Raw genomic sequence first — 72,089 nt, 5'->3', positions numbered from 1 at the left:
TTTGATAGCCGACTTGTTATTAACTCTAAGAATCACTTTTCTCTTGCGTTTTGTTCATGATTTCTCCGAGCAAATCTTGAAGCCATATTGCTTGACATGCGGTCGTCATGGCTGCCATGAACTCCGCCTCGCAAGATGATAAGGCAACGGTATCTTGCTTTTGCGAACACCATGTAATTAGAGATAACCCGTAGTAGAAAGTGTGATTGGTTGTGCTTTTTTCGTCATTCCGGTCAACATTGTGACTACTATCATTATAACCAATGAGTTGGCTTTGTCTCATCCTCTCGTACTTGATATCGTATCCTATTGTTCCTCATAAGTATCGTATGATATGCTTAATTGCAACATTGTGTGATTCTTTTGGACTTTGCATGTATCGGCTAACAACTCCAACCGCATATGTCATATCAGGTCTTGTTTGCAAGAGATATCTAAGGTATCCTACCACATTTCAATATCGTGTCAGGTCGATTTCGGGTTCATCTTCGGCCTTTGACAATTTATTTCCCGGTTCCATTGGAATGTGGGTCAGATTGCAATCATGTAAACCTGTTTCTTTTAGAATGCATTGAGCATATGCTTCTTGGTTTATAGTAATCTCTGATTCCTCTTGATTAACTTCAATGCCAAAAGAATAAGTCAATCTTCCAAGATTCGACATCTCAAAGTTCTTGAACATCTCTAATTTGAACCTCTTGATCATGCTCAAATTTGTACCTATGACAAATAAATCATCAACATAAATTGCTAAAATTAGCAAGTCATATCCTTCACTTTTCTGGTACGCCGATGGTTCTTTCATGCACTTCTGAAATTTAATACTCTTCAAAATCCCATCAAGCTTCGTGTTCCATGCTCGAGGTGTTTGTCTTAGGTCATACAGTGCTTTTGTAAGTCGATATATATTATGTTTGTTGCCTTTCTTTATATAGTCTTCCGGTTGCGATACGTAAACGGTTTCCTTCAATTCTCCATGTAAGAACATCGTTTTAACATCTAATTAGTGAAGCTCCTACCTACGAGTAGCAACTAAGGCTATAAGAAATCGAATGATTTCGATTTGAGCTACCGGAGCAAATACTTATTGAAAATCAATATCGGGTTGTTGCACATAACCTTTAGCAACTAATCTTGCCATGTATTTGTTAATGGTGTCGTCTGCATTTTTCTTCGATGAACACCCATTTGAGTCCAATTGACTTCACCCTCATAGGCTTGTTCACGAGAGTCTAAGTATTATTTTTGTTTATTGAATTAATTTCCACATTCATTGCTTTAACCCGCTTTGGTTATTTATTCGCTTCTTCAACCGATATCAGCTCGTCATTGGTTGTTAGAAGAAGTTCTTCGAGATTATCAAGATCAAACTCAGAATCTTGAAATTGTCTTGGAGGTACTCTTGTTCTCGAGGGCATTTGGTTTGAGCTCCTTGTTGAACATTATTATTGACTGGACTTGGTTGTCCGTTATCTTATACTTCCGCTCTGTCTCCAATCTCTTGATCTGATTCAATCGGTTTCATTGGGTCATTGTTTACCTCGTTTCCTAGATTGTTGCTCGTCTCGCCTTCTGGTAGTCTCATGGTATTATGAATGAGCCGGTTATTCACTATTGGTTTATGATTTTTTAATTCAATCCCATCATTTGGTTTCATCAAAAATAAAATCCATACTCACGATTATTTTTTTTGTGTCGTCGGGTTAAATAACCGATAAACTTGCGTACCCAGTTCTAAACCAACATGCACTAGTGGTCTTGATCTTGCATCAAACTTCTTTAGATTAACCTGTTTCACTTTTGCATGTGCTAGACACCCAAATATACAAACATTTTCTAAATTTGGTTTTTTTATACAATTTTTCGCATGGAGTTATATCACCAATGACTCTTGTATAAACGCGATTGATTAGATTTGTAGAGTGATTTACCGTTTCTCCCCATAATTAGTTTGGACATGCATTGCCTTCATTATACTTCGTGTCATGTCCATAAGTGTTCGGTTTCTTCGTTCCACAATTTCGTTTTGTTGTGGAAAGTATGGGGCAGTAAGGTAACGTTTGAACCTGTTTTGATCATAAAAAGAATTAAACTCGAGATAAGTAAACTCACCTCCTTGATCACTTCTAAACACCTTCAAAGGCTTTCCAATTTCATTCTACACCTAGGCTTTGAATTTTTTGAAGTGTGTAAACGTGACATCCCCAATTTCACGGTAAAAAAAGACCGATTTGTTTATGCTTTGTTTTAAAATCAGAGTAATCTTTTAAAGAAAACAGTTGCGGAATTTGTTCCCAAACAAAATATGATAAAACTTTATCAAAACATTTCTCAAAGAGAATGTACTTTTCATTAATAATAAAACATCGGGATGTCATGTTCCGATACAGACCAAAAAACATAAACCGTATAATTAAACCTTACAGCAGTTATTTACAGCTACTGGTCTATAATCCAAAATCTCTTGTCGAGACAACCAACTTATACTATTGTGCCATTACCTGTAATGCAAAGAAAATTGTGTGGGTCAGGCTTGGGAGTCTGGTGAGCATATAGGGTTTTCGACCCACAATAATATAATTATTATATTTAATCATCAATCAATAAATCAATCCAAATTACCCATTCCCATTATCTCCTTTATTTCTTAAGGATTTACCCTAAGAATCAACTATCATTTATTCATTTATTCCTAAGGATTGACCTAAGGAATTGACACAAAGTCCACCACTGCCAAGGTCCTCAAATTACAACTGGTAAACACTTAGTTCAACATACTTAACGAACACCTAGTTTTAACACTCATAGTGAACACTTAATTCAAAACATCCGGTGAATACTTAGTTCTAAAGCACCTAGTGAACACACTCAGTTCAACAACACCAAGTGAACAGATCTAATTCAAAAATACTTAATCAACACATTGAGTTCAAAAATACCAAGTGAACACATAGAGTTCAAAAATACCTAACGAACACATAAAGTTCAAAAACACCAAGTGAACACATAGAGTTCAAAAACACCAAGTGAACACATAGAGTTCAAAAATACCTAATGAACACATTGAGTTCAAAAACACTTATTATTTCGTCTCACATCAACTATTTTCATCTACCCATGTTCTACCCAACATATTTGTAGATGCATACACATATACAGTTTAAATCTTTTAAAACCTGTATAAAACATTAATTCAACATCCATCTCAAATAAACAAACAATGTATAAACACATATCACGTACTTCATAGCAAATACTTCATATCTATGTGTTAGAAGAAGGTAACTACACACTTACTCGATAATACGATGATCGGACAGCACTACGGCTCTAAATGTAGTATTCTTTGGTGAAACCGAGATGCTTCCTTGAAAATCGGGCCTCTCGCGGGCAGAGTTTCGACTCAGAAACTTCACTTCTCGGGATCTTCGAGGTTCCAGGACTTGCTTCGGGTGTCGAGATTGATATCGGGGCTACGGGGGTACAACTTGCCAAGAAAAAGGAAGAATAAGGGAGTGAAAGGAAAGAAATGAGCAACCAATTCGGCTGGACTCACATCCTATTTATAGGAGGGGTCTAGCCTCCGAACGCAGTACGTTCCCTAAATGAATGCAGCGCGTTCCTTGGACGAACGCAGCGCGTTCCGCCGTGTGTCATGGCTTACAAACTTCGAAAGTGATGACTATGCGACTAGAGGGCAACGTGGCCAATCTGAAGCCAAGCAAAACGAACGTGGGGCGTTCCCTTTCTGAACGCGGGGAGTTTCCTCCGGATAAGCTTCGGAATGCATGCCTAGAACTTAAAAAATTCATATATTTCGCATACGAGTGTAACAGCCCGAAATTCCAGGTATTGTTATATTTATGATTTTGGGTGTTTTAAGAGGGGACTTGGCGAGTTGGAGCCTAGACTCGCCGAGTAGGATCGCGGATCTGGTCGCGGGTTCGCGACTGGACTCGACGAGTCCGGATATGGACTCGGCGAGTCTGCGCTGTTTAGCGAAAACCCTAACCGTTCAGGTTTGGGACGTATATGAGGGACCTTATGGCCGTCATTGTTCACCCTAGCCTTCTAAGAGAAACCCTAATTCGATTGTGAGCATCTCGAGCAAGGTAGAAGACCATTGTTGATTTTGGAAGTGTTGTTTTGCAAGGAAGAGGAGGCTTGGTTAAGGGAACAACAAGGGAAGCCACGTTCTGAGGATTGGGGACACAGAGAGTACGTTATTCAGGTAATATTTCGAGTTGCATTCTTCTATGTTGATGTGTATATGGATTTAGGGTTTATTGAACCCTTTTGTGGCTAGATTGAGTGTTACCTTAGTTCCCCAAGCGATTGGAACCCTGTATTGGGACCTTTGGAAGTCCAGAATGTCCCATGTCTGAGCATTTCGGGAATCAATGGAGGTTTTGGATTGGAATCCTTATGCCTTAGGTCAAAATGTAAATTATGAGTCATGGGGTGTATTATGAGCACCGAAATGAGGACCTTACGTGATGAATCAGTCTAGGAAGGCCAGACCTATGAATGGTCGGAGCAGTTCTGACCTTAGAAAGCAGTTTGAGCGGTTGCATGGCATGGACTCGCCGAGTCCGATGAACAGACTCGGCGAGTAGCTTGAAGATTAACTGGGACTCGTCGAGTTGTTCTTCAGACTCGGCGAGTTGAGTCGGGGTGGCCCCGCGATTCTTCCAGGAGGAACTCGTCGGGTCAAGGAGGATACTCGACGAGTAGAAAGGGAATCTTAGAGAATTGGTGAGGACGTCTAGACTCGCCGAGTCGCCCTAGCACTCGCCGAGTCCGGTCATGTTGACCGTTGACCGTTGACCAGAGTTGACCTATGTCTGACTTCTTAGGGATAGTCAAACTTAGAAGATAAAAGTGTTAATAAGAGATGTATGATGTTATAGGGAGATTGTAGCTCGGCGGATCGAGCATGAGTGATTTCGGGATTTGCTAGCTTTCGATATTCACGAGGTGAGTCTTCTCACCATACTGTACCCGGAAGGGTTTGACTGTGTGACCAGAAGGTCGGATATGATATGAGATATATGTGCTATATGTGATAAGTTAATTGTTATACGTGCTATGTATGTTATGTGGGCCGGAAGGCATTATGTTATGGGCCGGAAGGCGATTATGTTATGGGCCGGAAGGCGTTGTGTTGTGGACCGGAAGGTCGGCGTGGGTAGGACCGGAAGGTTTACCCAGCAGGGACGGAAGTCCCCTGAGACACATGGACCGGAAGGTCAGGGCCTGGAAAGGAGTATGTGCGTAAGTTGTATATTGGGGAACTCACTAAGCATTTATGCTTACAGTTGTTATGTATGTGTTTCAGGTACTAGCGAGGACCGTGGGAAGGCGCCGGCGTGATCTGTACACACTGAAGGATGTTTTGTGATCTTGGGATTTAGATGATTAGTATTTTGACATGACACTTGAAATGTTTATGCCTTGTTTTGAATGAAAATACTATATTTTGAAATGAAAATTTGTTTGAAAATTTACGGTGTTACAACGAGCTCCGTTTTCGATGTTCTTTATATCCACGCGTAGGTGATATTATACTCTACAACTTTCGTTACTCCTTCAACTAATTTTCACTTTAATTTTTATTATATTGTTTTTAGTAGGCTGTGACAGGAAAAATCAGTTATAAACTCATAACTTCTTCATTTGACGTTCGTTTTCGTCTATCTTTTTACCGTCGAACTACTATCGACGAGATCTTCGATTCTCGTTTAGATTGTTTCGGCTAGAAACCATTCGATCTCATATTCAAATTTTGGGTTGCATATCGCTAAGTTGAAACTTCGAAAAATCATAATTTCCTTATACGAAGTCAGATTTAGACGTTATTTTTATGCACGCTCTCGGTTTAATGTATTTTATGACTTACATATGAATCACTTAGGCCAAATACCACTCGATCGTAAATTCACTATTTACGTCGTGCTGTGTCGTGTCGGTTCTGTCATGAAACTTCGACAGGTCATAACTTCTTCGTTATAACTCGGATTTCGGCATTCTTCATATATCTGGAACTGTCACAACTAGAAATTTTGTGTCTTGTAATCACAACACTCAAGTAAAATGTTGAATCAAAAACTTAAGAGCATGTAAGATACTTACTTCATGGCAACAAAATTTCAATCAAGTACACCATACAAGCATTTCAAATAGTCAACAAGTAATTGGAAACCCTAGAAGTTCTTGTGTAGGTCCATTTTGGACTAGGACTTCCTTATTGGGCCCAATGGGCCAATAAGCTTCCAACTTGACTATCTTGGGCTTAGAACCTTAAATGGGCTCTAATTGGACCCACTTTCATTTCCAACATTTTGGGCCATATTGGGCCTAGAATGAAATAAATCAATTATATGAACTACTATGGACCATAATTAACCTAGTCTAGCCTAATAAAGCATAAAAATCACACTTATATTTTATAAGGCCAACAATCATTCAACCTAACTCTAATATGGGCTTAGGGGCAAAAAGCCCAAAAATCCTTTCTCTCCTCTCTCTATTCTCGGCCCAAGACAAGCCCAAAAGAAAAGGAAGAGTTGACTTATTTCATGACACCTCATTTTTGTCCTTAGGTTTTCCATGCAACACACATATCTCCATGCAACAATCTTGTCAAGCTTCTCACTCCTCCCCTCCCTTCTTGTTTCGGCTGAGAGCACACACACACACACACCTCACAAAAACACTCTCTAAATTACTCAAGAACCATCCACTCTCTCCATCCAAGATCTTGAAAACTTGGCTAGAAGCTTAAGGGTCTTCATAAAGTGATTCATCATCTAAGGTAAGTTAATGGCTAACTTATGATCTAACTCCCTTCACTTCATAAAAATCTATTCTAAATTCATTCAATCTTGTGATCTTGCACCTTAGAAGCTCCTAAACTCGAGATCTTCAAGGAAAGGTTGCTAGGGCCGAAAATCACCTCATTTCTTTGCATCTCTTCTCCAAAACCGAAACCACACCCAAAGGTGAGCTTCATACCCCCTATTTTTCGGTTTTTATAAGTTTTGTGGGGGTAGAATACAACCAAATGTGTAGATCTATGAGTATATGTATGCTTTGTGTGATTTCTATGTTTATTTACATGTTCTTATGTGATTATGGTGTTGGATCTAGTCAAAAAGGAACTCAAAACCGAGATCTACATTATGTTGAATGAAATAAGTATAAATCATATTATTTCATACAAATCAACTATAGAAAAATAACCAAGTTGGTTAATATGAACTCCTTTGGGCTAAAATCCTATTTTTGGACTTTAAATGTTAAAAATATAAAGTTAAAGGGCCCAAAATGTCAAAATACAAATTCTGATGGTTGAGATGAGTTAAAACAGTTTCAAAAATGTATTTTCTGGAAAATTACCCTTTTGAAGGACTAAAATGGAAATTTTTAAACCTAATGGGCCAAAAATGCACTTTTCGGCCCAACAAGGCCCAAATTGCGAGATTTTCAAACTAGGGGGGCTGAATCTATATTTTTCTGTAAAACAGAGGACTACTAGTGCTCCAAGTCCATTTCAAGGGTTAAAAATACTTTTCATATTCAAAAGGGACTAAAGATGCAAAAAAAATTTATTTTGGGCCAAAAATGTAAAAATTGCAAAAATTGAGGTTTCAGCCGAGAAAACTTCATCTTGAGGGACTAAAACTGTTTTTCAAATAAACTTGAGCTGAAAAATATCCCTTTCAATAAGTTTTGATACTAAAGTGTCAAGAAAAATGGTTTAAGGACTAAAACGGAAGTTCTTTTATACAAAGGGCCAAAATTGAAAATTTATCCAAAAGAAAGGGGCTGCAAAAGAAAAATTCTAGTGATTTTAAACAATAAATCTGTTAGGATGGAATACTAGTACCACGACTATCGACGAAATATAATACACCTTCAACACCCAAAATCGTTATCAAACGAACTGATTCGGTCTCGAATCAATAACGAATCCGAACTTAATAACACGACGCTACTTTAATACACACGCGGAAATTTCGGGAAGTCAATACACACGTGGGAATACACTAGGCGTCGATACACCATCTTTGGGCCCGAAAGTTTCAAATCGTGCTTGTTGGGCCTAGCTAGCCCAATGACATGATCTTTAGGCCCGAAGGAAACTCGCTTACATGTAGTTGGGTCTTATATGACCTAATTCTGTGTAAAAGGACTTTCAATGGCTTTTGTGCTGTTGGGCCCCAAGGGTCCTTTGGTACTGCTAGCGAAGTCGAGAATTCACCAATGCGAGTCGGGCTAAGAGCCCTTCGCATTCACGATAGCCTTGAACGACTTATGGAAATATCAGGGGGCTTCGTACCCTCTTTTCCTCCTCGGTTGTGGGGCTATGAGAAGTCAGGGTGGTTGGATTAAGTGAATAGTACGAACGATGCCTAAGGGATCGGTTGTATAGTTGTAAACTAGTCATTTTCATTAATGTGTGTTTATAACAATTCACAATCCATAATTAATCCAATGTCACCGGGACTCATCGAATACACACGTCGCAACGAAATAACAAAATATAAAACGCTTAATTCAAAGTATTAGGAAAACATCGGGTTTTCCTAGGGTTTTCAATTCATACACCTACGAGATGCATACCAAGTTTAACAAATTCCTTTTTTTTTTTTACATTTATAGAAACAAACAAGCATACTTACGGATCTTCACACTTTTTATACTATGCTCTTTTCAGAAAATATCGGATTTTCCGGTGGTTTTCAAAACAATACAGAACATTATATTTCAAACATTACTTATGAACTCACCAACATTTCATATGTTGACATTTTTCAAAATACTTGTATTCTCAGGTAACAGGTAAATCGAAAGGGAAAAATGTACTCAGTAATGTCTTGCTGTTTGTTTAATTAGTATCGAACAATTTACTTTTGGGCATGTAATGTTATGGATCAATGTACTGAATGTAAACACTACCAGTTGTAATATTTCAATGCTTGGTGATGTATGATGTTATGTTTCATGTATATTCATTATGATGGTATTCAATTGAGTCACAACAGCCCTCGGACGTTTCCGCCGTCTGGTTCGGGGGTGTGACATAAACCCTTGTCACGACCACTACAACTTAGTTAAGATTATTCATTCTAAATAATCTTTTATCAAAAAGTCACTTTTGATGTTTATCGTCTCTAAATTGACTAGCCCGGATCTGCGGGCGTTACAGTAAACGCCTCACTATTTTATTTCATGAGATAAACCCACATAAATCGTTAAAAATCATCAATTAGTGTGAAGACATATCGATTTTGACCCTTGGTTTCCGGCGTGACCGGACCGCATAAATCATCATAAACTAATTCCAATGGTTGTTTTGCTTTGTATGTCGTCATAGTCGGGAATGACTTTCTTGTTTGCTTGTCCACCAAGCAAGATTCACACGATTGATTCTCATGATCAAATTGGGGTAACCCTTTGACTAGATCCTTCTTGGACATCTTTTTCATTTACTTGAAATTGATATGTCCAAGTCTTGCATGTCATCTCCACTTGTCTTCACTTAATATCGAATAAAGGCAAATAGGTACTTCAATTTGTAATTTTATTTTATAAAGGCGGTTTGGAGTTCTTTGTACTTTCATTAATAAACAATTATTGACACCGTACATGGTCAAATAGTTGTTTTTCATTCGAATATCTTACCCGACTTCGGTTGCTTGTCCGAGACTAATAACATTGTTCTTGAGATCCGGTATGTAGTAATCTTTATCATCAGCCGTTGTTGACCCCACTTGACTTGGAAAAGTATAACACATTTTCCCTTGATTTTTACACAAGAATTATGTATGAATTTAACCCTCACGGCTATGCATTCATCAAGTTTGGAGAAAAATAACAGGTTTCCTGTCACGTGATTGCTCGCCCCGTTATTCAAATACCACACATCGTTATATTGTGAGTCGTATCGAGACGGTATCACATTTTCTTCATTTAAAAATACGGTATTGTGTAAAAATACGGTCTTGTCATATTCGGCAATATTACTTTCTTGTAATTTTTGGAGTCAGTACGGACATTGAGACGTGAAGTGGCCTGGTTTATCGCACCGGTAACATATAATTTTGGATCGGTCTTTTTTTGGTTTGCGGTTTGGATCATAATTGGAATTGGGCTTCCCACCGGTAACATCATTATCTCTTCAAGACCTCTTCCCTCATCAACCTCCATCTCCCAAATCATCCATTGCAAACTGTAATCCTCTACGTGATCCTTTTGAGCTTAAGAGTGTATTTTGGTGTTATTGGAGTAAGGAGAAGGAAGTGGAATCATATAAGAAGCTGAATGCAACGTAGATTAATGAGTATCTCACCCTCAAGCATTATTTGAAGGTATAAAGTTTGAAACTTTATGAGTTATTTGCTTAGATCTTGCTAGCTTAGAGTTTTTGTTCACTTTTGGCCCCATAAGCTTGATGTTCATGAGTATGGATTACTCTAACCAGAAGAGTTGCCTTTTCAGACGTTTTTAGGAGCTAGGAACCATAAAAATGTGATATTGGTCCTTTTATCCCTTCCACGCAAGAGTTATGATGTATTAATGGATTATTAAGTTAGAGTTTTAGCTTTTGGACCCTTTTCTAGTCATGTAATGTCATAAAGGCGGAAACTTTATGACCTAGAACGATCTTTTGGGTCTTTAGATAAAAAGTCTTTAAGGAATAAGGACTTAATGAGAAGAATTAGATCCAGGTGAAGTACACTGAGCATACCAAGAGGTATGTTGCACGTATTGGGCTAAGGCCTCGTGGTTTGAAAGGATTGTGACTATGCCCAACGTAGTAGCCGAGGTGGACTGAAGGCCCGGTGCGGGCGAACCAGCCACACTGTAGACTCGAGATGCATGGTTGTTTTGTATTTGATATATGATATGGTTTTGGTATTATGAAATTGGTATTTTGGGGTGACCGTAGGAAGGCGAAGGCGTGATCGTACACTTTCCTCGGTTTATGTTTATGATTTATGGGAACTCTGATATGAAACTGTTTGGAAACCTTTTTGTAATAACTATTGGTATTTTAAATGTTTTTGAAAAGTTTTAAATTGGCTGGAATTTTATGGGTGTTACACACCAATACCGGACAGTAGGTTATGTATCCTGGTATATAGGATGTTGCTATGTTGTAGTGATATGTTATATCTGTATGATTATCTGTTTGCTGGTTATATGTTTATCTGTTGCATATGTCGATATAGTGAGATTTGGGTTGAGACAATGCTGTTTTGTGCGGAAGCCCACAAACTTGGCAGCAAGCCATACATAAGATACGGGTCGAATAGGCAAGCTAGACTTATGTTGTGGGCTCGGGAGAAATCCAGACATGAGTTGTGGGTCGGATAGGCAACCCAAACTTATGCTGTGGGCTCGGGTGTAATCCAACCCGATGGTAATGGACCCAATATGCATGTTGTTATATGTTTGTGTGGTGGTATTTTGGGGAACTCACTAACCTTTGACTTACATTTTGAGTGTTATGTTTTAGGTACTTCTAATGATCGGGGGAAATCAAAGGCGTGATCGTACACATCGTTCGATGACATGTTTTGGAGATTTTGTGATACATTGATTTTAGGATATTGTATTTGATACTTGGTTTCTTATGAATTGGGTTTTGATTGAAACAATGATTTTACCTTAATTGGAAAGTGAAAAATTTACTATGATTTTTGGAATGTTATATAAACAATCTCTAATGGACGAAAAAACATCTCAGGTGATCACAACATGATATATAGTTTGAACATTTATATACACTACACAAATTTCATCTAATAAAGAGACTACGTAATCAAACTCAAAGTTCATGGCGTTTTCCAGTTTTCATGTTTTAATTAGAGTAACAACAACTCACACTTGTTTATTCCAAGTCTTTTTATTTATATTTTTTATTTTCTTTTAACATCACGTGATGCTAAATGAATTTAAAAACATAATACAACACATGACACTAAAAGATCGAGCAATGTTCTAAAAATCACTAGGCGGTAGTTGGATGGTTAACTGGGTCAAACGACTAATTTTTCTAGACGGAGAATAATTGACGCCAAGACGGGGACCCTTAATTGTATTAGAAATTGTTTTAAAAAAATTAAACACTACCTACTACCTATATAGTATTAAAAGTAATAAATATGTCATTTTTAGGATTATTTACGTATTTGTTAGAATATGTATAACTTATTCTAAAAAAATCTTTTTATTTTAATATATATATATATATATATATATATATATATATATTCTGAATTTTATTGGTTGAAAATAATTCATTTTGGATTTTCTTTTTCAAAATCCCTGTTTACACTTTCATTTTTCATATATTTTTTTTTATGTTGTTCAATTTTATAAGTTCATATATTATCTCGTTTTAGTGATGAAATAAAAACTAAAGTGATAAAAACAGATTGTAAGAATAAATATATAACACATTATCTTTAATTTATTTTATTTTTGAATATATTTATATTATTTATTTTGAATATACATAATGCATCCCATGTATAAACAAATTTACATGTGCTTTCCTTAATTTAACATATTGTTTTTTATTCGGATTCTTCTTTTTTTAACACACACATATATATATATATATATATATATATATATATATATATATATATATATATATATATATATATATATATATATATATATAGAGAGAGAGAGAGAGAGAGAGAGATATATATATATATGTTTCTTTGATTTTCATCATTTTCATTTTCAAATAAGTTATTGCTTTGGATCGGATTTTGGGCCAACTCAATATTGATTGATTATGCTAGATAGTGTTTTTTTTCGCATTGCTAACAAGAGTTGTATTGTTTATTAAAAAAAGGTTTGTTGACATACTTTTAGTTTGGTATGGCCCGTAATACATCTCGTATCATGCATTTGTTATTATCGTCAGTTTGTACGGTGGGCATTATGTTAAATTTTGTGTACAAAAATTGTATCTAACACCTTAAGATCCGCTAAGTTGATGTAATAACAAATCAAAATCTATTGGATGTTAAATCATGTAAAATTTTTTATTAAATATACTAGCCGTTTACCGGCGTCAAACGACGGGTGCAAATAATTTGTTTCGGAAGATAGTTTTAATGCGGCAATTAGTTTCATTTAAGTTTGAGGTAGTTCCTTACGGCCTTTTAGCGGACTGTTTTGTGTTAGATAGTTTATTTTAACGGATAGTTTCTAGGTAGGTGTTTGGATCATTTCAACAAACATTGTACATGAATATAAAGATAATGAACCATTATCTAGGCATACGACATCGAAAGGTTAAACACGACTGAGGAGCAGTGGCGTCGTCTAGGTTTTCATATAAAAGATCGATGGTGGTGGCTGTGGAGCAATGACAAATCTGTGGTCCTGGTTGTTGGTAGGGGTGGAATTGATACGATACCAAGTTTTTTTCCTCCAAACCATGTACCATACCAATTATAGTTGACATAAACCTACCAATACCGTACCAACGATACTTGGTACCAACTTAGCGGGTTACCAACAAATTTGGTTGGTACATATTGGTATTAGTATATACCAAAATATTTAAATAATATCTATATTTGAAGAGTTTGAGACTATAATATATAAAAGACTTCACATTATAATCATCACTAAATGGTTAGAGAGTTTCCCAAATATGAACGTAAGTTGAAGTAGTGGTCGTCGCTTGTTTTAGTAAATCTTTTTAGTGTCATGTACATTCATTAACCCAGTGTTAGTAGTTTCTTTTACTATCATGTTTCGTTCAAAAAAGAATCAATATCAATATAATTATATTAGTAACTCCGAGTATTACTTGTTAGTTGTCACTCCTAATTAAAACTTGAAAAATGTAAGAATTGATATATATATATATATATATATATATATATATATATATATATATATATATATATATGTATATGTGTATGTATATGTGTTGGTATGGTACAACCGTTGTATTCAAAATTTTGTACCGTTATCGTACCAATACTACTTAATTGACATGGTATTACCATTCAAACATATTGGCTACCAAACATGTTGGCTACCGATTTTATTGGTTCGGTTGGTAACATGTTGGTTGGTTCTTCGTGGCACATATTTGTCAGCCCTAGTTGTTGGTGGATGTGGGATTTTGTAGTTAGGGTTTCCAGGAAACAAATTTGGGTGAGGGAGTGCAACAAAGTATAGGAGGCAGAGAAAATGTGGTGGAGATTGGATTTTATGGTTAGTAAACAAATAAATATAATCAATACACATAGTATATAACATAAATAAAATATACCTCCAGATTGTATCTCCAAATCATTTATAATAGGCTTAGGTAACAAATCAATAACCGTCACAACTAGCATTTTAGGGCTAGGAAACTCTGTCTACGTGTAATTCACTATTGGTGTATCTTGTAACTCTATGTATGATGTTATACAAGTTATTCATTCAAAAACGACAATTCGAATCAAAACTCACTCGTGCAAACTCAACCTAATTCAATACACTACATTCACTCAACTTTGGGTTGTAACCCTAACTTTCCGATTCAAAACATGTTTATATTTTTAATTTAAGTTAGATATAAGTGACCTTTAAGATGTTAAAAAAAATAAAAACGTGAAATGTATAAGATTGTTTTAATGTTAAAATAACGTAAAATTAATAATATTACAAGCAATTCACTGTCTTTTTCCATGATGTGTTTTTGTTATTTTTTGTAATGATTAATTATTAGTCGTTTTGAGGAGATTAACATTAAATGATTGTACGTAATGTTATATTTTTTGTATCTCTTAAATTTCAAGAAATGACGAATATGTTTAATATAATAGAATAGATGTTTATATTTTTAATTTAAGTTAGATATAAGTGGTCTTTAAGATGTTAAAAAAATAAAAAGGTGAAATATATAGGATTGTTTTAATGTTAAAATAATATAAAATTAATAATATTACAAGCAATTCATGATCTTTTTTCCATGATGAGTTTTTGTTATCTTTGGTAATGATTAATTATTAGTCGTTTTGAGAAGATTAAGATTAAATGATTGTACGTAATGTTATATTTTTTGTATCTCTTAAATATCAAGAAATGACAAATATGTTTAATATAATGGAATAGATAGTTCCACTAAATACTAGACGTAAGAATTATTATTATTATGTAGATTTACAAAAAGACTCACCCACCAAATAAAAAAAATGTTTTGATGATATAAAAAAATCTTGTTATTATTATAACCTTTTCTTTTATTTATTGCTGTAACATTTTTAATTTCTATATTTTCGGTAATTAAATACAAAATTAAGAAACGATACAATTTACATTAAAATAAAAATGACAATAATAAATGTTATAGATAGTAGTTATAATAAACTAAAAGGGGCGAATTGAAAATATAACACGAATCGGTAAAATAAATATAAACAGCTAAAATAGTCAACGACTGTCATGTTAGATAGGGACATCATAGCAAATTACGGTGTGAATAAAATCCCCAACAAGCGACCACAACTTCATGTACTCATGTTCACTTTTAGCCTTTTAGGTTAGACTACCAATTTTGAATTTTCACGGCTTTACTTCTCGCCTTCTTGTTCCCACTTCTAACACCAAAATTACCATTCCCCTTATTCTTCTCCAATCAGCAATTGCAAGTTATCAATCGACAATCACAAGTTTTGGTATATATCAATACCAACGTGTACCAACCGATTTTTTGGTTGCCGAATAAGTTGGTGCTAAACATATTTGGTATGGTATAGGTAGTTAAATTCTTCTGCCAACTATAGTTAGAGCATCCATAATTGGGGGGTTTAATGAAAGAGTTGAATGAGGTGTCATGTCTACTTGTCATTCAATGGATACAACTCCACCATTGTGAAATGCCACATTGGCATTCAATGAATTTGGAGTTCAATGACCATTAAACTCTTCAATGAAAAAAAAAGTATTTAAATCTTTAAATAAATATTTTTTTAATATGTTTCATTAAACTTGTAGAGTTTAATGCATTGTGGAATAAAAATGAGTAAAGTTGTATGGAATAGTGAATGATGATGTGAATGCATTGTGGATGCCCTTAGTACGGTATATTGTTTAGAGGAAAAAACTTGACACCGTATCAATTCCACCCCAAATCACCACATATGCCCACCTATTGAACAATTGAAAATCATAAACCATCAACATCTTCATAGAAAAATCAGACAACCACCATGAATCAAGAAAAGAAAAAAAAGGGAAGAAGAGAGAAAGAGATTCTTTATGTTTCTTGGCTGAAAATTAGAAAAATATGAGAAAAAGAAATAGGGTTTATTATAGATGTAGGGGGGAGGGGGGTTGGTATTCTTAATGGACTAAAGATTTAAGTTTTGGCTAAACTTAAGTGGGCTGAAGTTTCTATTGGGTTAAGGTTTTTAGTTGGGTTGATTTGTAGAGTACTGAAAACCCATTGAAAGAAGATGAGTTTTTCTCCTATTTATTTTGAATTTGATTTTAAAATGTTTGTTTAATTTTTATGATTTATTATGTTTTAGATATGTGTGATTAGTAAAATTATTATGTTTTGGTTAAACGAGAGTTTATTAATATTGTTGGTTTTGGCCTGAAATAGTTTTGACAATTAGAATAGTTATATTTTTTTGTGCGTCTAAAACATAGCGTTCTTTTTTAAAAAGAGAAATAAATCCATTTTTTTTTTCGTCTCTATTACTATCGTGCCTTTGTCCATTTGGTCGCCTGCTTTGGTTAGGCCTTCCAACGACGCGTTTCCTTCTATATCATCTTCTTCTCCGCTTCAGGTGCAATCTCTCTTTATTTCCCCCAACATCACTCATGCAAGAATCTCGAATCTTACTCCCCCAAATTCATCATACCATCCACTTTCCACATCGATCTCCGCGAACATTATTATGAAAAACCCCAATTTCAGGTTGGGATCTGTTTCATCTAGCTCCGTAAACTCCCAAAATCTTATCATTCCCAATTCGCAAGTATGATTCAATGCGATTGATTGACTCTTAAGCGAGAGAATAGTCAAGCCCGTACGATTACAATATATATGTGAAAAAGTTCCGTTTCCTTTTTTGGTTTACTAGGGTTAAGTTGATCGTCGTGTGTTTTCAATTTGAGATCTGGATGATAGAGTTTGAATCCAGGTGCTGATAAAGGATTTGATCGAGGAATGATGGATATGGATAATAATGGTGAAGCGGGTTGTCTTGACCCTGAATTGTTACAGCTGAATGAAGTGTCTCCTCTGGCTATTAAATCAAATCCTTATGTTGCTGAGAAACTGTTCGAGCAATGGCTCTCTCTTCCAGAAACCACTCCTTTAGTAAGTACTGTAATCATAATATTTCTTTTGTGCAAGAAAATCGCTCCTATTATACCGTTATCTTAATAGTTCTTTATCATCAGTTGCTGATGGTTAGATTGGTTTCTGTCAGATGTAGCTAGATTAAGATGGCAAAGTGGTAGTTAATAAATGTTGAAATTGATGTTCTTCATCAGTTATAACTTACCTATCCCAAATTAGGGTTGGCATCTGGCATCGAATGTTTACCTTGGGCACATTGTCCATGGGTTGAATGATTCATTTAAATGGAAGAACAGCTCAATATGATATAGGAAAAGTAACTATCACATCAATAGCATATATACACAATTTGTATCATGATCATCACTTTCATTAGTTATAGACTTATAGTTTGTTGGATAAATAAGAAAACCATTCATGATTTTTCCTCTGTGAATATATAGGTAAAATCTTTAGTTAACAATGCAAAGGCTGGTGTTCCATTGAATGTGCCTGGATCAACTAACAGCCCTAAGGCTACTTCCGGCTCTTCAATACCTTCCATGTTTCCAGCTGGCAGTACACCTCCACTCTCACCAAGAAGTTCATCTGGTTCTGGTTCTCCTCGTATTACAAAACATAGGGCGGGCCCATCAGTTTTAGGTTCTCCTTTGAGATTATTGAGTGAGCCAGCAAAAGAGTTAATACCTCAGGTTTGAATTTGATAGCAAAAAATCAATTCTTATTTTGATCTGTTTTGTTTTAACTTTTAATGCTCTAGTTTTGAGTTTTGACTCAAGTACATGGTAATGGTTGCAGTTTTACTTTCAAAATGGTCGTCCACCACCAAATGAACTAAAAGAACGATGTTTGTTTCAATGCAACCAATTTTTCTATGGTCATATGGAAGGGCTACAATTGCATGGTGAGGCATCTCCCTAATTGTAATTATGCATATTATATCATGATGAATCATCAGTTTACCTTTTCAATGGGTATATGTGTAGTTCAATTGTGCTAATTTTGAATTGAATCAACAGATTTCAAACCAATTACAAAGGAAATTTGCAAGCTGCCATCTTTTTTCTCTACCGCTCTTTACAAAAAGATTGATGTTAATGGCATTGGTGTGACCAGGTATATTCTTATCTATGCCTTTATGAGTAGTTAATCTGAATTTCTGGAAATCCATATGAAGTGGTTGTGTAATGAATGCATAAGGGTCATATTAAAAAAAAAATGATAAGGAGGACTTTTAACCCCCTCAGAGCATCTTATCTGTTCATTTATATGTGAATCCTGTCCTTATCCCTGTGAGTAATACTGCCAAACTTTATGCCTTTGTTTTTGCCCCTCAGTATATATATTAGCAATGTGGTGAAAATGAAATGACATAACATTTAAGAATCATAAGGTAATTTAGAGAAATATTACTTAATTCTGGTATTGCTACAATAAAATCTTGAGCATGCTGAATATATTGCATATATATTCGTACTTTGGTGGTAACTGCCTGTTTGAGTCACACTTCTCTTAGAATAACTATTATTATTGTTTACTGTTTCTAACATGATGAAGTATAAACACAAAGGGAAAAGAAAACCATGATCCACTGGTGTAATACCCCAAATTTGAAAAAGACGGCAAGTTGAAAATTTCTTAGGCACATATAGCAATACCTAGAAATACAATCATCAAGATGCTAACACACAAAGTCATGTATCAGCTAGGATCATGTATCACATATTAACATGCTTTACACCAAATAAACATCTTTATGCAAATCATGAATAGATCTTATTTAAACACATTTCGCATAAAACATCATTTTGGTGTGTATATATATGTTGTCCTGAGTTGCTTTTGGAAGTTTACATCGACATGATCCATTGATAAAAGGAATCTGTGATAGAACATTGGTTTTCAAATATTTTCATGTAGAAGCTTATGTGTTATGACTGATATTGTGACATTTAGTTTTTATATTCGTAAGTTTGTCTAAAACTAAAACATGGCTGGCTACACTGCAGGGATGCATTTGTTGAGTATTGGGTCCATAGCAACATGTTGACAAAAGATATAGCTACCCAAATATTTACAATTTTGAAGCAGCCTGATTTGAGATATCTAACTCACGTATTCCTCCTTACTCAAACTCCATAATTGTCAACTGTACTTTATTTAGATAGTGGAAATGCGAATGCGATTTTTGTGAGTTCAAATAGGAATATGACAAGCTTCCTCCAAAACTGATGTTACAATTTTGAATTTTGCAATAGGAGGACTTCAAACCCATACTTCGTGAGCTTTTAGCAAGTCATCCAGGTCTGGAGTTCTTACAAAACACACCTGAGTTTCAGGAGAGATATGGTATGTTGTTATTTAGATGCAATGCAATGAATAGTTTTTCTTTTTGTCCTATGTACATTTTTTATGAATCGTTTCTTATTAAAAAAAAAGTATAATAATAGCATTGAATTGATGATTAACATATATGTATTTTTGTTGGGATGAGCAGCTGAAACGGTAATATACCGCATATTTTACTATGTGAATAGAGGAGGTAATGGTCGTCTGACCCTCAGGGAGCTCAAACGTGGAAATCTAATTGCTGCAATGCTGCATGCAGATGAAGAAGAAGACATAAACAAAGTTTTGAGGTATAATAGATTTTACAACTCAACTTTTATCATAATAAGCTTTTAAGTGAAATTAATGTGATTTGATTTTGTTTCCACAGATATTTCTCTTACGAGCATTTCTATGTAATATATTGCAAATTCTGGGAGCTGGACACAGATCATGATTTTTTGATTGATAAAGAGAACCTTATAAGATATGGCAACCATGCATTGACCTACAGGATTGTTGACAGAATATTTTCCCAGGTATTTAGTCATATTTTCTTTAATTTATTTTTATTATATAAATTTTAAAACACAACCATGAATCACCAGGTTCCAAGAAAGTTTACGAGTAAGGTTGAAGGGAAAATGGGATATGAGGATTTTGTTTACTTCATTTTGTCCGAAGAGGATAAGTCATCTGAGCCAAGCCTTGAGTACTGGTATTTTTTTAAAAAGAAAAAAAAAAGAAAAGTTAGTTTTGTAGGAGTGAGTGGCATAAGAAATATAAAAAAATGGGATTTGATTTGATAGGTTCAAGTGCATAGACTTGGATGGAAACGGGGCAGTGACAAGGAATGAGATGCAATTCTTCTATGAGGAACAGTTGCATCGCATGGAATGCATGGCTCAAGAGCCTGTTCTTTTTGAGGACATTTTATGTCAGATAGTTGACATGGTTGGACCAAAGGTATGCTTACTTACTTACTTAGTAACTATATCTGATGCTTTAGTTTATTATTCTTATTAAATAAAAAAAAAAAAAAAAACGATTTTGAGTTGCAGGATGAGGGGTATTTTACACTTGGGGACCTAAAAGGAAGCAAACTTTCTGGCAGTGTTTTCAATATCTTGTTTAATCTGAACAAGTTCATGGCGTATGAAAGTCGCGACCCCTTCCTCATTCGTCAGGTAGGTATCAATCAATCAATCATCAATGATGTTAAAATTGTTTAAAAGAAAACATAATAATAACAAATGAACGCAACAGGAACGTGAGAATCCGACATTGACAGAGTGGGACCGGTTTGCACATCGGGAATATATACGGCTTTCAATGGAGGAAGATGCTGAAGATGCGTCTAATGGTAGTGCAGATGTATGGGATGAATCCCTTGAAGCCCCCTTTTAACTTTTAAGCTAAGCTTACCAACCTCCCTCCTCTCCTCTCTCTGTTTCACTTGAGAATTGAGACTTGAGACTTGAGACATTCTTTAATTTAAGCAGCAGGCAGAAGCAGAGAAGGCTGCAAAGCTTTTGAGTTTTCAGTCAGTCAGTCAGTCAGTGTGTCCGTGTCCGTGTCTGTGTATGATGAAAGCTGAAAAGCTGTAAATCGATCGATCCATTGCACACAGAAGAAGTATACAAAAGGGGGTGGGGATTCCAGATGAAACCAGTCAGGTGATATATATAATAGAGAGAGAGAGAGAGACAGATATAATTTCAACTTTGAAGCATTTCAGTATTCTTCTGGAAACATTTTCCCGTGAATCAAACTGCACTTGTCCCAAAGATGTTCATGTTCATAGATAGCATCTTGAATCTTCATCATCATCATATATATTATTATGTGCATTAACATTTTCTAAAGACCCATCAACTGCCGTGTTTCATCTCATCACATGTACCTTTGTTTAATTTTCAATCCTCCTCCTGTTGTTGTGGTGGCTGGACATATTGAATTTTCTGTATGTAGTAATCTCTTTCTTTGTTAATGCACTTGTTCATACAATGTCACTAGCTTCTGGATTTCATCTTCATCTTTTAAGCTGCTACTTTGTCTTTTTCTGCATTTTGTGTTTATCTAAGTTTCTTTTCTTTAACCAAATGATGCTTCTGATACACTTTTGTCTATCATGGGACCGGAATCCTCAACCAGTTGGCTGAATGACACATTTTCAACATGTTTGATGCCCATTAGACCACATGCCCTTTCATATAAGTACATGATTAGTGACTAAAATATGTCGAAACAAAACCTTTTCATCATCGAAACTAAAAAACATCTACACAAAAGACTTTTCTTCCTAAATTCCATCTTTCAATACAAGGATTCCAACTTGGTATTTATTTCAACTCCTCTATCCAAGTCTAAATAACAACAATCGAAATCATCAATCATTTTTCAATTACCATATAAAAAATAGAGATGTTATATGGTCTTTCCTCAAACATGTCTAATCCGGGGATGAGCATGGAATGGACCGATTATTGAAATGGGTGAAAAAACAATGAATATCGAATCGAACTAACATTATCGGTACCGTACCGGGAATGATATCGGTTTCCGGTACTAACAATGTTACCGAGGGTATTGAATCCTGAATTTTGTAAGTACCGAATGCCGTCTCATTAAATTTAGTACCGGTTCGAATACAATACGAAATCAAGATTTGATACTAAGTGCTTATCCCTAGTATAATCTTTCATACTTTTGTCAAAAAAACCACCATTAGAGCCTTTTCATTGAAAAATGTTTATCATAAGTAACTTAAGTCCAGTGTATGATTTAGCAATTAATCTTTTATTTAAAGAAATGTATTAAGGCAATTTTTATGGTAAGATACATAATTTTAAAACTAATATTGAAGAGTTTTCTCATTTTAATGATTTTATTGATGACGTCTTTCTCTTTGACGTGCCTATGAGAGGATACAACCGATCTTTTAGTTGAACCAGTCTAGAGATCGGTTTACGGTTCGACCACCGGTTATTAATGAACAATTGAGAAGCAAAATGTTTCCAAGTTGAGAAGATCAGTGCCAGACTAGGACTTGTATTTGGTGTACGTCGAAGTCGTGTCCAATAGTGGGGTGCGTCGTTGGCCTTCGAGTTGTGTATACTTCGGATAACCTGATTGAGTTGTTCATTTTGCTTTGAAAATGGGTTGTTTTTAACGAGCGAGTGAAATCCAACTATATAAGTCCACTAAACTTGTTCAAACGGTTTTTTATCGGTTCTATCATACTGGTTCAACTCGGTTTAAAAAAAAACGTCTAGCTCAGTCTAATTTAGAAATCGACATAAACCGGTCGTTACTGAACCACTTTCGTTTCCTATTCTCAGCCCGATCAATATGAACCTGTTTTTAAAACATTAGATACAAATACACAAAAATAAGTGCAAACATGGAGAAAATGAGCAATATATATATATATATATATATATATATATATATATATATATATATATATATATATATATATATATATATATATATATATATATATATATATATATATCGTACGACTTTGTTGACTTGCTTCTTAGTCTTTTAGAAACTGCATTGAATAGAGTGATGTATGATCATCGCCCTATTATGTTGAAACAATTAGTAGATGACAATGGACCTATTCCTTTCAAGATGTATAACCCTTAGATAGAATGAGATGATTTTGATGAAACGATGAAGGAAGCATGATGTAACAAGGTGGGTTCGACTTCTACTAGCAAACACTTGGTGTTTAAAGGGAGACTCAAACATCTAAAGCAAGTGTTAAAAGTGAAGTAAATATTTGAAAAGAATGGAAAAGCAAGTGTCAAAGAAGAGTTGGCTACTCGCCAGTTAGTTTAATTGGCATGCAATACAAGTTATAGCCAAACTTTTGGCTAACTGACTTGCTAGGGTGGTGGACAATATTATGAGTATTTAGTAGTCGACTTTTGTTAAAGGTATGCAAATTTTAGACGATTTTCTTATGGTGAATGAGATTATCGACATATATAAGAAACATAAAAAAGGATGTTTTTGAAGATTATTTTTTATAGTCATATGACTTGTTGAGTTAGGACTATTTATTTCGGATCATGTACTTTTTGGGCATTGGGCATAACTGTATATGTTGGATTAGAGGGTATATGTTGGATTAGAGGGCGTTTATTTGTCGGCTAAGGCCTTAGTACTTCTTAACGGGAGTCCGTAAAAAAAGTTTGATCATTTATGCCTTATCTTTATATTCTTATCATGGAGAGTCTTCCGATGACTATAAATGACGAGCTCGAATGTGAGAATATCTAATCTTTCTATTTCCCATTTAGTTTATGCAGATGATGTTTTAGGTGCTGTTTGCTTTTTTGAAACAAAAATTCATAAAGTCTGCAGACCATCTCTGTAACCCTCTGCAGTAGAAGAGGTGGACCAAACGGCTGCAAATTGTAATAAGAAACGTGTTTATTTTTTTAACATCTGCATGCTGCTGCAAATATTAAAAAATTAAAATAAACCGACTTTATAATCCAAAAATAGTTTTTTAATACCGAAAATTTAATAACGTATGACGTTTCGGCAAAAATTTATGATATTTCAGCAAAAAATAATGAAATTTTAACAAAAAATAAAGATATTTTAATATAAAATAATGATATTTCATCAACAAATTATTATTATTCAATATAACAAAAAAAAAGGAAAAAAAATTCAACAAGAATAAACAAAAATAAAACGAAAAAAAATGTGAGATAAGATTTCAGCAACATATAATCAATATTTTAGCAAGAAAAAAAGAAAAAGAAGAGGTTGGAAGAGGCAAAACAAGTGCTGCGTCAAGAAGAACACATGCAAATGTTTTTTAATCCGAAAACTTCTGAAAAACAAACAGTTGCAAGATGAAAAGTATTACGTGTGTGCTGCGCCGTGCAACAATAAGAGGTCTGAAGATGTTTTTTTTCCAAAAAACAAACAACACCTCATTGATGTGAGAATGGATTACTGAAAATATAAACAATATTATGACACGATTGAATTGCTTTTACTTTGTGTTGGGCTTTATGATGAATTTATATAAATCAAACTTGTATAGATATGGGTTGAGTTCGATAAGATCTTCCATGTTTGGTGAGTTTGCTAGTTACTCCTAGGAATGTTGGTATTTACATATTTGAGTATTTTCATAGGCATGACAAGAATCTAAGATCGACAAGTGATTATTTACATTTTTTGAGGAAACTTCAAAACTACATTATAATTTTTTACGTGGACATTGTTTTTGAAGATTTTACCCAACAAAATATATATTTTTCTTTGTTCACATGTAAAACATGCATATTCCCATATCAAATATGTATTTTCTTTTTTCTTAAAAACTAATTGGTATGGTGAAAATGAGAATTCATGGTTATTTTCAAAAACTTTTTTAATTTTTTTTCTTAAATCTTGGAAATCGGTAAATGAGATTATTTTGATTTATTATTTTTTTTAATATATCATTGACTATATTTGAAAAACTTATATAGCAAAGGTTTTATTTATTTATTTATTTACACATTAGTCTATTTTCAAAATACATCCTTGTTTTTTCATATTTTTTTAAACTTTTATAATTGTTTTTGGCACCACCATATAATGACTAGGCTAAAATATACTTTGACTAAAGTGTACTTAACAACATCCTAAAACAAACCATTAAATCATCAATAAACTATTTTTGTAGCCTAATCAACTACCACGCTAAAGTAAAATCTTGTAAGCATATTATGAATATATATATATGTATATTATTTTATGTTAATTTATGTTGCTAAAACAGAAATATGGTATATATGAATTATGACTATATGTATATTATTTTAGGGAGAATTTCGTATATACCCTTGTTAAGCTTCAAAATATCGTATTTAACCAATCTAAAATCTAAATATCATATTTACCTTTCATAATCTTTTAAAATATCGGATTTGTCCAAATCAATTTTTTAAACATTTTTAATTAGTTTTTATTTTTTATAATCATATTATTTTATCAAAAAAATCTAATTGACTAAATTACCCATTAGAACCATACATTGGATCAGATTGACAAATTTACCTTTCATTCCTTCATCCTTCCTAGTCCTTCCTTGCTCTTCAACAACAACAAATACCCAATTAACGTCAAAGAAATGATTTATGTTAAAAAAGGATGCACCATGGAGGGCACCCCCTACAGCCGTCAAAACCCTCCCCCAAATCCACCATTCCCATGTTATCTGCCTCTCTCAAAACCCCCACCGACTACTCCGTCTCCATCATGGTGTGTTTTGAATTTTGTGCCTCTGTATCCTTAAATTTAGTTAATTATGAGTGTGTGAGTTCCATATATTTTCATAGAACAGGGGTGTTCCTCTATTTAAATGAAAAACTGAAGTTCAGGAAGGGTATTTTAAAAACTTTCTTTGCTGAAAGGGGATTGGGTGATTGGGTGACTGTAGTTGTAATTTGTTTATCAATTGTGTTTGTATCATCTATTGTGGGTTTGCGTTCATTTTTTAATCTTTTGGGTTTTGAATCAGAATTCTACATCACACGAATCCAACTAGACATGTGTTAGGAACAAATACCTTGTTGATTGTAGCATATTCCAATTTCGTTCTCATCACCATTTCTAAAAAAAATTAAAGCGATCCATACTTCTAATCACGATTTGAATATTCCATTAGCTAATAAAAAGTTAAATTTACATAATGATGTAGTTGATTGCAACAGATTTGGCCAAAAGAAAGGCAAAAAAAAACACAATTCATATGTCGATCCATATGTTGATCGTCCACTAGAAGTCGTATAAGGTATACCTATGATTTAGAAGGCAAGGGTAATATGGTTTATTTGATTATTTTTTTATATTTAATGATTTTAAAATATAAAAAAGAATTATTAAATAATAAAAACGGTTTTAAAAAATAGATTTGGGCAAATCCGATATTTTAAAACATTAGGAAGGGCAAATATGATATTTAAAGTTTAAGTCGGGTAAATACGATATTTAGATGTTTAATAAGGGTATATACGAAATTCTCCTATTATTTTATGTTCAATTCAGTTTGACTAATTTGTGGTCCATGATTAATAATATTAATAATTACCTTTTATAGTTTTAAACTTCTAATAAAGAAATTGAAATAAGTTCTTAATAATGATCGAGGACCACTTTTATTATATTTTTGTCTCGTCAAATTGTTAATTTGATCGAATTAAAAGTTAAAACCTGAACCCTAACCGATTGTCACTCAAACTCGCCGGAAAGAATGGTGTACACGGCGGTCGCAGTCAAGTGAAAGAAAAAGGAGTATTTTTTTGTTGTCTGAATTTAACCAGTCAACAGCTATTGATCGTCTTTGTTTTCAGAAATTCCAAACCAAAAGCCGTCAATTCCTTCTTCCTTCCTCATTCCTCCGCCTGCTGCCCCCGGTTACTAGTTCACCACTCCCAATCACCTTAACAACTCCTTCTTCGGGAATTCAACTAACAGATATAAGTGGGCTTATAGTTGGTTGCTCTCCGTTTTGTAGAGTCTCAAAGTATTGTAGCCATAAATTGAAACCAATATTCGTTGGTTCCAGGGTGTCGCGCTTTCGATTCTCATTTATCCTCTCGTCGAATAAGTCAACAAGGTATAACCATTTTCATGCGTGATGCTTTTTGTCTTAGTCAACCTGTTCAAGTTTTGGTGCGTTTTCATATTGAAACTTGATATGGATTTTGCTTTTAAACTTTATAGAGCTAATGGTTGTTAAAAGAAATTCTACAGCTGTTTTAATTTATTTATCAAAAACCACAATCACCCATATGTGCAAGCATCGAATCTGCAAACAAAACTAGTTATCCTTTTTAAAAGCAAAAACCCTATATACTCATACTATCGCAGCCCCAGTTTCTTCCTACTTTGTCAATGGACTCTGGAAGTTCTCAACTTTAGCAACTGAATTAAGTATTACAACATCATTACGGCTCTATTTTCTACTGTTGATAGCTGAATCTTGAAAGTTAAAAGTTTGAAAGGTAAGTAGATTTGAAGCCCTATTAATCGTGAATTTTGTTTTGTGTACTTTGATTTGGTAAACTGTGTGAGTGTTTAGTATGAGGTGTCAAAAGATAGTAGAAGACTAGAAGTTGTATTTTACTGTATAGGATCTGTTTATGTTTGGAATATAATCATATCTGCACCAATGATACTTGTTATGTGATTTCTTACTTACATTCAACTTTGTAGCAGATAAACTTCTCTTAGTCAGAGTTGGAACCTTATACTTTTGATCAAAATCTATCTGTGAAAGCAAAGATGAAGGTTGTAGGGTTAGTCAGTGGTGGCAAAGACAGCTGCTTTGCAATGATGAAGTGTCTCCAATATGGCCATGAGGTAGGATTGCTTAATAACCACTTTATATCCACATGAAGGAAGCAGTTATTAGTGTCTATGTTGTTATGAGAACATACAACATGGAGTGAATTTTACTTAAACATGTGATGCTTCTACTGTAGGTTGTTGCATTGGCAAACTTATTGCCTGCTAACGATTCTGTAGATGAGCTTGATAGCTACATGTATCAAACTGTAAGCTTCTCTATTTCATAAAACACAAGAACAATTCATGATAATATGATTAGTTAGTATATGTGCTAAACTAATTGGTTGATGTTTATTTTACTTTTACATACTTGATATGTCTCAGGTTGGTCATCAGATTGTTGTAAGTTATGCGAATTGCATGGGAGTGCCTTTGTTTAGAAGAAGAATACAAGGATCCACCAGGCAAGCTATTTAATCACAACTCTTCTAAAAGATTAAACTTTTTTTTTTAAAAAAAAATCTTTGTATGTATATAATAGGCGTCATGACCTTAGCTACAACATGACTACTGGTGATGAAGTAGAAGACATGTTTATTTTGTTAAAAGAAGTCAAAAAGCAGATTCCTTCTGTTACAGCAGTCTCATCTGGTGCAATTGCTTCTGATTATCAAAGATTACGGGTAGAAAATGTTTGTTCAAGATTAGGGCTCATATCTCTTGCATATTTATGGAAGTTGGATCAATCATTGCTCCTACAGCAAATGGTACGTTGATTAAGTTATATTATTAAAATCTCTTCAAATGTTCTTCACCTCTACTAAACATTTCTTTTTCTTTTGTGGGCCCAACCAGATTGAAACTGGGATTGTTGCCATCACAGTAAAGGTTGCAGCTATTGGTTTAGATCCTTCAAAGCACTTGGGAAAAGAAATGTCATACCTATGGTCACACCTTCTTAAGTTAAATGAGTATGTCTTTTTTTTTTTTCATACAAAGAAGTTTCATTTTTTTTCCTTTTCTTTGTGAACTAAGTTTTTTCTTGGCAGGTTATATGGAAGTAACGTATGTGGTGAAGGGGGAGAATATGAAACATTGACACTTGATTGTCCCCTGTTTAAAGTAAGTCTTTTTCTCTTAAACTGCAAAATAGAACCTTAATTGTTCTCATGTTTCTGTTTTCACGTTTTGATTTATTCCAGTATGCTCGAATTGTTCTAGATGAATTCCAACTTGTACTTCATGATTCGAATTCCATAGCTCCTGTGGGAATCCTTCACCCCGTGTCATTCCATTGTGAAGATAAACCAAAATCTGATTCTGTGAGTGATACTAACAGTAACAGTAACGGTTTTTGTTTGGAGAATATGGGGTCTGTAATTGAAGTACAAAGTGAATCTCTAGAAACAGTGGAAAACAAATGTCATCCATCTCATTCTCATGTTCCCTTGGATTTATCTCAACTTGAAACACGTAAACTTCATACTTCAAGAACTAGAAAAGACAACACTTTCTCCATATCTTGTTGGCTGCAAGACTCAGAAACTTCAGTAGGTAAGTTATAATGAAAATTATGAAGTTTTATTTTATATGTTGAATGTATTTTATATTGTTCACGTCTGTTAATGTTATGACAGATCTTAAGGAGGATCTGAAGATGATTTTACTGAAGATTGAATCAGAGGTTAATGAAGCTGGTTTTTCATGGGAGAATGTGGTTTACATTCATCTGTATATCTCAGATATGAACATGTTTGGTATTGCAAATGAAACATATGTGAATTTTATAACTCAAGAAAAATGTCGATTTGGTGTCCCATCCCGTAGTACAATTGAGCTTCCTTTGTCAGAAGCTGGTCTAGGAAGGGCATATGTGGAAATTCTGGTAACAAATGATCAAAGTAAAAAAGTTCTTCATGTGCAAAGCATCTCTTCGTGGGCCCCTAGTTGTATCGGACCATATAGCCAGGTAATAACAATTTACAAATGTCTGATTATTTTAATCAAATGTCTAAAATACCCTTCTTGTGTAGGCGACATTGCATAAAGAGATACTCCACATGGCTGGTCAATTAGGGTTTGACCCTCCAACCATGACATTATGTGGTGGGGGCCCCATTGGTGAATTAGAACAAGCTCTTGTAAATAGTGAAGCTATTGCAAAATCATTCAACTGTTCAATAATGACATCAGCCATACTGTTTGTCATTTACTGTTCCAAGTCTACTTCAAAATTGGACAGAATCAGTCTCCAAGAAAAGCAGAATTCATTCCTTAATCAGACAAAGCGATTGCTCAATCCAGTTTTCTTGTATGTTCTTGTCCCTGATCTCCCAAAAAGGTACTCAAATTTACAAAAAAACCCCTTCTACTTTCATCGTTATACGGATTTCAGCCATTTAACTATGTTGTTGTGATGTTGTTGTAGAGCTTTTGTGGAAGTGAAGCCCATGCTCTTTGTTGAGGATAATAATAATACTGAAACTGAGGAAGTTGTTAATGATCTGAAATATGAAGAGAATCATTTTGATTCGTGTTTTAAACCAGAAAAATGGCATGATGAATGTGTTCAGACGTGTCTTGTACATGACAGAATATGTGCAGTTGTTTTATCCATTACAAGTGAAAATTTCAACTGTTTTAATGTTGACAATGCTGAGGAGAAAATGGGAAAAGTTGCAAAATTTTGCATATATCGTCTTGATAAAGTCCTCTCACAGAACTACTACTCTTGGGACGATGTAACGGTTAGTGTCTATGTATGTATGTATGTATGTATGTATGTGATTCTTATACAACATTGGTTACTTTGGTTTGCAGAATTTGAGAATTTACTTTCCAACAAGTTCCAACATTTCCCATGAAAAGTTATCACTCATGTTCAAAACTAGATTTGATGAATTTGCTGAAACAACAAAAAGATTGAAGATTTGTAATGAACCCATCTTCAATATTGTGCCTGTGATTGGGGCAGGGAGTTGTGCAACTTCCATGGATGATATAATCACATGTGAGCTACTTGCTAGAAAATCTTGATAGATATTAATTATGATATGCTATATCAATTTTCTTTTTGTTCTATATGAAGGGGAAAATTATAGCTATTGTGAGGGTTATTTATGTGAAAATTCACATTTTATAATTACTAGAAGTAATGTAATGTGTGGTATTTTAAGCTTGGAAAATGTTACCACGAACACCAAAAGATCCACGGATTATCTGGTTGTAGATTGATTAGTGAGTAGTTGAAATTGTGGCGTTTATCACATGTTTGTTTCTTGATAATTGAAAAAAATTCCTAATTATATGTATATCGTTGTTTGATGAGGCGTGTTTTATATCTGATTATAATAAGAGATATTGTTTCTTTTGGAAACTAAGAGGGTGTTTGACTTAGCTTTTTAGAAGCCAAAAGTCCTTTTAGGAAAAGATAGCAAGCAAAAGATGTTTGACAAATGCATTTTAGAAGCTACTTTTGAATTTGGATACAAGTAAAAATGAACTTTTTGGAAAAGTCAGGAAAACCTGACTTTTTGTGACTTTTCCAAAAAAGACTTTTGCCCCTGAAAAGCCAAGCCAAACACCCCCTAAGAGTATAAGGTATGGGTAATGTTGCATTTCGTTGTTGCCGAGGTGGAGCATACTCAACGCCGTTAAGAAGCATCAACACTACCCCCCTTCTTGTTGTATCTAGTTGTGTTGCTTCTTGTTGTGGCCATGACTAGATGCAACGTGATTTTCTATTGATTGCCCAAATTCTCTCTTTCTATCTCTCTTCTCTTAACATGGTGTTATAACATCATGAACACCACCCCCTCTTCTTGTCATAACACCACTTCAAGTTGCCCATACCATATGCTCTAAGGTAAATATCTTCAACCGCGCCTACTTATTTGTCTGTGACATATGGTTCATTTATACGCAATAGTCGATACAATACAATAATCTGTTATTTATAATAATTTGAATGACTTGTTACCTAAATTTGTTCGTTGTGTCAAATCATTTATCACATATGGATTGAGCTAGCGATTGAAAAAACCGAACCTTAATCGGTTGGAATCAATTATTAGTATTTGGTCCGGTTTTTTCGGTTCGTAGTATAATATTTGTGGCAAATTTATGTTTTATATATTTTTTTTTGTAGAATTTGACAAATCTCAAGGAACATTTATAAAAAATAACACATACATTTAAGAAAATATAACACATTTACATAAATATTAATTTATAGAAATAGTACAATTTATGCATAGAATATCTTTCCCAAAAATAATCAATTAATCGTATTTCTCCGTCTAAAAGGCATTTGAGTTGAAAAAAGAATTCAAAAAAAAGAGAGAGTAAATTACACGAATGGTCCCTATGGTTTGTGGTAATTTGTACGTTTGGTTCCTAACTTATTTTTTTAACTCGGAAGGTCCCTACAGTTTGTGTTTGTTGCATGCTTGGTCCCTGTCTTACCTAAAGAATACTATTTTGCCATTGATTTTTTAATTTATTTAAATAAAATAAGGTATGTAATGTGAGGTGGAAGTGGAGTTAGGAGTGTGTTTATTTAAATAAATTAAAAAATCAATGAAAAATAGTCTTTTTAGATAAGATAGGGACCAAACATGCAACAAAAACAAACTGTAGGAATCTTCTGAGTTAAAAAAATAAGTTAGAGAACTACATGCAAATTATCATAAACCATAGGGACCATTCGTGTAATTTACTCAAAAAAAAAAAAAAGAAATAGCAAATATTAATAGTTATCACTAATCAGGAAGGAAATAAGTAACTTTTAAAACAGTTAAAAAAATATGCACAAAGACAACTAAAACACGTCCTATTTTTGACAACCAAAATTTTCATTTTTAATTTAGATAAAACATTACATTTATATAACCCAAGTTAAGAAAACTAATTGTTCCAAGGTATGTTATTTAAAATCAGAGTAATTTAGTGAACTTGAAGTCTCCGTTGCTACTGATGAATGTGTACAATCACGCCTTCGTCTTCCCACAATCACCGATGGTTCCTGAAAACATAAACAACTAAGTTAGCACAAAACTTAATGAGTTCCCCCAAAATACCACACACCACAAAACATATACAAGCATGCATATTGGGTCCACAACCATCGGATTGGATTCCCCCGGATTTGTTGGCTTGTTGCCTCAACCACACCGCTCCTCTCGAACCTCAGTGCCTACGACTTACAGCCAACCTGCACCTGGTATCTTGGCCTACAACATACAACAGGACCACGTCAACCTCACCCGCTACAATATGTCGACATATAAACAAGCAATAGATCAAATAGGCACATAAGTACAAACATCTATCAATCTACATGTCAAATAGTTCACTAACACCTACTAGGCCCCTCACAATGCACTGGTCTACCACTGGCAAATCTCCAAGAACACATAACCATATGTAACCAGAGGTGAGACAGACACTTAAACAAATGACCATACTCTAGAACTACAACCAAACAAGGAACATACAAGAACCCTTTATTTATTGATTAATTTAGTGGGTGGGTGGGCATATCTTTTGTGATGCAATTGTGATGTAAAGACAAAGTAGTAGTCTTTTTATTATGTTTTTTTTCTTAAACTGTATACCGTACCAATTATAATTGGTATAAAAAAATATTATACCACTACCTTACCAAGTATAGTTGATACATATTTGTTTGGCTACCAATAAGTTCGGATGGTACATGTTGGTAATGATATATACCAACATGTATGATGTTTTTTTTAAATGAGAACTTTTTTTTAGCATTGTGAAACGTGAATGAAGGTTTTGTGAATAAAATTTTTGTAATTGTTACGATTGAAAGTTTGATCCAAAAGGATTTTATTAACTTCTAACATGAGTGTGGAGGAAAAATGGGACATGCAAACATGAATTTAAAATTTAAAATATATTAATACAGTAAATGCTAATATCAAAGCTCTTAAAATCTTAAACACATCTGTTGCTCTAACCCTCTGACGTACTGGCGCGACATGCCTGTTATAATCATAAATGATTATATAACGTCACACGTTCCTTTCTCCTCCGCCTACATCCCCACCACCACAACCGCCACCGCCACCACCACTATCACCATCTCTGACACCAACTGACCCCACCACTGTCACCTCCGTCACTTATACCACTGTCGCCTCTATCACCACCACCTCTTCTGCCACCAACTGTCATAATCAATTACTCAGTCTGGGAACATACAGATATGTATAATCATTTATGATTAGATATATATATGTATAAACATGCATAAACATATATGATTATACCTCTTTCTCATATAATCATCTATGATCAAGCATACTCTGCTGCTGCTGGTACGCTAGAGCGTTAGAGCGGTCAATGAGAAATATGTGACTGAGGTTGAATCTCAAGATCTTTATTTTTTTAAATATCAAGTTAATTGTATTACTGTGATATTCAAAATTTTGTACCACTACCATACCATGATTAGTCAATTGGTATGCTACTACCAACCAAACATGTTGGCTACCAAACATATTGGTTACAAATATTATTGATTTGATTAGTAACATATTGGCTGTTTTTTTGTGATACATTTTTGCCGGCCTAGTTTTATCAACCTTACTCGGTTTTCAAATTTTGGGTTTTAGCCTTCACGCTCAAAGTCATCCCACATCGCTAAGGGGTGGTCGTGGAACATCACGCCTCTTCATGCTTATATAATGATATTTCATGCCTTCATTGTTTTATAGTTTTCGATAAGTATAGTCGCCATTAAAATCACTGTAGAGCTTCTTTAAGCTCTTAAATCTTGTAAAGACTCTAAAGATAGAGTGAAACCAACAAGCCTTACAGGTTGTGGCGCCAGGGCTGGTTCATGAATATTTTGGGCTTGGGGCGAGAAGAAAAAAAGGGCCCCCGAAAGCCACAAATGTAACAAATATTTGAAAAAAAACATACCATTTTACTAAAACTATATATATATATATATATATATATATATATATATATATATATATATATATATATAGCCACAACAATTACAAAAAACAACTAATTTTTAAGAAAATTATTTCTTCTAGCCTTGGTAGATGCAAAATCATCTACAACACTATTACGATCAATTCAATCTAACATGTATAAAATTGTGCCTTTGTGGATGCCTATTATCACCGGAAGTTGCAAAATAATATCAATAACAAATCATAAATTTGTAAAATAAAATAACTTTAAAATCTGTTAACTAACAATTCTAATTAACATAATACATTATCAAGTCTAGAAATCTGCTAGTTTGAAGTTGAAACAAAAATCAGAAAAAACAAATTAGAAGCTTTAAATACAAACAGATAACAAGAAACGAAAACAAAAAACATAAACTAAAAAAAAAATAAGAATCAAATATTAAAATCAGAAGCTTTGATACAAAACCTTAATTGGTATCTGCTATTCACTTCAGATTTCAGAGTTAAGCACGAAAAGGAAGATAAAAACATCATTTTAACACATAAGGTAGGCGAAATCAGAGTTCAGCACGAGAGAATCAGACTCTAACTCGTTATAAGCAATAGAAAATCGATGAATTGATCAAGAGAGAAATCAGAAACAAAAATCCGACGTTAAGTGTAACACCCTAAATCTGGTATGACATGAAACCCTCAATAATTTATATTTTTGCATAATTGGTCCCTTGAGTATGTTGGGCGTACCTATGAGTACGTTTAGTGTACTCTGCATGAAGGATCGCGGAGGAGCCTTACATACGCTGGGCGTACGTAAGGGTACACCGGGCATACGCAACAGAGGGCTAAAACCCTAAATCTCGGAGTTATCCCCTATTTAAACATCTTTTAGCCTCTTAGACCAAACCCTATCAGCTTCTTGAGTCTCTTTTCGTCTACCTTCAGTTGTGATATTGTGTGTGAGAGTTTTGAGCTTAAGGAGAGGGTTCTTGGTGGCCATTTTAGAGTTATTTCCAGAAGAGGAAGTGATCAAGCAAGTTTGATTCAGTTTTGTGCTTCAAGGATCTGCATCTTGGTCATCTTGCAAAGCTCCTGGAGGTAAAAAGCTTGCACCTTTCCATTTAAATCTCTAGATCTATCTCGGGTTTTCTAGCTTTGTCTCTTTGGTTGATTTTGGACATCCATTTGTTAGTTAAGCAACTCCAGAAGGTGGGAATGACATATATGAGGTCCCTTGGTCCTTTAATATCATAAAAATGGAGTCTTGATGGGAGTTTTGGCCTCATGCATAGGTTAAAGACCTTGGAAAGGTCTTAATGGAGGTGTTGGGTCTATATGAGGAATGCAAAGGCATAATGTAACGTCCCAAAAATACAGGCCAAAAATTTTATTTTTAAATTAAGTGGTTAACAAAACTTTAGTAGTAAAACATCATCCGAACATATCAATTCATAAAACATATCTCGTGTTTGAAAACCAAAGCATGAAAACAATCATAATGTCAGAGTACAATCCCAGAACATCTCATAATGCGGAAAAACCAATGTGTGTGCGTATGATGTGCCGCTACCGTGCCAGCTCTTTCCCCTTCACTGAAGAGGTACCTGAAAACAAAACTGTAAACTGTAAGCACAAAGCTTAGTGAGTTCCCCCATCGTACCACATACCATACAATCATATCACATACATACTGCCAGTCATTTCTGGGGTGCCCGATCTACCCGGTACGACCATTCTGGGGTGCCGACCTACCCGTGTCAAGCCATTCTAGGGCGCTGACCTACCCATGTCGAGCTATTCCGGGGTGCTGAATACCCTTCGGTCCTAACAACCGAACCTTGGGGACTATTTCACCCCTACCAATACTATCACACATATCATAACATAATCTATCGTCATACATATTTGGGGTGTCCGACCTACCCTTCGGTCCTAACGACCGAATCTCGGGGACCTTTCCCCCTTCTACTACCTTTATCTCATATAACATATCATGCTATCAGCTAAACATATCATAATATACTGTTAGGCATATTTGGGGTGCCTAACCTACCCTTTCGGTCCTAACAACCGAACTCTATCATGATCACATATCCTATCACGCTAGCATATAACATATCAGGTAGTAGCAACACAAATGAATATCACAAAGACAAACATCTAACATACGATCCCTACTGGTGGGCCGACATTGTGGCCGTAGATCCACCGCTACTAGAAGGTAACTCACCTCGAAAAGTAGCTGCTGAAGTCTGCTTGCTAGACGTCTGACTGCTGCACCGGTAATCCTCCGGCTATAAATCCATAAACATAGATTAGTCACTCATAAATACATAACTAGAAATCGTAACAGGAATCCGGTGTTACACATAAAGTTGCCAACTTTATGCCTTAGGACATCTTAATAGATTTAGATCTGGCTTTTGGACGTAAAGGAACCGAGTATTAAGCACTTAATGGAGAAAGTGCTTAATCTGGCAGTACGTTGGGCGTAACCCAGTGTACGCTAAGCGTAGTCCCAAGACCCCAATACGCTACGTGTACTAGGATGGTACCCAAGCGTACTTATCTCAGTTGGGCCGAATCTGTTTTGGGTCTCACTTGGTTATTGGATTTGATTACCTTATGTGAATTATGGGCCACTTCATCTGTTATGGGCCATGGATATATTGGTTGGGCCTTATTGGGACAATAGGCCCATTAATGATTTTGGACTTTGATTTTGGGCCCATTAGCAAGGGAAGGATAATTGGGCCTCATGGAAGGTTTTAGAGTTTGGGTTTTCCTTTGATTAATCTAAGGTCCTAACATTGATTAATATTATTTGTCCAAAACGGGAGGTTACAGACTGTTAGGAAAGCAGCTTTTGTATTCAGCAGACAAAGGTGAGTCTTCTCACCATACCCATAGGTCTAAGGCACCAAGGCCGACCCATTATGTGATTATGATATAGGTGTTAGTCATTCTGTGATTTGATATGATATGTGATTGTGTGTTTTGCATGAAGACCCCGAGGGGAGCCCGTGACATTAGATGTAAGACCATGTGGGGTAGCCCATTGCAATCCTAGGTAAAGACCATGTGGGGAAGCCCATGACATTGGATGTAAGACCATGTAGGGTAGCACATGGCAGTCCTAGGTAAAGACCATGTGGGGCAGCCCATGACACTCTTACATGTTTTATGTATGCATGGCTTATGTGATATGTGTGTAGCTTTAATAGCTAACATGATATATGTATGTGGGTTGTGTGTGGTGTGCTCTGGGGAACTCACTAAACGTTTCACTTACAAGTTGTTGATTTGTTTCAGGTACATCTGAACCCAAGGGCAAGGGCAAGGTGTGATGGCGCAACGTGCACTCTATCTCTCTTTTACTAATATGTTTGGGGATACTCTAATGATTTAAATAAAGTTGTAATGAATGTTGTTTTGAAAACAAATATGTTGAGATTTCATGGTTTATGCAAATGTGTTTTATTAATTAAAAATGAAAATTTTCTTTGAAAATTTGGGTTGTTACATTACGATTGAGTATGTAAGAAGGAAAAGCAATATTACGGATGTTATGATGTCGAGATTTACGAGGCGTCATTCACGAAGAGTCGATTATCTTCCCGCCTGACGACGCCCTAATTCTTGTTGTTTTCTTGTTTCTTCGTTTATATGCCAAGAATACTAGGCAAGAGCATACGACCCGTGGGACCGGATCGGACCGGAAAAAAAACGGGACCGGACCCGGACTGAACCGGATTATCATATTAATGGGCCCGTTTTTGGGTTTGGTTTTTATCAATAATTGGGTTTCGGGTTTGGACCGGACCGTACCCGAATTAAATGATTTAACCCGGACCGGACCGGAAAACCAAAAATTATTTTCTTTTTTAGATCGACAAACAGTAAGCGAGAATTACCAAAATAAAAAAATGTTGTCCGATTGAATTGATTCGGCCTCTCCTGTGGATCACATTATAGTGTCAGTTTTTTTTGGTTTCGGCCTCTTCTCTTGATCGTATTATAGTGTCGATTTTTTTTTCTTGAAAAACCAAAAGTTATTTCCTACTACATTTTTTATTAATAAAAATAGTGCAGTTTTTTTTTTAAATAATGGCGTATTTTTAATAAAAATAATGTTGTGAAGTGTAATTTTTTTATAAAAATAGTGCAGTTATATATATATATATATATATATATATATATATATATATATATATATATATATATATATATATATATATATATATATATATATATAGTGATGTTAAATGCAAATTTTTTATATATAAATAGTGTAGGTTTTTTTTTAATAAAATAGTATGTCTTTTTACTAACGTTTTTATTTGTTTGCATACACCTTATTTGCACGTATTCTAATTAGAGTCTCGCATCGTGTATTCATCATCTTTTATGTATTTTTTTAGTTAAATTGTGCAAACAATAAAAATATGAATGATGAATATTAAGTAATAAGATTATAATTTGAAATACTATTTTAGAGCGACACAACAAACAAAACCGAAACCGTAAACAAGATTGTACCGAAACCATTCGAAACCTAGTTTGATACAAGATTTACCGAAACCTAGTTTGATACACAAACATTCGAAACCTAGTTTGATACAAGATTGTACCGAAACCATGATTTCCCTAAGTTATGGCCGGCTTTGCTTCCTGAACTAAATTCCAGTCTTGAAACGGCGATCAAGGTGAACGATTTTGCTTCTGTTAACGGTATTCTCGCTCCTCTTAATTCTTTGTTTAAGAAATTCCGGTATTAGTTTAAGAGCAATCCCATTCTTCTTGATTTGAAATACTGCGTGGATAACTTTGCTGCACCGTTATTGAGTACTGTGGAGAGCATTTTGATGAAGATAAATGCTGCTTCTGTTGCAACCCTCCGACAGTTGCTTGAAGCACAAAGGCTCTACTGTAGGATATTCTATTCCCTTAATTTTTTGGATGTGCCTGAAAAATTCGAGGATGATGTGGATAAATGGATGGATGTGTTTAAGAATTATCAGAGGTACCCAGGTATAGAGGATGGTGGTGATGCAGACTGTCTTTCTGTTGTTGATGAGCTACGAGCAGCAGTATGTGAAATCATAAGCCATTATATGGAGAAAGAGGAGGAACTTTTGGTAAAGCACTTAAGTTTGGAGGCTTTTGTAGTTCGATCAGCATCTCCAAGCTGTGAAAGGTTGACTGTAACCGGCATCAAGTTTTTGACCATTGCTAGCAAGAACATTAACCATGAATTGTTTGCTGGCGATGAGACATTGCAGCAGATTAGTCAGAGTATTGTTATTCCAAATGTGATGTTAAGTGATGAAGATGAAGAGCTGTTTGAGATGAATTATGTGGAGTTTATAAGGAGAGACATGGAAGGGAATGACCTTGATACAAGAAGGAGAATGGCGTTTGAGCTTATCAAGGGTATTGCAGGAAAATACAAAAACAAAATCACCAACAGGGTCTCAATACAGATACACAATTGCTTGGCACTGTATGCTAAAAACCCAGGTGCTAACTGGAAGTATAAAGATTGTGCTATGCTATCTACTTGGTTGTCTCTCTTGCCACAAAAAATGCATCCGATTCCGATGATCTTGTTGATGTTGAAAGCTTCTTCAGATCATATATTGTCCCAGAGTTACAGTGGCAACAAGGTGTGAATTCTTTCCCAATGTTGAAGGCAGCTGCATTGAAATTGTTGACTATGTTTCGATTCATAATTCCTAAACCTGTAGCCATGGCTCTTGTTGGTTCAGATGTTAATGTGGTTCACTCTTACGCTGCCAGCTGTATCGAGAAGCAAGCTTTTACCTGTGAACGACAAAGACAATAAACAAGCAAGATACACATCATTGGACATGGGTTCTGTTGTCCCAGCTTTGATGAGAAATCTTTTTGGTGCATTAAAGAAGCCTGATTCAGAGGAGAATGAGGTGTATCATGTGTGCTCTTTCAGATGACTGATGATAATATATCACCTGAGTTGGCCTCATCCTCATACTGCACTGCTGAGTTGACCATGGTTCTAAAACGGGTCTGTTACAACCCTAAAAACCACCCAGTGTTTAACCATATTATCTATTCGAGGCTTGTGAGAAGAGCATGTGAAAACAACCCATGTCTTGTTCCCGATTTTGAATCCTGGCTTAGATGATCTTGGTTGATGAAGTAACCGAGTTTGTTCCTTACATGTTCCAGTTGTCAGCTCAACTTTTGGATTTAAATAATAGGTCTCCTAATCCTATCCCCAAACACTACATGCGCATATTCTGATTGGTGGAAAAATGTCTGCACATGTCCCGACTCTCATATGTTTGCTTCACTCGTATCTTCAAGAAGCACCTGATGAGGGTAGATCAAGAGGTGTGCTTGAAATATTCAAAAAAACTTGTGTCTTCACACACCACAGAACAACAAGGATTTCATACTCTTAACGCAGTGATTGAGAATGTTGACAGATATGTTTCTCTGGCTAATCAAGCTGCAATTCCTACAATCTTGCCATACTATAGTATCAGTATTGAATCAACAATCATCAAGGTAAGTAAGATGTTAACCTCTTAAAATGTCAGCAGACATTCTGTTAATCTGTTACTACATACCAGGTATAATAATCTGATTTCTTATTTTAACCTTTGTATTTTTTGAAATAGGTCATGCATCAAGTCACAAGTGAATAATAAATACTTTTGCTTTACTCTTTCATCTTTATTTTGCTATTTTTTTTTCATTGGAAGTGGAATTTCAGTCAGACTACCTTTCACAAACATTGGAGATACCGACTTAATAATTTTTTTGATGGCATAATTCCGATAAAGCACAGGTGGTCATCAGGTATGTGTGTATGTAAAACAGGGTGTTGCAAATGACAATCATCATTATATTTTATAGCATTTTATTTTTTGCATTAGATGAAGGAAGGCTGATTGATATGAATCGAGTTGGGAGATAGATGTGACCGGGTCTACCAGCAAAGCAGGAAGAAATCTCAAGTAATTTCTTATTAGTTATTTTATTTGGAAGTTTCCTATTTTAATAGATAGGGCTAAATAGCCAAGTTTTGATGTCAGTTTTGTTGGAGAATTCCTCAGCAGGGCCCCTCATTGTTTTCTTTTCAAGCATTAAGTTAAGATCGTTTCCTATCACTGATCTCTCTCTTTTTTTTTTTTTTTTAAAGATTTACTCATGAGGGTATAACTGTCTATTGCATCACTGCAGATTTATTGCTTATTTTATATTCACTTTTGGTTGGTTGGTTGATTTTAATAAACAAAAGCAACCAACTTAGATATTTTGATGTCATTAGTGTTTTATTATAATAATGTGATGAAACTTTTCACTTTTACACTGATATGTATGCATTATTGTTGAAGCAAGCATGTTTTGCTGATTTTGAATTAAAAAAAAATAAAAAAAAAATGAAAATAGGATGCTATAATGAATTAGTAAATACGAGTACATTTTTACATGTGTATATAAAGCAAGCAATATACAAGCATGCGATGTAAAGATGATGATACCTTTGAAAAATCTATCCAACCATATATAATATTTGGGGTCCATCACATGTTACTTATGTTTACTTATCTTATACTGTTATAGCACAGTAGTTTGAGTTATTATCTCATTAGGTAGGAACTAGGAAGGATAGATCCCTATTATTAAAGCTTGACAAACATGTCCAATTATATTTATAGCAGTAAAATAGGTTTCTAGATGTTTTAATTATTGTGTAGATTTTTAAAGTGAATAGGTTGCAGCAGAAGGCTGATTAATGCTACAAGGACAAATACACATTCAATTATTTTGGGGGATGCTTAAAAGTGTTTTAGGCAATTTGTTTGAAATTGTCCAATTATAATCCAACAGAATTTTGAATTAATTAACAACTGCATTTTGACTCTAATGTTTGATTTATTTGGTACACTTAAATCTGATTTCTGTTTGCATTTTTTTGTAGAATTATAAGAATCTAATGCATGAATATTCTTGTCTTGTGACATCAACATGAACAAGGTAAGGACCTGGCCCTATATTTAAGTAGTAAAAACATCTTAGTACGTTGCTATTAGGGTATAATATATATATAATATATTGTATATACGGATGAAAATAGTAAAGTGTGTTGCTATTAAGAATAAATAATTGTAATAAAATTGCTATTAGTTGTAAAGAAATATAAGTACATTATTAATTTAGTTATTGCTATTATCAGTAAAAACTAAGTATGTTGTGATTATGAGTAAAAACATTTAAATGCATATATTTGTTATGGTTAAAAAATAAAGTACATCGTCTATTTTGGTGAAAAAAAAGTACAATATGTTTTTATTTTCATGCGACTTGCTTTTGTAAACGCTTCTGAAAATGATAATTTATTTTAATATCAACGTAAAAACAACGTTTAATCTTTGAGGGGCATATTAACAGAATGTATGTTAATTCGTGCTCTCTACCCTTTAGACACTATTATTTAAGTTATACACAAGCCACAAGTGGAGACCAAAAGCTACAACAACTTGTACAAATTCTAACCCTAAACTATCGAATATCACCAAAACCGATCCTTGTTAACGCTCAAATACCCAGCCATTACCTTTCCACCGGTGTTTCTCATTCCATCTATGAGAAAACACCATGTGGAACCCAAAGCTCCAATGAAGTAATCAGCTTCAGTAGCCATTAAAAAGTTAACAAGTGGATAATTTGTGCTGGTTTCTCGACCCAGGCTTGCTTCATATACTGCCATTGTCATGTTTCCCACTTGACGTCTCACATTATTCGAGTAGTAAAACTTCCAATTTCCATATATTTTTGTCTTATCAATCACTTCCTTCATCTCACTTGAAAGCCAAATCCGGTTCAAATCAGGGAACCGATGTCTGATCCGGTTAGCAAGACGCATGTATTCTTCAAACTGAACCACCTTCATTTCACACGCTTTGTCCCCCATCCTCACGTGCACGCTCAACAATGGCCTCGGAGTCCATGGCTCGTGGTTTGACCATACGTATTCTTCAATTCCAGATCTAGAACCTTTCATGTCATCCTGTCATCAAGATTTTGTTTCCATGAAAAAAAAAAGGGTAAAATGGTAATTTCATGCACAAGTAAAATCAACCTGTATGGATTCTGACACGTGCGCTGAATGAACCAACTCCGCAGCTTCCCATCCGAATGCAGAGTGACGTGCTACATTTAGTAAACCACATGTGTACTCTGTTTGGAACCTCATAAGGTAGCGCAAAGCCTGAATAATCAAGTACAAATATTCTGAGATTCATCTTTATTAATTATTATTATATGGCGACAAAATATTTCATAATTAATTAATTACCTGTGCTCGCCACCATCTCCAGTCCATTTTCCGATGGTAGCCGATTAATTTCCCGTTTATTTCTGTTGTTGGCTGCATGTAACTCCAAGGACTACCCCATACTCTGTAATATACTAATATATAAGCTTTCACTAATTAATCAATTCAAACTTGTTCGTATCTATGATGGTAATTAATTAATTAATTATTATTGGAACTAGTAAAAAAAACATAAAATTACCGTGGGATTGGAGCGGTCCATATCTGCTTTGTTGTGTAGTTTTCTTTTACAGTAATAATTCCCTTCTCCCATGCTTCTTTCACGTTCATGAGTTCAAAAGCTCGATCCCTACACTCCTGTGATGTCTCGGGGAAAAAGTAGCATGACCAACTCGACCTTGATGCACCTTACAACATAATAAGATTCTATCATACCCAAATGAGAAATTACTACCCCAAGACAAGACATGATACAACATATATTTGTTAATATATATGGACAAGACATGACATAGGTTCCTATGTACTACATTTGACAACATAAAAACACGTGCAGTATATAAGTTTGTCTACCTTTACAACCATCATGATCGGCTCGATTATAGTAGTTTGTGACAAGGACCCTTTTCTCATTAATGGCGATTGCGAGAAGCCCACACATCCCAGCAAATTGCGCTCCCATACCAAATCCTGGTATTCTCTCCCAATCAGAAACAAGAAACCTCACATTCGGATCGCTACAATTCACCGGATGTTGGTGCACCCATATATCGCGTTGCACTTCCCTTGTTAGTGGATAATTGTCCTCGTCTGATCCTTTGATCTGCAATAAACCGCCAATAAATAGTTTATATAAGTAAAACGTGCAAACTGTTAAGTGGGACCCATATTAACAGCCGATATTACAAAATTGTTATAACAAACACGTACCCATGGAGGGTAAGCAGCTTTGGAGTTGATTTGATGACCATTGTATCCTTGTTGCTCATCTTTTGTTGATAATGGATAGCTACTCAAGAAACCTTTCCACATTGTCCATGGTGGTAATTCCCCATTTTCGGTATGTTTATCAACAAGTCGATTCACTTCACTAGTAGACTTACAGTTCTCCAAATGAGGAGGTCTATGCACCTTAGATCCATCGGTTGCTGTATTTTGTGAGAAGAGATCTTCACCGCTGTTTGACTTGTTCAATATTGCACTCCAAGCTGAGTAGATTGAGTTGATTGGGTCCTTGACTCGGACCGCAATAATGTTTTGTGATATCAACATTTTTTCAACGGCTTGCGGTTTAGAATCACTTTCTCGACCCGTAAATGCATCTGAAAAATAATACAAGATTATAGACCAATGTCAACTATAATTTAAAAATTACAACATTTGCCAAAGTTGAGGTCCAACTGTAAACACTTTTAAAAGAGAGGGTTCATTTTGTAAATTATATTTCTTTTGGACGTCAATTAGGGACTTTTTTTTTTACTTCATGAGCTTATGGGTGTACATATATAGCTCTACATAGTTGTACTTTTTCACTTAATTTGTGTAGAATAATTTAATGAATTAAGCCGAAAAGCACGACTTATGTTGCAACAAGATATATAATTGCTGTCCAACTGCAAGCACCTTAAAAATATAAGGGTTCATTTTGTAAAATTTAAAAATTTGCCAATAATGGCTAAACCACAATACGCCATTCTAGTCGCTATCCCTTGTCTCAATGATGGAAAAGGGGCGGGTAGTTTTCCAGAGTTGAAATTTATTATTCCAGAGCGCTATTGCTATAGAGACTTGTACACCATATTTTAGAAGTCGTACAGTTCACTTGAATTTTGGATTTAAACAAAGAAAAAAGATAGCAACATATTGGTGGGTGTCTTTCTCAAGAAGACATGCTTACACAGAGGAATCACAAAAAGCTTATTAAAGCCAGCCATATAAAAGAGATCACAGGGTTCACGCAAACTCGATTCAAGATATCAAGGTTGAAGTATCGTTTTCAATAATTGACGTGTCATATGAAAATGAGTAAAAAAATTGAAACTTGAATACCTTTTAAAACTTCTGTAATAAAAAATAATTAATCTTCAAGGTAATACCTACTTTACTTTTGCTTCAATCACACCCTTATGGACTACTCATTTGTACATTTTTGACTAGTGAAATTTATGTTGATCTTTAAACTATTTATTATAACCCATAAATGTCATAATTCAATTATCCAAATTCCAACCTAACAAAAACCACCATTTTTCTAACATAAAACTAATACTGGTCGTATTTTAAACTATACAAAACACGAGTACATTACGTAATACGTAGAATGAGATTAAAAGAAAAAAGATTAATACGTGATCCAAAAATAGCCCATTTGAGTGTTAATTACTTGAAAAGGGCGACAACACAAACAAAAGATCCAAAAAGGAGGAACGCCTTTTTTTCTGGTAAGGTCAATTGAGTAGTATCCGAAATGTAGGGTTTAAAGCTCCTAAAATTAGAATTATGGAATTTTTTTTTAATTTAATTATATTCAAGAATAATGATAATTTGTTAGATGATACAAAACAGAAACAGAAAAAGAAAAAGAAAAAGAAAAAAACTTACTGAGAAAATAGGAGGTGGAAGTGGAATTGGGGGCAGCTGCAAAGTCGAAGGAAGTGAGGGCAGCAAGAAAGAGAGAAGTGAGGCATACTCCACACAGAAATCCAATCACACATATTTGGCATGACAATGAATTCCCCATTTGTAGAGCCTTCAATGACACCATTCTTTCCAAGGATTTCCCATTTCCATTCCCATTCCCGTCCATTGCTCTATGATTATTTATATTATCATCTGCAAAATTTAACACCACATATATATACATTTTATTTGTAAAAATAATAGAGATATTGGGGTTTATGTTAACTGAAAATATCTGCAAAAACTGAATTAAATGCTTTCGAATTAAAAGAGTAAACAATTCCAAACACAGTTCAGAAAAGAAAATCGGGAATATTGTATTTACAGAATGAAAAAATAAATATTGACTTTAAGAATTTTCAAACATAATACAGAATATTATTGGGATTATAGAGTGACATATATCTTCCTCTGAATTCAAGAACTCATGAAAATTTCAATTCTTCTTCTAAAATAAATGAAAAGAAAAAAACTATGTTAAAATTACTACAGCAATACAGCATGTAGTGATAATTCAGAAATTACTAAAATCTTGTAAAATTCAATAAAAAGATGGAGGAATGCAAGAAATATATACGTACATATACAATTGTGTGTGTGTGTGTGAGTGAAACTTACCACATAGAAACTCAAAATTGATTAAAGAGTGACAATATCTTCGTCAAAATTCAAGGTTTCTGCTTCTCTCTCTGTAGATGTATGTAAGTCTATGTTTATGTTTGTATGTGTCTTTCTGTGAGATAGAACAAGTGAAGAGTCTGGTGTGTGTGGAGGAAGAAAAGATTAGGTGTTGTCATGTGTAGGTAAGGGAATATGTTCTTCAAAATGCAATAATGTGGGACCCTTTTATTTTTTTTCCTTTACACTCTAACATCACATTCATAACCCATCTTTACTCTATCTTTACAACCCCAAAGAATCAACTTGGTAATAAACATTTTGTATTTTTTTTAACATAGTTAAATATATCGTTACGTCTTCTTCACTTCTTGTTATTATATCTTATATATATGGATCATATTATTACCTGATTTAAGTTTTTATAGCCAAAGACTTTTTTGATTAAAAATTATCGACTAAAAAATAAACACCATGGAATTCTAGGTTTATTAGGACATTTTCAATATGGGTTTGCTAATAATATATATATATATATATTGGCTTTGAAAGGGTCAGTAGTTAATGTCAGTGTCTTGTAATTACTTGTAAGTTGTGCCATAAATTTTGTATATTTAGTTTGAAGTTACAAAACTTACCGTAATCTCCGCATTAAATAGCTAGTATACAGACATGTGTTTTAGATGATGTTATCATGTAATTTTTTTTTTTGGAAACGGTGGTGGAGTATTAAAAAACCACTGCCAAAAGTTATCATGTAATATACATATGTTTTTTTATTTACCAAAAATACAACCATTGACTTAATACCAAATTAAAGTTATGGGCATGTATTAAAGGGACATCATAAAATGAACATTGTGTGGGATGTCTACTTGAAATAACCATTTTTATACACATCACTAAAATTACTACTTATTTTACAATCAGTCAATACCAAATACATTTTTATAAAACAGTAGAACTTTTTTTTTTCCTTCATAAATCTATTTCACATACGGTCCTGCTAATGTGGTGCATCAAACACCAGAAAACATATAGGTTGAGTATGTTGCTTATGTGGTGACTCTTAATATTATGTATAAACCATATGAATCAGGTGGTCGTGAGTTTTTTCTTCCATAAAATGAAAAGGTGATAATGAGATTTTATGTCAGGTTGATAAACATGAACTGTTTATTGAGATTTGAGATGTTTTTACCTTTGTTGATGACACAAATCTATATCCATATAGGGAGTCATTAGACTACCGTATGTCTTAATCTAAATTTAATAAAATAAATTTGATGATGAAGAATGTGATGAGCTTAAACTCCTCATTTTTGCATCTATTTCTTTATGAGAAAATGACAAAAATAGCCAATTATACTAATTGCATTACAAAAATAGCCAAAAAAAATCGGAATTACATATTTAGCCACCCATTTCGCAGATGAGAAGGTCCCATCTGCGAAATGGGCATCTCATCTGCGAATGTACAAGTGCCTGAAGCACAGTTGTGCTTCAGGCACTTGTACATTCGCAGATGAGATGCCCATTTCGCAGATGAGACCTTCTCATCTGCGAAATGGGTGATTTTTAGGTATAAAAACGTTTTTTTTTTTTTTTTTTTTTTTTTTTTCATTTTCACCATTCTCTACACAAAAACTCTCTCTAACTCTGGGCTTCTCTCGGAATTTTGGCTAGTTTTTGAAGAAAATGGAGGATTATGTCAACAATCCCGCAAATATGGTTAGATTTTAACTCTTTTAATGTTTAAAGTTATTTTTTTTTTCTAAGTTAATTTTGTTGTGTTTGATAGTTTTAGTATATTTTTAGTATACTTGAAGTTTAAATGCAAGTAGAGACAAGTAGAGACTGCGTAGATAATGTTTACAATTTGTTATTTTTGTAGTTTTTTTAGTTGTTGTATAACCTGAAATCTTGTAAATTTTTATCCTATAATTGTTTATATAAACTGCAAAATAGTTGTTTGTATATATATTTGTCGTATAGCATTTGTATAAGTTGAAAATTTGTCGTATATATATTGTTAGAAATTGTTTTTATTTGTCGTATAAGTTGAAAAATTTGTATAAAGTAGTCGTATAACTTGCAAAATTGTTAGTTTGGTTGTCGTTTTATTTTTAAATTTTTTTGTTTATATGGTTATATAATGTTAGTTTTAATTAGAAAGATAAAAATTGTTTATATATTTGTCGTTTAAGTTGAAAATTTGTTTAAGTTGAAAATATGTTTAAGTTGAAAATATTTATATAATTATGTATGATATTGCTTTCTATCGTAAATATATTTGTTGTATAACTTGGAAAATTGTTTATATATGTGTATGTTATTGTTTTTTATCGGGGAAATATATATATTAGTAATTAAGAAAGTATTTGCAGTTCGTAATCATATATTTAAAAAAATATATATTTTTTACTTATCTAATTTGTTTTTGTGTTTTTTTTTGCAGCATGATTTTAGTTTAATGAATACGAAAGCCTTTGCGAACCTAAAAGGCTCTGGCGGTAACATATGGGAAGTTTTTGAAGTTTTAGATGATGCCCGACGTGCTATTTTCAGAAATACCGTGTTTGGCTATTTTATTGATGTCCCTCGTTTACAAGGGGACGCTTTATTGTTTCATAAAATGTTCCTTCATCAGATCCGGCCGAACCCTGTTTTATCTCCAGATGGAATAAAACGTTTATATTTTCGAGTAGGCAATACCAAAATGGTTTATGGGCCGGAAGAGTTTTGTTTGATTACCGGCTTCAATTTTGGGGAGTATCCAAAAAACATTGGGAGAAAAGGGTCGGAAAAATTAATAAGCAGTAAAAAAAGATGTTTACTGCGTGAACGGCTATTTCCGGACCATACTAATAGTTCGGTGAAAATCGGCGACCTGAAAAGTTTAATTTTAAATCAAACATTCCTAGCACTTGACGACCTTGATGCAGTTAGAGTATGTTTGATATACATTTTGTGTGAAGGTTTTTTGGGCAAAGAAGTTAACGATCGGGTGCCACAAGATTGGTTTTATTTGGCTGAGAATTTGGATCTCTGGAATAGGTATATTTTCTTTACGTTAAAAGTTCTATTTTATTAAAGTTATAATTTATATAATAATCAATTTTGTTTTTTTTGTTTTGTTAGCTTCGCTTGGAGTAGCTATCTATGGGATTTTACTTATGTTGACCTTGAGGATACGTGGAATAAGATACATCATTATTTATCACTTCCTGAGCGTGGTCAAACTTTAAAGTATTCCGTCTCAGGATTTACGGCTCCAATTAGGGTATAAGAATTTTATTATATTGAAATTGTTTTATTGTTATATTTTTTATTTTAATTTTAACTTTTATTACTGTTATTGTACAAAATTATAGATATGGATATATGAGATGATTCCGGCTGTTCGTGCATGTGGATTTGCATTGAGAAAAAATAAAGACTTGCCTCGGATGAAAAGATGGAGCGGAACAAAAAAATTGAAATGGGTTGACGTGAACAAGATTTGGTCAAAGATGCAGGTTTAAAAATATTTCGTTTATTATTAATAAAGTTGATTATTATATTTTTATATGCATTTTTAATATGTTTAATTTTTTAGGAGGGGCTACCACTAAGACAAAACATGTTACCGGGTGATGGTGAGATGACATCTTTTTATTATATGTCATTTCAAGAGTATGTATATGGTGAAGGGAAAGCAGTTCCATCCCCAGTACGGGACCATTTTAGGAGACAAGACGAATCTTCGTCTAGTATGTCGTCCAGTGGTCGCTCTCATGGTAGAGGTCGGGGCAGTGGGAAACACAAGCTAGACGAGTTGTTGAAACGGGTACATGCACTGGAGCAGCATGTGTTTATGAATCAACAAAAACCTACAGAGGTTTTTTATGAAGAAGTGAATAATGAACAATTTTGGAACGACATTATTTTTGAGGAACCGACAGTGTCACAAAGAAATTATGATGAACAAGTTAGTTACTCGCTACATTATTTATTAAATTTTATTAACATATATGAATACCTGTGTTCATATTTTATATTTGAAAATATAGGTTGTGCAAGATGAAGTGATGAATAAAAACAATACAACTCAAAATGTTTTTGGTGATACTCAAGACGACAAGGTTGTTATAGATGTTACCTTTACGATTTTAATAATTACTTTTTAATAAAGTGTCTTTCGTTATTAAGTAAAAAGTTATATTTTTAATGTAGGTGTTGGAGGAGAGTAATCAGTATGCGGGGAACAAATTTGATGATGATGTGTTTGATGTAAACGATTATAGTGAAGTTAAAGAGGTTATTATATAGTTACATTAATATTAATATTTTGTTTATTTAGATATTATTGGTTATTAAATTATGTGTATTTCGTTATTAAGTATAAAGTATTATCTTTAATGTAGGAGTGGGAGGAGAGGAATGACAATGCAGGGAACAAATTTGATGATGATGTGCCGGATGAAGACGAACTTATAATAATGGGAAATTTAGATTATTTTCATGATGATGATGATGACAAAGAAGTTACACCCGATAAACCTAGGAGTCGAAAACCATCACAATTTTTATGCACTCCTTACACCGAGGTATTCGTTTTATTTATAAACTGATGATTTTTTATGTTTATGTGAATTATCTGAAAGATATACATTTAAACATTTGAATATTGTTTTTAGTTGCACACGACACCGAAACAAAAAAGAAGAACAAAAAAGAAGGTTGGTATGAAATCAACAAGCCCCGTTCCTCCTCCAGTTTTTGGTGTTGCTCATGACTTCTCCATGTTGCGCCTGCAACCTTACATAGCAGGCGGTGAGGATGTCATCCAAAATTATGTATTGCATTCATACGATGTGCAGCATCGTTTGTTTAATTTCGTGTTAGATAGAGATTTTTGGAGCTCATTGTTTGGGCATACACACGACGGATGGTTGGAGTCAGCGGTAAATAAATTGTTAATTAATTCTTTTAAAAGTTAATTGTTTTTTAGTCAATAACAAAAGTATCATGTGTGCAGCATATAACCATTTGGTACCGAGTTTTGATGGAGAGACGGTTTGAGAGCGACCGACATACAATAATGCCTCCAAATTTTTTTGTTTCTCATGCTTTGGAAGAAGGACAGGACTGGAGGGCGTTTATGGCTGGTATTGCTACATACTCCAACTTCATGGTTGCTTGGTGGGATGTTGATACGGTAAACTTAATAGTTTATATTGAAAATAATATGGTTTTTTTGGTATGTTTTTGTATTGTGATGTAAATAAACATAATTTTATTTTCTGATCCTTATACATGTCTTATTGCCGATTCATTCATCCCCTAATCATTGGCTATTTGGGGAACTACGATTAGCGTCAATGGAAGTGCATATTTATGACAGTCTTGGTAGAGGTGCTTATGAAAAATTCCAATCCGAAGGAATCTTTTCCAAATTTGAACGTCGGGTGGCAAATTATTTGGACAAGATTAAGTATTGGGCGCGGAGGAACATCCCAAGGATTCCATTGAATATGCAATTCATTTATGAAGAAAACGTTCCCCAACAAAGTAGTCATTTGGGAGATTGCGGTGTTTTTCTTTGTATGTTTATGGAGCAATTGGTTTCAGGTCAACCAATACGTGTTCTTATTGACCCAAAGAACGCAGCTTTAGAGTTCCGTCTCAAGATGACAAAAATTATTTGGGGGTCTAGTCTTGCTCCTCTGTAGTTGGATTATATAAATGTATATACAAATTAATGTTGGATTTCATTATTAGTTTATCTTTAGAGTTTACTCAACGGATGACAAAAAACGTTACGACAATTACAACAATTTAATGACCTACTAATTACTTATCAATAAATTTGATAAGAACGACCACAACATTTGTTTTAACGTTACAAATACAACAATTTATTGACCTAACAACTTCAAAACCATAAAAACAATATTGAAAAGCTTACAACTTGTAAACAAGAACTGCCAAGAACAACACCCAACTACAAACCAACGCTATCTTTAACTTCTTATTTTCTGATTGAAAGAGCTTATTAGAGTTAGCTACTTTAGCTATTACCATAGAAGATTGGTCCTTCTCTTCATCAACCCAACTGATAAACCCGCATTTTGGTCCCTGTTAAATTTAATATCCACAATAAGAAAATAAATTTGTGTCATGTAAACACGAGGGTTTAAATTTGAATAACGGTAAGAACATGATACCAAATACGGGCAAACGTAGAACAATCTTCCTGGGTTTTTAGCTGTACCCGAAATCCTAACGATACGTTCTCCTCCATAATTGCAGTATGCCATTAGCCTTCTTATTCTTTTAAATCGGAGTTACTTTCTCAGTTAAATTTTTTCATAATGAGTGACACCCATTTATAGAATAAATCATATTACGGACAATTCTTTTTGACTATGAAATGAACTGGTTTGACTATGAATTCAAAAAGGTCAACTATGAAATGCAGACAAGTACATTCTGTAGTATTGTCATGTCGGTCAGTGAAATTTGACTATGAAATGAACTGGTTTGACTATGAATTCAAAAAGGTCAACTATGAAATGCAGACAAGTACATTCTGTAGTATTGTCATGTCGGTCAGTGAAATTTGACTATGAAATGAACTGGTTTGACTATGAATTCAAAAAGGTCAACTATGAAATGCAGACAAGTACATTCTGTAGTATTGTCATGTCGGTCAGTGAAATTTGACTATGAAATGAACTGGTTTGACTATGAATTCAAAATGTTCAACTACGAATTTAAAGGGTTAAACTATGAATTTTGATCAGTAGAGATACAATATCTTCTATTTATAATTCCATTTGTGTGATCATTGTAGAGCACAATTATCGGTATTGAAAATGAGTAGTCACAGCCAAAGAACCTTTTCTCAACTACCAATTTTCTTGCATAACCTTCAAAGAACAAATCCTAATACCTTCACAGCCATTAAGAAAACCGATAACAACCGCTTTCAATTCTGTTTTGTGGCTTTAGGTTGCGTGGTATAACATACTTCTTTTATTGAGTTATACAATATTTCATGGTAATGTATGTCGATTAATTCTTACATAACACTAATATGTGTTCGTTTTTATGTAGATTCGTACCTTCCTTAGGTGCATGATACCGCTAATATATGTGGGTTATTTACCCCTTCTTGGGAGCTTTCTGACAACAATGTACTTCGCAGTGGCTTTAGATGGAAATCATGAGCCACTACTCTTAGCACTTGGTTTGGGAACCTTACAGTGTGAAGAATCATGGAGATGGTTCATGATGAGGTTAAGAGATTGTTTAGGTGAGGACACAGAGGTTGGTTTCATAAGCAACATGTGTGATAACATAGACTTTGGTGTTGACAGTGCCTACCCGGATTCCTATCATGGATATTGTCCTAAAGATATAGCTTGAAAGATACGTGAGTCTATCGGACATAACAATACGGAAGTCGAATCGTTGTTTTGGAAGTCATGCAATGCATATAGCGTTGATGATTTTTACTTGTGTTTCGAAAGGTTGCAAAGTACATGTAGGCAACCACCTTTCTGCACCTTGCTTATGAGTCCAATTTACTGGCTTGACGATATACCGATTTCAAAATGAACAAGAGCATTTTTCCCAAAAATACGTTACAATGTTAAATCGATTGACGTCCCTGAAATTTTGCAAATTATATCCTCACGTGAGTTTCCTATAACAACGATAATTGAGTTAACCACCACGTTGATAAAATCAAAGTATGCTGAACGGGCCGAACTGGCTGGTAAGGGAGATTGTTATATTTTGTTTTTTTTATTGTCATGCTATTTTTATTAAAATATCAAATTTTACAGGGAGGTTGTCTGGTGGGTTGACCCCTTACGTTGAGAGTAAGGTTCAAAAAAGTCTCAGCAAGTCTTACAATTGTAATGCAAAACGTTTGTATGGGGATACATTTGAAGTCCATGACACTTTTGCCACCAGCAACGTACAACTTGAACGAAGGGTATGTAGTTGTGGTAAATGGCAAAAAAGCGGTATACCATGTGGCCACGCTATAGCATGTCTAAGAACCCGTATATCTGAGTCCATTCAGAGAATGGTTGAATACAAGTTCACTAATTATGTGTATCGAGTTGCATATGGATCTGAGTTGGTGAATGGTATACCATCATATGAGCATTGGGAAATACCAAATGAAACGGTGGTCCTGTTACCTCCCTCAATGCAGTAGTTATTCATGTAGCACATTTATGTTTTATGTAGTATTATGTATTAGTTTTTTATGTACTCCGTTTTTATTTTACTGCTGTGTTACGTATTAGTTATCCATGTACCCAGTTTATTTTTTATGTCGTATTATGTGTTAGTTATTTATGTACCCCGGTTTTATGTTATTGCTTTCTAAATATTGGCTATTGAGGGAACAACATACATTAAAAGAAATGGACGTTTATTAAATAGTAACGACTAGACACATACAACAACAAGCAACTTAAATAACGAAAAACAATTAACTTAACCAACATGCATATTAAAAATAAGGGACATTCTTTAAAACATTCCATGCATCTAAGTGGGTAAACTCGCTACCATCGTATTGAAAGCGGTATAGTTCCAAAGCCACCTGCCGTAGAATGTCTTCATCCGTATTTGCATGTTCGTTATCCAACTCGTTATAAATACGTTGAAATTGTTTCACCTTCATTTTCATATCCAGAAACTTCGCTTTGACATCTCTTCTTCTTCGATATTGAGTGCGGTTCATTAAATGGTGAAACAAATGACAGACACGAGACCAAAATGATCCGGCACGAACTTGTGGGGGACCCGGTGGAAAATCCACCTCTACAGTTGTAATCCAAGCTTGAACCAAAGCGACCTCCTCTGCGTTCCTCCATATACGTGGTGAGTCCATAATTGCAAGGAGGGAAGTAATAGAATACAATTACAACGGATATTGAAATCTATTTATAACGACTCCTTACTTTCCTGGTGCAATGAGTTGTCAACTCAAACAGCAATGTATTGTGTTGTCATTCAACCGGGGATGAATTGTCAACTCGAACAGTGATCTGTTGTGTTATAAGTATAGTACACTGCATTCGTCAGTTAATTTTGACTATGAATTGCAGACATATTAGAAGTTTGGACTGCGATTTTGTGTAGAAACTACTATAAATTGACCCTAAGTTACATGCAAAACGTTATTAAATTAACCAATATAGTTGTTCAAATATTGTTTTTTAGATTCTACCCTCTTTGTTTCAATCCAAATGACTTCTATATCATGGAGCAATGAAGAGTTCTTGGTTCTTACACATGCTTATATTCATGTGTACGAGACAAGCAAGTTGAATGATCCAATGTTTTGGAGCCGTCTAACAAATATTTTCAATGCTGAAAACCGAATGGCTACAAGAAACGATCGTGACGAACTAGACATCTTAGCAAGATGGTATGAAATGAAAACCGAAGTTCTATTATTCAACGATCTTTATACCAAAATTGACGACACCCGTTTAAATGCTACTGAGGATGTCATCTTGGAAGCTGCTAAGGAGGAATACAAGTCATTAAGTAACGGGTTGGAATTCCAGTTTGAAGCCCCTTGGAATATTTTGAAATTGTAACACTGAAAATTTTAAAATTTATTTTTTCACAATTTATAAAAGCATTTCTCTCTTAATTTCATAAAACATCAAATTTCAAATTCCAATATGTATCATACAAATCCCAAGATCACATAATTATATCGAATTCCTCTACGTGTGTACAGATCAAGCCGGCGCCTTCCCACGGTCATCGCTAGTACCTGAAACAGCAACACTAACACTGTAAGCACAAAGCTTAGTGAGTTCCCCAAAATACCACACATAAAACACATATTAGCCACTCGAGGCCATAACTCTATGGGTCCGTGCACCCAACTCTGTGAACCCTCAGGTTCTAACTCTGGGAACCTTCCGGTTCCAACTCTATAAGCATGCACAACATAAATCACATAGACATCATGCAGTACAACACATAGCATACACATAACATACACATACTCTATCACATGACTCTGATTACCTACTCAAGGTAAAGTATAGTGAGAAGACTCACCTCGCGTGTCTCGGTATCTCACGATCCCTGGAAATCCCTCGTACTCGATCCTCCGAGCTCTAATCCTCCTATAACATCACAAGACTCTAATTAACACTTTTATCTCTAAGGTTGACTATCCCTAAGAAGTCAACACAGGTCAACGGTCAACGGTCAACGGTCAACTTTGACCGGACTCGGCGAGTGCCCGCGGCAACTCGGCGAGTCTAGACGTTCTCACCAACTCTCTAGGATTCCCTTTCTACACGTCGAGTACTCCCCCTGCTTCGACGAGTTCCACCTGGAAGAATCGCGGGACCACCCCGACTCAACTCGCCGAGTCTCAAGAACGACTCGGCGAGTCCCAGCTCGACTCAGACCACATGACAATCCTCTCTAACTCGCCCTGACTCACTGGGTCAACTCCTGACTCGTCTGGACCACTCTCTGGCCGGTCCAAGGCAATCTTCAAGCTACTCGCCGAGTCTGCTCATCGGACTCGGCGAGTCCATTCCATGCAATCACTCAAACTTGCTTCTAAGGTCAGATCTACTCCAACAATTCATAGATCTGGCCCTCCTAGACTGATTCATCACGTAAAGTCCTAGTCTTGATGCATTAACAACCTCTATATGACTAATTATGAAGAATCTTCAACAAATCTCACTACACAAGGTCATGACCTCCATTGTTCTCTATAAAGCTTGAAGAATGAGACCCTCTGGACCTCTATGGATCCAGATCCGAAGTCTCATCACTAGCATGGGACTATTTGGCCATCAAATCAACTCAACAAGGCCACAAGAAACCCTAAAATCGGTTATACTTCACAAAACAGGAGATGAGTCGAAATTATACCTTTAGATTGAAGGGTCAAGCTTCCAATCCACCAAATAGCAGTCCCCCTTGCCTCCTCTTGGCTAGAGCCTCCTTCTTCTTTGCTAAACAACACACAAATGTCAAGAAATGCCTCCTTTCACTCTCAAATCGCTAAAGCACTTTTAGGGTTTCTCTCTATGGACTGATGGATGCAAATGACGGCCATAAGGCCATTTAAATAGGTCCCAAACCCGAGAAATTAGGGTTTCATTAAACAGCGTGGACTCGCCGAGTCCATATCCTGGACTCGCCGAGTCCGAACGAATCCCGCGTCCAGAATCGCGACCCTACTCGGCGAGTCTGAGCTCCAACTCGCCGAGTCCCTTCTCAAAACTCAAAATATTAAAACAATAAAATACCTGGAGATCCGGGCTGTTACAATTCTCCCCCACTAGGATTAGACTTCGCCCTCGAAGTCTCGCTCTAAAATAGCTCCGGATGCTGAGCCCGCATCTCGCGCTCCGGCTCCCAGGTCATCTCTGATCCCTTCCGGTGTTGCCACTGAACCAACACCAAAGGTACCTCCTTGTTCCTCAGAACCTTGATCTTCCGATCTCTGATGGCTACTGGTCTCTCGGCGTAATTCAGGCTCGCATCTACCTAAATATCCTCTAATGGAACTACTGCCGACTCATCGGCAATACATTTCCTCAATTGCGACACATGAAAAGTGTCGTGGATTTGCCCCAACTCTGCTGGAAATTCCAAACGATAGGCTACCCGGCCTACCCTCGCAATCACGCGAAATGGCCCAATATACCGGGGCCCCAACTTGCCCCTCTTCCTGAATCGAATCACCCCTTTCCAAGGGGAGACCTTCAGGAGAACGAAGTCACCGACCTGAAACTCAAGCTCGGACCGGCGTCTGTCTGCATAACTCTTCTGTCGACTCTGGGCGGTCAACAACCTCTGTCTGACCTGCTGAATCTGCTCTGTCGTCTGAAGCACGATCTCGGTACTGCCCATCACTCTCTGCCCGACCTCTCCCCAGCAAATGGGGGTCCGACACCTCCTACCATACAACAGCTCAAAGGGTGGCATACCAATGCTCGAATGATGGCTGTTGTTGTAGGAAAACTCTGCCAAGGGTAGGTACGCATCCCAACTACCCCCAAAATCCAACACACATGCTCGAAGCATGTCCTCAAGCGTCTGAATCGTCCGCTCACTCTGACCGTCTGTCTGGGGATGATATGCGGTACTAAAATGCAATCTAGTACCCAACTCCTCATGAAATTTCTTCCAGAATCTGGAAGTAAAGCGCACATCACGGTCTGAAACAATCGAGATCGGCACCCCATGCCGAGATACCACTTCTCTCACATATAACTCTGCCAACTTCTCTGCTGAAGAACTCTCACTGATGGCAAGGAAGTGAGCGCTCTTCGTCAACCTATCCACAATCACCCAAATTGCATCAACTCCCCTGGCAGTTCTCGGCAATTTGGTGATGAAATCCATAGTGATCTGTTCCCATTTCCATTCGGGAACCTCCAATGGCTGCAACTTGCCATGCGGTCTCTGGTGCTCGGCCTTAACCCTACGGCAGGTCAAGCACCTCTCAACGAACCACGCGACGTCCCTCTTCATACAGGGCCACCAATACTCTCTCCTCAAATCCAAATACATCTTCGTAGCCCCCGGATGGATCGAAAATTTCGACCGATGAGCCTCCTCCATCAGGGAAGTGCGCGTACCACCCACGAACGGTACCCAAATCCGACTCTGAAAAGTCATAAGCCCTCGCCCATCCGTAACGAATTTTGAAACCAAACCAACGACCCGTTCCCTCTTCTGCATCTCCGGCTGCACAGCCTCGGCCTGTGCCCCACGAATGGCATCCAATACCGGAGCTATCATGGTCAATCTCAAACATACATCTCGCAATGGAGTGCTCTCCGCCCTGCGGCTCAACGCATCGGCCACCACGTTGGCCTTGCCCGGGTGGTACAGGATCTCACAATCATAATCCTTGACCACATCTAACCACCTCCTCTGACGCATGTTTAGATTGGGCTGATCCATCAAGTACTTCAAGCTCTTATGGTCCGTGTATATCGTACATCGAACCCCATATAAGTAGTGGCGCCAAATCTTGAGGGCGAACACTACTGCCCCCAACTCTAGATCATGCGTGGGATATCTTGTCTCATGAGGCTTCAGCTGCCTCGATGCATATGCTATCACATGACCCCTCTGCATCAACACCGCACCCAACCCCAAAATCGATGCATCACAATATACTACAAAATCCTCCATCCCTTCCGGGAGAGCTAATACCGGGGCTTCGCACAACCTCTGGCGAAGTGTCTCAAAGGAGGTCTGCTGCTCGGGACCCCATGAGAATGCAACACCCTTCCGGGTCAACCTGGTGAGCGGCACTGCGATCTTGGAGAAATCCTTGATAAATCTCCGATAATACCCTGCTAATCCAAGGAAGCTCCTGATCTCAGAGGGTGACTTTGGCACCTCCCAACCCATCACCGCCTCAACCTTGGCCGGATCGACCAGAATCCCTTCCTGGTTAACGAGATGTCCTAGGAACTGGACCTCCCGTAACCAGAAATCACACTTGGAGAACTTTGCATAAAGCTTCTCCGATCTCAGTACCCCAAGGACCTCCCTCAAATGTTCCTCATGCTGCTCCCTAGATCTCGAATACACCAGAATATCATCAATAAATACAATCACCGACCGATCCAACATCAGCCTACATACCCTGTTCATGAGATCCATGAACACCGCCGGGGCATTGGTGAGCCCAAAAGGCATCACCACAAACTCATAATGCCCATAACGCGTCCTGAAAGCTGTCTTCTGGACGTCCCCATCTCGCACCGTCACCTGATGATATCCCGACCTCAAATCGATCTTGGAAAACCAAGATGCTCCCTGCAACTGATCAAATAAATCGTCGATCCTCGGCAACGGGTAACGGTTCTTGACCGTCAGCTTGTTCAACTCCCGGTAATCAATACACATCCGGTGTGAACCATCCTTCTTCTTGACAAACAGAATAGGTGCTCCCCACGGCGAGCTGCTCGGCCGAATAAATCCCTTCCCCAGCAACTCCTGAAGCTGCGAGGATAACTCTTGCATCTCTGGAGGTGCAAGACGATAAGGCACCTTAGCTACAGGCGCAGCCCCCGGAACCAAATCAATACCAAACTCTACTTGCCTCACAGGAGGTACTCCCGGCAGCTCCTCGGGAAAGACATCTGGAAACTCACATACCACCGGTACCTCCCCAACTGAACTCGGTCTCTCGGAAGTCGCTCGCGTATCCATCACATACGCCACAAAGCCCTTACAGCCCTGCTGTAGACACTGCCTCGCCCTGGCGGCCGAACAAAAGGCTGATCCCGAACGTGTACCCTCACCGTACACCGAAAGAACTCCCCCACTAGGGTCTCGTATAGTCACCAGCTGACGCTCACAGTCGATAATCGCGCCGAATCGGCTCAACCAGTCCATGCCCACAATGACACAAACATCACCCATCGCAATAGGAATCAGATCAATCGGAAACTCAATCCCGAAGATCTCTAACACACATCCCCGGAAAACCTCTGCGGCACAAATCACTCTATCATCAGCTATGGAGACTCTCAGAGGCCGACTCAGTGCCTCACGACTAGCACTGATATGCTGGCTAAAGGCCAAAGATACAAAAGACCGACTCGCACCCGAGTCAAATAACACTAAAGCAGGTACGGAATTCACAAGAAAAGTACCTACACATAACATAATATAAGCATAACATCATATGTCAAAATAAATACACGAAAGGAAACATACCAGCCACAACATCGGGCGCAGCGCGGACCTCCTCCGCAGTCAGCTGGAAGGCTCTCCCTCGAGCTCTCGGCGTCTCGGCCTTCACAGGCCGACTCTCTGTAACTCTGGTGGCGGCAGGAGCAGACCCCTGAGATGCTCCGCGCAACTGCGGACACTCGGCCTTCCGGTGTCCGGTCTGGTTGCAGTGAAAGCACACTGCAAACCCCTTGGGGTAGTCCTTGGCCATGTGCCCCTCCTTACCACATTTGTAGCAAGACCCTGCTCGGCAGACTCCGTCATGACCCTTGCCGCACTTTCCGCAAGTGCGGCCCTTCTGGCTCCCTGGTCTGGGATCAGCAGGCTTGGCCCGCTTGGCGGCCGGCTGCGACAACGCCGGTCGCCAATCCCTCCCCTGAGACTCTGCCTCCTCCCTGGCCTGGGTCTCAAGCTCAATCTCCCTCTTCCGGGCATTTGCCTGAAGCTCGGCAAATGTCCGGTACGAGGAGTTCGCAGCGAACTCCCGAATATCCCTCCTCAAGATGCTCAAGTAGCGGCTCATACGTGCCTGCTCAGTGGACACGTGCTCAGGGCAGAACATCGCCCTCTCGTGGAACATCCTCGTGATCGCTGTAACAGACTCAGTACCCTGCTTGAGGGTCAGAAACTCCTGTGCTAAACGCTCCCTCTCCACCTGGGGAACGTACTCATCCCGAAACATAGTGGTGAACCTCTCCCAGGTCACCGCAGAAAGCTCAGCAGGCGAATAATGCGCTGTCACAAACTTCCACCAGTCCTTCGCTCCCAAGCGAAGCTGGTTCAGCGCAAACCGTACCTTCAAATGCTCAGGAGACGAGCAAATGAAGAAACACCCCTCAATATCAGATATCCACCTCATAGCTGCCACCGGATCCTGAGTACCATCAAACTCTGGTGGTTTTGTGTTGCTGAACTCACGGAACAGCAACGCATCCCCACCCTGCGGCCTCGCAGCAGCAATCGCTGCGGTAGCCACTGCAGCAGCAGCCTCAGAAAGAGCGGCATAACGCTCATCAAACGTCTCAATCAAGGTGGTCTTTATAGACCCAAACATCTCCGGAATCTCTGCCCTGATGGCCGCAGCCACCTCCTCCTGAATGATCCGGCGGATCTCCTCCTCACTGGTACCACTGCTCTCGGGCATCAAACGTGTCCTCACCATGATCTACCTCTGAAATACAACATACGATAAATTAGAATCCACACGAGTATGCTCACACTCGACAACTCTTTTCTCCTTGATTCTTGGCATTCCAAAGACTCTGACTTAGGCTGCACACTGCTCCGGTGCTTCCAGTAGTACGGGCCCAATACTACTGTCCGCACCGCACCAGAATACACTCCAAGTCCTTCTCTTTGGATCCCAGGTCTCAAGTACTTTATCATGCATAGACTACTCTCTAATAGATTTCTCATAAGTCCCTTGCTGCTACCTACTCACTCTCAAGCATCTCATAGCAGCTCACCTCTCTCTAGGCTAAGGCATCACACATCAGGCCACTCTAGTCCTAATAGCAATACCTAGCCTACTCTAGCATGCGGATACATCATATCAATATCAATATCACATAATATATAAAGGCATTTTGGGAAATCACCGTTCGGGCGCTGACTGATCGTACACACATCTCTTGCTCTGCGTTTTTCGAAAATCTTTTACTCTTTTTGAAAATACATCTCAAATCCTCAGTTTGAGTTCAAATACGCCCGAAGGTGTACTCGAATCCCTCAAACCAAGGCTCTGATACCAACTTGTAACACTGAAAATTTTAAAATTTATTTTTTCACAATTTATAAAAGCATTTCTCTCTTAATTTCATAAAACATCAAATTTCAAATTCCAATATGTATCATACAAATCCCAAGATCACATAATTATATCGAATTCCTCTACGTGTGTACAGATCAAGCCGGCGCCTTCCCACGGTCATCGCTAGTACCTGAAACAGCAACACTAACACTGTAAGCACAAAGCTTAGTGAGTTCCCCAAAATACCACACATAAAACACATATTAGCCACTCGAGGCCATAACTCTATGGGTCCGTGCACCCAACTCTGTGAACCCTCAGGTTCTAACTCTGGGAACCTTCCGGTTCCAACTCTATAAGCATGCACAACATAAATCACATAGACATCATGCAGTACAACACATAGCATACACATACTCTATCACATGACTCTGATTACCTACTCAAGGTAAAGTATAGTGAGAAGACTCACCTCGCGTGTCTCGGTATCTCACGATCCCTGGAAATCCCTCGTACTCGATCCTCCGAGCTCTAATCCTCCTATAACATCACAAGACTCTAATTAACACTTTTATCTCTAAGGTTGACTATCCCTAAGAAGTCAACACAGGTCAACGGTCAACGGTCAACTTTGACCGGACTCGGCGAGTGCCCGCGGCAACTCGGCGAGTCTAGACGTTCTCACAAACTCTCTAGGATTCCCTTTCTACACGTCGAGTACTCCCCCTGACTCGACGAGTTCCACCTGGAAGAATCGCGGGACCACCCCGACTCAACTCGCCGAGTCTCAAGAACGACTCGGCGAGTCCCAGCTCGACTCAGACCACATGACAATCCTCTCTAACTCGCCCTGACTCACTGGGTCAACTCCTGACTCGTCTGGACCACTCTCTGGCCGGTCCAAGGCAATCTTCAAGCTACTCGCCGAGTCTGCTCATCGGACTCGGCGAGTCCATTCCATGCAATCACTCAAACTTGCTTCTAAGGTCAGATCTACTCCAACAATTCATAGATCTGGCCCTCCTAGACTGATTCATCACGTAAAGTCCTAGTCTTGATGCATTAACAACCTCTATATGACTAATTATGAAGAATCTTCAACAAATCTCACTACACAAGGTCATGACCTCCATTGTTCTCTATAAAGCTTGAAGAATGAGACCCTCTGGACCTCTATGGATCCAGATCCGAAGTCTCATCACTAGCATGGGACTATTTGGCCATCAAATCAACTCAACAAGGCCACAAGAAACCCTAAAATCGGTTATACTTCACAAAACAGGAGATGAGTCGAAATTATACCTTTAGATTGAAGGGTCAAGCTTCCAATCCACCAAATAGCAGTCCCCCTTGCCTCCTCTTGGCTAGAGCCTCCTTCTTCTTTGCTAAACAACACACAAATGTCAAGAAATGCCTCCTTTCACTCTCAAATCGCTAAAGCACTTTTAGGGTTTCTCTCTATGGACTGATGGATGCAAATGACGGCCATAAGGCCATTTAAATAGGTCCCAAACCCGAGAAATTAGGGTTTCATTAAACAGCGTGGACTCGCCGAGTCCATATCTTGGACTCGCCGAGTCCGAACGAATCCCGCGTCCAGAATCGCGACCCTACTCGGCGAGTCTGAGCTCCAACTCGCCGAGTCCCTTCTCAAAACTCAAAATATTAAAACAATAAAATACCTGGAGATCCGGGCTGTTACAATTCTCCCCCACTAGGATTAGACTTCGCCCTCGAAGTCTCGCTCTAAAATAGCTCCGGATGCTGAGCCCGCATCTCGCGCTCCGGCTCCCAGGTCATCTCTGATCCCTTCCGGTGTTGCCACTGAACCAACACCAAAGGTACCTCCTTGTTCCTCAGAACCTTGATCTTCCGATCTCTGATGGCTACTGGTCTCTCGGCGTAATTCAGGCTCGCATCTACCTAAATATCCTCTAATGGAACTACTGCCGACTCATCGGCAATACATTTCCTCAATTGCGACACATGAAAAGTGTCGTGGATTTGCCCCAACTCTGCTGGAAATTCCAAACGATAGGCTACCCGGCCTACCCTCGCAATCACGCGAAATGGCCCAATATACCGGGGCCCCAACTTGCCCCTCTTCCTGAATCGAATCACCCCTTTCCAAGGGGAGACCTTCAGGAGAACGAAGTCACCGACCTGAAACTCAAGCTCGGACCGGCGTCTGTCTGCATAACTCTTCTGTCGACTCTGGGCGGTCAACAACCTCTGTCTGACCTGCTGAATCTGCTCTGTCGTCTGAAGCACGATCTCGGTACTGCCCATCACTCTCTGCCCGACCTCTCCCCAGCAAATGGGGGTCCGACACCTCCTACCATACAACAGCTCAAAGGGTGGCATACCAATGCTCGAATGATGGCTGTTGTTGTAGGAAAACTCTGCCAAGGGTAGGTACGCATCCCAACTACCCCCAAAATCCAACACACATGCTCGAAGCATGTCCTCAAGCGTCTGAATCGTCCGCTCACTCTGACCGTCTGTCTGGGGATGATATGCGGTACTAAAATGCAATCTAGTACCCAACTCCTCATGAAATTTCTTCCAGAATCTGGAAGTAAAGCGCACATCACGGTCTGAAACAATCGAGATCGGCACCCCATGCCGAGATACCACTTCTCTCACATATAACTCTGCCAACTTCTCTGCTGAAGAACTCTCACTGATGGCAAGGAAGTGAGCGCTCTTCGTCAACCTATCCACAATCACCCAAATTGCATCAACTCCCCTGGCAGTTCTCGGCAATTTGGTGATGAAATCCATAGTGATATGTTCCCATTTCCATTCGGGAACCTCCAATGGCTGCAACTTGCCATGCGGTCTCTGGTGCTCGGCCTTAACCCTACGGCAGGTCAAGCACCTCTCAACGAACCACGCGACGTCCCTCTTCATACAGGGCCACCAATACTCTCTCCTCAAATCCAAATACATCTTCGTAGCCCCCGGATGGATCGAAAATTTCGACCGATGAGCCTCCTCCATCAAGGAAGTGCGCGTACCACCCACGAACGGTACCCAAATCCGACTCTGAAAAGTCATAAGCCCTCGCCCATCCGTAACGAATTCTGAAACCAAACCAACGACCCGTTCCCTCTTCTGCATCTCCGGCTGCACAGCCTCGGCCTGTGCCCCACGAATGGCATCCAATACCGGAGCTATCATGGTCAATCTCAAACATACATCTCGCAATGGAGTGCTCTCCGCCCTGCGGCTCAATGCATCGGCCACCACGTTGGCCTTGCCCGGGTGGTACAGGATCTCACAATCATAATCCTTGACCACATCTAACCACCTCCTCTGACGCATGTTTAGATTGGGCTGATCCATCAAGTACTTCAAGCTCTTATGGTCCGTGTATATCGTACATCGAACCCCATATAAGTAGTGGCGCCAAATCTTGAGGGCGAACACTACTGCCCCCAACTCTAGATCATGCGTGGGATATCTTGTCTCATGAGGCTTCAGCTGCCTCGATGCATATGCTATCACATGACCCCTCTGCATCAACACCGCACCCAACCCCAAAATCGATGCATCACAATATACTACAAAATCCTCCATCCCTTCCGGGAGAGCTAATACCGGGGCTTCGCACAACCTCTGGCGAAGTGTCTCAAAGGAGGTCTGCTGCTCGGGACCCCATGAGAATGCAACACCCTTCCGGGTCAACCTGGTGAGCGGCACTGCGATCTTGGAGAAATCCTTGATAAATCTCCGATAATACCCTGCTAATCCAAGGAAGCTCCTGATCTCAGAGGGTGACTTTGGCACCTCCCAACCCATCACCGCCTCAACCTTGGCCGGATCGACCAGAATCCCTTCCTGGTTAACGAGATGTCCTAGGAACTGGACCTCCCGTAACCAGAAATCACACTTGGAGAACTTTGCATAAAGCTTCTCCGATCTCAGTACCCTAAGGACCTCCCTCAAATGTTCCTCATGCTGCTCCCTAGATCTCGAATACACCAGAATATCATCAATAAATACAATCACCGACCGATCCAACATCAGCCTACATACCCTGTTCATGAGATCCATGAACACCGCCGGGGCATTGGTGAGCCCAAAAGGCATCACCACAAACTCATAATGCCCATAACGCGTCCTGAAAGCTGTCTTTTGGACGTCCCCATCTCGCACCGTCACCTGATGATATCCCGACCTCAAATCGATCTTGGAAAACCAAGATGCTCCCTGCAACTGATCAAATAAATCGTCGATCCTCGGCAACGGGTAACGGTTCTTGACCGTCAGCTTGTTCAACTCCCGGTAATCAATACACATCCGGTGTGAACCATCCTTCTTCTTGACAAACAGAATAGGTGCTCCCCACGGCGAGTTGCTCGGCCGAATAAATCCCTTCCCCAGCAACTCCTGAAGCTGCGAGGATAACTCTTGCATCTCTGGAGGTGCAAGACGATAAGGCACCTTAGCTACAGGCGCAGCCCCCGGAACCAAATCAATACCAAACTCTACTTGCCTCACAGGAGGTACTCCCGGCAGCTCCTCGGGAAAGACATCTGGAAACTCACATACCACCGGTACCTCCCCAACTGAACTCGGTCTCTCGGAAGTCGCTCGCGTATCCATCACATACGCCACAAAGCCCTTACAGCCCTGCTGTAGACACTGCCTCGCCCTGGCGGCCGAACAAAAGGCTGATCCCGAACGTGTACCCTCACCGTACACCGAAAGAACTCCCCCACTAGGGTCTCGTATAGTCACCAGCTGACGCTCACAGTCGATAATCGCGCCGAATCGGCTCAACCAGTCCATGCCCACAATGACACAAACATCACCCATCGCAATAGGAATCAGATCAATCGGAAACTCAATCCCGAAGATCTCTAACACACATCCCCGGAAAACCTCTGCGGCACAAATCACTCTATCATCAGCTATGGAGACTCTCAGAGGCCGACTCAGTGCCTCACGACTAGCACTGATATGCTGGCTAAAGGCCAAAGATACAAAAGACCGACTCGCACCCGAGTCAAATAACACTAAAGCAGGTACGGAATTCACAAGAAAAGTACCTACACATAACATAATATAAGCATAACATCATATGTCAAAATAAATACACGAAAGGAAACATACCAGCCACAACATCGGGCGCAGCGCGGACCTCCTCCGCAGTCAGCTGGAAGGCTCTCCCTCGAGCTCTCGGCGTCTCGGCCTTCACAGGCCGACTCTCTGTAACTCTGGTGGCGGCAGGAGCAGACCCCTGAGATGCTCCGCGCAACTGCGGACACTCGGCCTTCCGGTGTCCGGTCTGGTTGCAGTGAAAGCACACTGCAAACCCCTTGGGGCAGTCCTTGGCCATGTGCCCCTCCTTACCACATTTGTAGCAAGACCCTGCTCGGCAGACTCCGTCATGACCCTTGCCGCACTTTCCGCAAGTGCGGCCCTTCTGGCTCCCTGGTCTGGGATCAGCAGGCTTGGCCCGCTTGGCGGCCGGCTGCGACAACGCCGGTCGCCGATCCCTCCCCTGAGACTCTGCCTCCTCCCTGGCCTGGGTCTCAAGCTCAATCTCCCTCTAACAAACCAATTTTGCTTCTTACCATAGATACAAAATCACTATAACTAATATACTCAGAAAATATCAAAGCAAGTTCAGAAATACCTCCCTGTGGACATATGTATTCCAGATTAGTTCCATTAACTTGCCATCTCCCACCGGTTACAAGACAAACCAAATATTCAATCATTTTTTGAGCAAATTGTAGAGATAGAGAGTATTTCACAAACCAAATAACAGAAAAAATGATATTTTTTCTACAAAAGTTTTTATATAGCAAAGCCCATTTCGTAGTCAAACCAATTCATTTCGTAGTCAACCTTAAAAAAAAAAAATTATAAAAAATTGCATCATTTCGCAGATAGGATCAGAGGATTTCGCAGATGGGACCTATTCCATCTGCGAAATTACCCCTATTTATACCGAAAAAATTAAAAAAAAAAAATTCTCATCTGCGAAAGTACAAGTGCCTAAAGCACAACTGTGCTTCAGGCACTTGTACTTTCGCAGATGAGATGCCCATTTCGCAGATGGGACCTTCTCATCTGCGAAATGGGTGGCTATATATGTAATCTCGATTTTTTTTTGGCTATTTTTGTAATGCTATTAGTGTAATTGGCTATTTTTGTCATTTTCTCTTTCTTTATTAGAGCAGTTTGTTGATATTTTTCTGCCCGTTCCAAAAAAAAAATATAAAATATTTGTATAGGTAACCGTAAGTATGTAACTTAAATACTATTCAAGTAGGGGTGACAATTGATGACACAACACGAAAAAAAATACACGACACGAAACGAAATTGGGACGAAACTAAAATTCGAATTCGTGTTCGTGTCAAGTGTAAAAAACACGAAGTCGTGTCGTATGGTGTTCGTGTTCAAAATTCGAATCGAAATTGACACGATTTAGCATTTGTTTGTCGTGTTTTTCGAGTTTTTCGTGTTTGTCGTGTTATATATCATTAAGTATTAATTAAATATACTAATTTTTATTTTATTTTATCTTTGTCTTGTCATGTCGTGTTTGTCTTTTTTTAATCGGTTTGTTTTCGTGTTAGTTAAAAAAACACGACATCTTGTCGTGTCGTGTTCGTGTTACTTAAAACTTTGTCGTGTCGTGTCGTGTCGTGTCGTACAAAAACACGATACGATGACCCGATTTGCCACCCCTATATTCAAGTCACTGCGAATATCTTTCAAATTCCAAATATACTCTGAAAATACCCAAATTTCCCACTGAGTGGTCTGGGTTTGAAAAAGATTTCGAGATTGAGAATAAAAAAAATGTTCTAAATTCACAGAAGCCTAAATAGTTAGGGACTATTTTTGCTATTTCACAATCACAATCCCCCCATTATGAAATTATACTCTATTTGTTGTATAAAGGAAAAAAAAAATATTAGAAAATTTTAGAGTATTTGTGAATTTAGTTTTAATAAATTATCATTTTTAAGTTTAATAAAAGGATATAATGCTATTGTTTTTTTTTTGGAACCGACAGAATTTATTAAAACCACAGCCAAAAGGAAAAAGACCGGGCATAAAAGAAAAAACAAAAACAAAAACAAAACTTACAAAATGTCAAAAGGGGAACAAACCCAACATTCTCATCTATAATTTCCAAAATTACACCTATATTTCAGCAAACTAAAAACCATAGAAATCACATTATCCGGCAACTTTGAAGAGTTCACTTGGATTCAGTTAAACCAAACGTCGTTCCTTGCTTTCCACATATATCATAGAAACTCATAGCAGATAGCAAGAAATATTTTTCTCTTTTTTGGACAGTTCCCCCATAAGTAGCAAAATTAACAAAATCTGAAATCGAAAGGAACCTTTGAATAGGAACGTCACACCAATTGAAAATCCAGCGAAGAGAATCAAAAGCAATCGGACAGTCAAAGAGAATATGATCCGCAGTGTCCACACCACTAAAACACATTTGACAGGAAATAGAAGACATGTTGATACCTCTCATGAAAAGAGCTATTGCAGTAGGAATACGCCCCATACAAACCCTCCAAACAAAGCTAATGCTCTTGATAGGAACAAAGTGAAACCAAACCGTAGGATTATTTTTATCGGGATAGTCAATTTACTATCAATGAGGGCCATCAGATCGCATATTGTATACATGTTATTTACTTTTTTTTAAAGATTGATCAATTATCACATATTTCGGCGCAAACAAGTTTCTATTATTATGGGCGTATTTTGTAGGCATTGTCATAGGTCCATGAAACTTGTGACCAACGCTTTCAATAATAATTAATAACCATTGTTGGTAAAATGGATGGTCCAATGGGGAGTTGGCTGGTAGGGCAAAATAGTAAATGTATGATTACAAAAACTATTATGATTGGAATATTTTTTTTAATAAAAATAACTTAGAAGGTTATACACACTTGAATGTATTTAGGCAACCACTACACGGTTCGACTTATTTTATTTTTAATTTTATATGTGATG

The 72,089-nt window shown here is 37.1% G+C and overlaps 5 protein-coding genes and 1 pseudogene across 7 annotated transcripts; 5 read left to right on the top strand and 1 right to left on the bottom strand.

Moving 5' to 3' along the window:
- Positions 1-16,734: 16,734 nt before the first annotated feature.
- On the top strand, positions 16,735-21,742 carry LOC111916347 (serine/threonine protein phosphatase 2A regulatory subunit B''beta). Its single transcript, XM_023912006.2, has 12 exons — positions 16,735-17,365; positions 17,791-18,039; positions 18,146-18,251; positions 18,367-18,463; positions 19,357-19,462; positions 19,606-19,696; positions 19,845-19,986; positions 20,067-20,214; positions 20,284-20,393; positions 20,485-20,641; positions 20,737-20,862; positions 20,942-21,742. Exons 1-12 carry the CDS (start codon positions 17,213-17,215, stop codon positions 21,080-21,082), a joined length of 1,626 nt encoding a protein of 541 aa, XP_023767774.1. The 5' UTR covers positions 16,735-17,212; the 3' UTR covers positions 21,083-21,742.
- A 5,123-nt stretch (positions 21,743-26,865) lies between these two features.
- Positions 26,866-31,299, top strand: LOC111916346 (diphthine--ammonia ligase). Of its 3 annotated transcripts, none has more exons than XM_023912005.2 (12): positions 26,866-27,314; positions 27,917-28,060; positions 28,183-28,254; positions 28,373-28,452; positions 28,530-28,755; positions 28,844-28,959; positions 29,038-29,110; positions 29,191-29,542; positions 29,626-29,957; positions 30,022-30,329; positions 30,417-30,735; positions 30,809-31,299. In XM_023912005.2, the coding sequence occupies exons 2-12, from the start codon at positions 27,983-27,985 to the stop codon at positions 31,022-31,024; spliced, it is 2,172 nt and encodes a 723-aa protein (XP_023767773.1). In that variant the 5' UTR covers positions 26,866-27,314; positions 27,917-27,982; the 3' UTR covers positions 31,025-31,299. The 3 variants fall into 3 exon arrangements, with proteins under 3 accessions (XP_023767773.1, XP_023767769.1, XP_023767771.1); XM_023912001.2 differs by having other exon boundaries at positions 27,914-28,060; XM_023912003.3 differs by lacking the exon at positions 26,866-27,314 and adding an exon at positions 27,346-27,702.
- A 7,406-nt stretch (positions 31,300-38,705) lies between these two features.
- On the top strand, positions 38,706-42,098 carry LOC111916450 (exportin-2-like; annotated as a pseudogene).
- Positions 42,099-43,312: 1,214 nt separating this feature from the next.
- On the bottom strand, positions 43,313-47,739 carry LOC111916345 (uncharacterized). The gene is made up of 8 exons (XM_023912000.2): positions 47,567-47,739; positions 46,871-47,101; positions 45,200-45,591; positions 44,843-45,092; positions 44,511-44,676; positions 44,291-44,393; positions 44,075-44,203; positions 43,313-44,002 (listed from the first exon to the last, which is right to left on the bottom strand). The coding sequence occupies exons 2-8, from the start codon at positions 47,073-47,075 to the stop codon at positions 43,505-43,507; spliced, it is 1,743 nt and encodes a 580-aa protein (XP_023767768.1). The 5' UTR covers positions 47,076-47,101; positions 47,567-47,739; the 3' UTR covers positions 43,313-43,504.
- Positions 47,740-49,993: 2,254 nt separating this feature from the next.
- Positions 49,994-52,045, top strand: LOC111916344 (uncharacterized). The gene is made up of 5 exons (XM_023911999.3): positions 49,994-50,623; positions 50,708-50,849; positions 50,941-51,084; positions 51,165-51,536; positions 52,034-52,045. The coding sequence occupies exons 1-5, from the start codon at positions 50,040-50,042 to the stop codon at positions 52,043-52,045; spliced, it is 1,254 nt and encodes a 417-aa protein (XP_023767767.2). The 5' UTR covers positions 49,994-50,039.
- On the top strand, positions 51,642-52,619 carry LOC128132109 (uncharacterized). Its single transcript, XM_052768152.1, has 2 exons — positions 51,642-52,155; positions 52,246-52,619. Exons 1-2 carry the CDS (start codon positions 52,048-52,050, stop codon positions 52,546-52,548), a joined length of 411 nt encoding a protein of 136 aa, XP_052624112.1. The 5' UTR covers positions 51,642-52,047; the 3' UTR covers positions 52,549-52,619.
- Positions 52,620-72,089: the final 19,470 nt, after the last annotated feature.

The sequence above is a fragment of the Lactuca sativa genome, chromosome 2 (genome assembly GCF_002870075.4).
Source record: "Lactuca sativa cultivar Salinas chromosome 2, Lsat_Salinas_v11, whole genome shotgun sequence".
NCBI classification, from domain to species: Eukaryota; Viridiplantae; Streptophyta; class Magnoliopsida; order Asterales; family Asteraceae; genus Lactuca; species Lactuca sativa.
This window is presented reverse-complemented; position numbering and strand designations above follow the sequence as displayed.

What these genes read in the sequence shown, in the direction of transcription:
- LOC111916347 (XM_023912006.2), top strand. Translation starts at nt 17,213, where the DNA reads ATGATGGATATGGATAATAATGGTGAAGCGGGTTGTCTTGACCCTGAA. An exon ending in TTGACAGAATATTTTCCCAG is followed by an intron (nt 20,215 to 20,283) that starts GTATTTAGTCAT and finishes ATGAATCACCAG; the next exon opens with GTTCCAAGAAAGTTTACGAG. An exon ending in ACCCCTTCCTCATTCGTCAG is followed by an intron (nt 20,863 to 20,941) that starts GTAGGTATCAAT and finishes TGAACGCAACAG; the next exon opens with GAACGTGAGAATCCGACATT.
- LOC111916346 (XM_023912005.2), top strand. Translation starts at nt 27,983, where the DNA reads ATGAAGGTTGTAGGGTTAGTCAGTGGTGGCAAAGACAGCTGCTTTGCA. An exon ending in CACCTTCTTAAGTTAAATGA is followed by an intron (nt 28,960 to 29,037) that starts GTATGTCTTTTT and finishes TTTTCTTGGCAG; the next exon opens with GTTATATGGAAGTAACGTAT. An exon ending in AGACTCAGAAACTTCAGTAG is followed by an intron (nt 29,543 to 29,625) that starts GTAAGTTATAAT and finishes ATGTTATGACAG; the next exon opens with ATCTTAAGGAGGATCTGAAG.
- LOC111916345 (XM_023912000.2), bottom strand. Translation starts at nt 47,075, where the DNA reads ATGGACGGGAATGGGAATGGAAATGGGAAATCCTTGGAAAGAATGGTG. An exon ending in CGATCATGATGGTTGTAAAG is followed by an intron (nt 44,677 to 44,842) that starts GTAGACAAACTT and finishes TTATGTTGTAAG; the next exon opens with GTGCATCAAGGTCGAGTTGG. An exon ending in ACGTGTCAGAATCCATACAG is followed by an intron (nt 44,003 to 44,074) that starts GTTGATTTTACT and finishes TCTTGATGACAG; the next exon opens with GATGACATGAAAGGTTCTAG.
- LOC111916344 (XM_023911999.3), top strand. Translation starts at nt 50,040, where the DNA reads ATGAATACGAAAGCCTTTGCGAACCTAAAAGGCTCTGGCGGTAACATA. An exon ending in GATTTACGGCTCCAATTAGG is followed by an intron (nt 50,850 to 50,940) that starts GTATAAGAATTT and finishes ACAAAATTATAG; the next exon opens with ATATGGATATATGAGATGAT. An exon ending in AGATTTGGTCAAAGATGCAG is followed by an intron (nt 51,085 to 51,164) that starts GTTTAAAAATAT and finishes TTAATTTTTTAG; the next exon opens with GAGGGGCTACCACTAAGACA.
- LOC128132109 (XM_052768152.1), top strand. Translation starts at nt 52,048, where the DNA reads ATGGGAAATTTAGATTATTTTCATGATGATGATGATGACAAAGAAGTT. An exon ending in TATGCACTCCTTACACCGAG is followed by an intron (nt 52,156 to 52,245) that starts GTATTCGTTTTA and finishes TATTGTTTTTAG; the next exon opens with TTGCACACGACACCGAAACA.